At 39.5% G+C, this 60540-nt stretch overlaps 1 long non-coding RNA gene and 1 pseudogene across 1 annotated transcript; both read right to left on the reverse strand.

Moving 5' to 3' along the window:
• Window positions 1-891: 891 nt before the first annotated feature.
• LOC123582827 lies at window positions 892-56150 on the reverse strand. Its single transcript, XR_006704593.1, has 5 exons — window positions 56100-56150; window positions 52416-52458; window positions 47297-47391; window positions 44963-45013; window positions 892-1209 (listed from the first exon to the last, which is right to left on the reverse strand). It is a non-coding gene; the product is annotated as an uncharacterized LOC123582827 (long non-coding RNA).
• LOC123582822 lies at window positions 8726-10246 on the reverse strand (annotated as a pseudogene).
• Window positions 56151-60540: the final 4390 nt, after the last annotated feature.

The following is a 60540-nucleotide window of genomic DNA, read 5'->3' on the forward strand; positions in this document are numbered from 1 at the left end:
ATACACATCAACACAATTTATCATTGGTGATGTTGACCTTGATCATTTGGTTAAGGTCATGCCCACGAGGATTCTCCACTGTAAAGTTACTGACTTTTCCCTTTCTACACTCAATTTTTTGGAAGTGAATCACCAAGTCTAGCTCACATTCAAGAGTAGGGGAATTAAGATCCACCTCCTGGAAGGAGGAGAATCCACATATATAATTTGGTATTCTCTTTAAGGAAGATTTGTCCCTTCTCCTCCATTTATTTCTTTAGTCATTTATATCAGTATAGATTAATGGATAGTTACTTTATTCTTTGTGTTATAATCCATTACTATCATTTTTTGTTATTGTTCAAAATTTTCTAACTTTGGCCATTGGGAGTGCTTTCAGTTGGCTCCTGTGTCCCTTTGACACTCCCCCATCCTTCATCCCTTCTTTCTTTCTTTTTCTGCCTTTCTTTCTCTTTCTTTCTTTCTTTCTTTCTTTCTTTCTTTCTTTCTTTCTTTCCTTTTTTCCCTCTGTTTTTCCCCACCACTCTTCCCCCAACCTCCAATTTCTATTTCTCTCTCTCCATCTCTCTTCCTTCCTTACTATTTCCTTACTTTCTTATTTCTTTAGTGAGAACTTCCTTACTTCCCTGCTTTCAAGATGCTCTAAGCTCATTTTGTATTTCTCTGCCCAGTTCTATCAAGGGTAATTTTGATATTAAGATTTTAAATACACAGAGAACAGGATACAAAGCAGCCATAGTTCACAATATTGATACTGTTGAAGTAATTAGTATGGAATCCACATAATGTGTTTTGGGGGGGAAAAGGTGACATTCTATCTGCCTTTGTTGGGAAAGTATCAGATAACTCTATGCAAGATGAATTCACATATGAAGAAAGAAGTGACATTGATTCAGTTCCAGAATTAAGCTGACTTCTGGAATTCTTCCTTCTTTTTAATTCATTCATCTCATCCTGACACTCATTTTCATATTCACACAATTTTTCCAGGACAAACATCCAACTAGAAGAAATATTTTATAAAGATCATCTTAAGAGGCGTTGTCTAGGTAATTTCCAGAAAGGAAATGGGTATGATGCATGTGCCATCTGCCTGGATGAATGTGGAGATGGGACCAGCTCAGCAAACTTCTCAGTTTCCATATTTATCACTGCAAACGTGTAGTTGTAGACTCTTGGGTAAACACATCCAAAAACAAGTTGTCTCATCTGTAAACAAACAAACAAACAAACAAAAGGGTGCCTTCTCAGAAAAATTGACTGTAACACAGAGGGGTCATGAACCCTCCAAGCACACCCCATAGACCTTTAGCCTGGGTCAGAATCTAACTGTTGTGGGCTGAACTGTATCTTCCCAAAATTCATATGTTGAAGTTCTAATCCTATTACCTCTGAATGTGGGGGTGCCTGGGTGGCTCAGTTGGTTAAGCATCCGACTTCGGCTCAGGTCATGATCTCGTGGTCGGTGAGTTCGAGCCCTGCGTCTGACTTTGTGCTGACAGCTCAGAGCCTGGAGCCTGTTTCAGATTCTGTGTCTCCCTCTTTCTCTCTCCTCCCCCATTCATGCTCTGTCTCTTCTCAAAAAAATAAATAAACGTTAAAAAAAAAAAGATTTATATTACCTCTGAATGTGACTACATTTGGAGATGGAATCTTTAAAGGTGTAATTAAGGTGAAAGAGGTCATCCGAGTGGGCCTTACTCCAATGACTGGTGCCTTTATAAGAGATTAGGGGGCGCCTGTGTCTAACTCTTGGTTTCAACTCAGGTCATAATCTCACAGTTCATGAGGCCCAACTCAGGTCATAATCTCACAGTTCATGATTTGAGCCCATATTGGGCTCCTTGCTGTCAACACAGAGTCTACTTTGGATTCTCTCTCTCCCTCCCTCTCTCCCTGCCCCTCCCCTGCTCACTCTCTCTCTCTCTCAAAATAAATAAACTTTAAAAACTAGATAGATTAGATAGATGATAGATAGATAGATAGATAGATAGATAGATAGATAGATAGATAAAGGACACAGACACACACAGAGGGAAGACCAACTAAAGACATACAAAGAAGACAGCCATCACCAAGCCAAGGAGAGAGGCCCGCCTGCCCACACCTTGATTTTGGACTTTCAGCCTCCAGAACTCTGAGACAATAAATTTCTGTTGTTGAAGCCACCTAGTCTCTGGTACTATAAAAGGGCAGCCTAAGCAAACTAATACACTAGTCATTTGGGGCTAATCCTGCTCTTAACAGAATATGAGAGCATACTCAGTCTGCGAGGAAGATGACGTGGAAAATTCCAACAGTATTGAAAAAAACACAAAAGTAATAAATTCAATGTCATGGTCCAGCCACATCCCAGTGGGGGAGCAAGATGACAGTGTAGGAAACACTAACCTTCAGAGGCTGATCAACTTATCTCCCTTTAAAATGTTATTTAGAAATATCATTTGATTTTTTCCCCCTTCAAGTGTTTCTATAAAATAATTTGCATTAGCATTCCATAGTTTAATTAGATTATTGAAAGAGGAGTTTTGATTAGGTGTTTAACAGTAGGAATATCCTTCATTTCAATATTAAGTATCTTTTTCAAATAGTCTTTATTTTTTAGAGCAGTTTTAGGTTCACAGGAAAACTGAGTAAAAACGGCAGAGCAATCCCACACATGCAAAGCCTCCCCTATTATGGGGAGTGGTACACCAACAGAATGGTACATTTGTTACAATTGATGAACCTCCATTGGCACACATAAGCCACACTGATCACCCAAAATACACAGTTTACATTAGGGTGCACTCTTGGTGTTGTACATTTTATGAGTTTGGACCATCATATATACTGACATATATCCATCATTACAGTATTTATTGCCCTGAAAATCCTCTGTTTTATCTATTCATCCCTCCCTCTTGCTAATCCCTGGCAATCACTGATCTTTTTACCTGTTTCCATAGCTTTGCCTTTCCAGAATACCATATAGTTGGAATCACATAGAGTATGTAGACTTTTCAGATTGGCTTATTTCAGTAATATACATTTAAGTTTCCTCCATATCTATTATGGCTTAATAGCTCATTTCTTTTTAGCACTAAATAATATTCCATTGTCTAGATGTACCACAGGTTATTATCTATTCCCCTACCAAAAGACATCTTGGTTGCTTTCAAGTTTTGGCAGTTGTGAATAAAGCACTTTTACATATCTGTGTGCAGATACCTGTGTAGACATGAGTTTTCAACTCCTTTGACTAAATACCATGGAGTGATTGTTGCATATCATATGGTGAGAGTATGTTTAGTTTTGTAAGAAATTTCCAAACTGTACTAAGTATAATTTAAACTAAGTATAAGTAAACAGTCAAATATAGCCAAAAAGTGTTTGCAAATGCTTAGTAGGGCTTGTATATAAGACCTAGATCAGATATACAGAGACTTTTTTGCATATGGGTCCATCTGCTTAGCCTAAGCCAATGTCCACCACAATAAAAAAGAAAATCACCTGGATTCATTGAGTTGGAAACAATTTGTTCCAGGATTTCCTGAAATTGCCATCATTCAGGAAAGAAAGCAAACTAATTTAGTCTTTTTCTTCAATGGAACACTACAAAGAAAAAGAAATATGCTCAACAGGTGTCTTTCTCTTTTCTGTTCCCAAAGCAAGAACAGCCTGTGGTTGGGGCAGATCTGGAAATAGTAATTTAAAGAAGGTTTTAAGTACTATTTATTGTGTTATGCATGAGTTTGATTCAGCAGGTAAGCGAACACACTCTGGCCTTTATCTCCTAAACTTCAGTACCCTTAAGCATTCTATGGGTGTCATCAAAGTACAAGATGGACACTACTGGGAAATTCAGAACTTCAGCAACTGATCTGTTGTACCTCCAGCTAAAGCATATTGAACCATCAGCTTACCTGTGTACAGGCAAATTACACATCTTGAGTATCAGATTTGAAAGTGAGTACTTATGTTTAACAGAACTTGTGATGTATCTAAACAATATATTTTCAAAAACTAAATTGTTGTGTGCAATTGTAATGGTGCAAGGTACATATGTGTGTTTAATCAAAACGCCAAGAATTTTTAATATGGCTGTTTGAGGCCACATACAATAAATGCATGTTTTTCACTATAAGTGGAACTTTAGATTTTAAAAGTTTTTTAATGTTGATTTATTATTTTGAGGAGGGGGGAGAGGCACAGGGAGAGGCAGAGAGAGAATCCCAAGCAGGCTCTGTGCTGACAGCACAGAGCCCCAGGCGGAGCTCAATCCCATGAACCATGAGATCATGACCTGAGCCGAAATCACAAGTCGGATGCTCAACCATTGACCCACCCAGGTGCCCCTAGAATTTTAAATTTTTAATAAAATGTCAGATTCATTCTATATCCTCTAAGTTCTTACTCTATGATAGCGATATAGGAGTGAGATAGGAGGCTTCTGCCTCCATTTTAGCTGAATGTTGAATTTTTTCCCTGAGCTATTTGGAGATCAACCAAAATGAATCTTCAGTGCACCTCAGTGAAGTCCACTTAAAGCACTCATTCTCCTACAGCGTTAGTTTAAAGAAGCTGGGCTTTCATTTCAATGTCAGTTCAATGCCACAGAATAGGTTATAAACAGCCAGAGATGCTGTAAGGGGTCAAATGCTCAGGGTTCTAGCCTCTGCTTTCCCTGTGATGCCCACAGAGAACAGGGTTTATGGGAGCCCCACTAGGAGCCAGGCCAGTTTTCTCTCTCTCCCCTGCATCAGTGAGGCACGTAGGAAAGTGCCTGCAATTCCACAGAGACTGACACTGGGCTATAAAGATCAAGACACACAAACAAAAACTAAACTCTCTATATATTAAAGCAAGCAGAAATGGATCTTAGTAAGAGGAGAGAGCTTCAGGGGGCACTATGGACTCTCCTTAGGTACATTTGAAGTTCCTGAAATTGGGCAATTTTGTTCCTCACGTGTGTGGTTGGACAATTTCCCCCACAAAACAAAACCAAGAATAAATAGGGTTTAGAAACCAACAGAATCTTCTGCATCTCTTCCTCAGGAAAGATGTCATTAAGGAATATTTGTTTTTGTTTGTTATTGTCCTGCTATTATTTTCACCTGTGAGCCTTTGCTTTGCAGGCCAGGAAATCCCAGGCTGATGGGATTTCCACTCGCCCCAATGGAAAAGGAGTGATGGAGAAACTGGAGAGAACATTGAGGTTTACAAAACCCCAGTTAAATTCTTCACACACTGAGAGTTATGCAGACCTCTGTTCCTTCCGAAACAACAAAAAAACTGGACAAAATACATGAAAAATGATTTTCAAGAGAGTGGACATCAGGTAGGGAAGGAGTGCTCTCCGAGATAGGAAATAGACAGGTAAGCCCTACAATTGCCCCCAGATAAGGCCTTGGGACAGTTTCCAAGTCATGGTGAAGGGTGGGGGATCAGATAAAACCTAGTAGACCTCCTAAATTGGAAAGACAGATCAGAGAATCTAGAGAGGCCAAGGAGGCTAGAGTTTGTAGGACACAGAGCTGTACAGGAAGAGAACTCTGGAGCTCTGCACAGGGTCTCCCACAAGTATTCAGCAAAGCATTGATAGTGCACACAAGTGAGGAAACTACTCAGGCCACCTGACAGGATTAGAGGGAACAGTGCCCAGTGATTACACTCTGCTGGGAATAGGGCCTGGTATTAATGGCAAATTGGATACCAAAGCTGGACAGTAATAATTTCAGATGATGGGGTGCCCCCAAAGCAGTACCCACTTTTAATCAAAACCCTTATATGGGGCTGTGCCCCCAAAGAAAGAATACATGGCTTGGGAACCAAGGAGTGACATCACTTACCACCGCATTCAGTAAGCCACATAGGGAATTTGTGCTTCCTGTCCTCACAACTCTGGGCTCTTCAACTCCTGGTTCCCAAAGGAAGAACACCTCTTCCAGGAGACATAGCAAAAAATCCCTTCAAGTTTAAGCTGTGACTGCCACCTGTGTATCTCAGCAACTTGAGCCAAAAGACCACCAGGGAAGAAGGGGAGACACCAGTCTGGCAGGGCTATTATGTTTTTAGGTACAATTGACACATAACATTATATTCATTTCAGGTGTACAACATAATGATTCTATAACTGTATTCACTGCAAAATAATCACCACAATAAGTCTAGTTACATCCATTGTTAGACAAAGTCACAAAATTTTTTCGTGACTAGAACATTTAAGATTTACTCTCCTGGCAATTTCAAATATGCAATACAATATTATTGACTACAATCACCATACTGAGCATTACATCCCATGACTTATTTATTCTATAAATGGAAGTTTGTATCTCTTGACTGTCTTCACCCATTTCACATACTCCCTAACCCTCAGGGTCCCCTCTGCCAACCACCATTCTGTTCTCAGTATTTATGAGTTTTGATTTCTCATTTGTTTTTTTAGACCACATATAAGCAAAGTCATATGGCATTTTTCTTTCTCTGTTTGACTTACTTCACTTAGCATAATACCTTCTAGGTTCACCCATGTTGTTTCAAATGGCAAGATGTAACTTTTTATGGCTAAGTAGTATTCCATCATATGGAATCTTCTTTATCCACTCATTCGTTAGTGAACAATTAGGTTGTTTCCATATCTTGGCTACTGTAAATAATGTTGGCTGCAAAGGTCAGAAGGGTGCATATATCTTTTTGAATTACTGTTTTAATTTTCTTTGGATAAATACCTAGAAGTGGAATTGTTGGATCATATGCTAGTTGTATTTGCAACTTTTTTATTTTCTATAGTGGCTGCATCAATTTATATTTCCACCGACAATGTACAAGAGGTCCCTTTCCCCATATCCTCACCAATACTTGTTATGTCTTATTTTCTTGATATTAGCCATTCTAATAAGTATGAAGTAATATCTCATTGTGGTTTTGATTTGCATTTCTCTGATGATTAGTGATGTTGAGCATCTTTTTATGTGCATGTTTGTAATATGTGTGTCTTCTTCAGAAAAATGACTATTCAGATCCTCTGCCCAATTTTTAATTGTTTGGGATTGTTTGTTGGTTTTTTTTTTTTGTGATTGAATTGTATGAGTTCTTTATACATTTTGGATATTAACCTTTATCAGATATGTTATTTGCAAATATCTTCTGCCATTTAGTAGGTTGCCTCCTCATTTTATGGATGGTTTCTTTTGCTGTTCAGAAGATTTTGGTTTGATATAGCTACACTTGTTCACAGCTGAGTTTGAACAATGTGGAGGTTAGGGCGCTGACACCCTACACAGTAGAAAATCCATCCATGTGTGGATTTTTTTGGTCCCCAAAAATGTAACTACTAACAGCCTACTGTTGAGTGGAAGCCTTAATGATAACATAAATAGCTGATTAATACTTACTTTGTATGTTTGTATACATGTATACTATATTTTTATAATAAAGCTAGAGAAAAGAAAATCATAAGAAAGAGGGCACCTGGGTGGCTCAGTAGGTTAAGCAACCAACTCTTGATTTTGGCTCAGGTCATGATTTCATGGATCGTGAGATCGAGCCCCATGTCAGGCTCTCTGCTGACAGTGTGGAGGCTGCTTAGGATTCTCTCTCTCTCCCTCTCTCTCTGTCCCTCTCCAATGTGGGCTTGCTCTCTCTCTCTGTCTCTGAAAATAAACATTTTAATAAAAGAAAATCATAAGAAAGAGAAAATACATTTATAGTACTGTACTGTGTTTATTGAAAAAAATCCATGTGTAAGTGGACCCATGCAGTTCAGAGTTAACTGTACTTTTGCTTTTGTTGCCTTTTGCTTTTAAAGTCAGATTCAAAAAATCATCTCTAAGACCAATGTCAAGGAGTCTACTGCCTTTGTTTTCTTCTAAAAATTTTATGGTGTTTGGTCTTACATTCAAGTCTTTAGTCCATTTTGAGTTAATTTTTGTACATGATGTAAGATAGTCTAGTCTTCTACTTTTGCATGTGGATGTTCAGTTTTCCCAACATCATTTTTTGAAGAAACTGTCCTTCCATATTGTATATTCTTGGCCCCTTTATTGTAAATTAATTGACCATATCTATGTGGGTTATTTCGAGGTTTTTCTATTCTGTTCAATTGATCTATGTGTCTGTTTTTCTGCCAATATCATACAGTTTTCATTACTATAGTTGTGTCATTTAGTTCAAAAACAGGTGTCATGATGCCTCCCGCTTTGTTAGCCAAGATTTCATTATCTATTTGGGGTCTTTTCTCGTTTCATATAAATTATAAGATTGTTCCAGTTCTTTGTAAAATGCTTTTGGAATTTTGATAGAGATTCCACTGAATCTGTAGATTGCTTTGAGTAACATAGATATATTAACAATATTAATTTTTCTGATCCATAAGCATGGAATATCTTTCCATTTATGTGTGTCTTCTTCAATTTCTTTCATCAATGTCTTATAATTTTCAGTGTATAGGTCTTTCATCTCCTTGGTTAAATTTATTCTTAGGTTTTATTTATTTATTTATTTATTTATTTATTTATTTATTTTAGGAGGAGCTCGCTTTATCGGGGGGAGGGCACTGCATGTGGCCAACAGATGAAGGCAGCCTGGTGGGCATTCTACACATAACCCTTAGAAATGTACACAGGAGGTTTTGCTAAGAAAGATCAACTGGAACATGGGTTCCTCTGGACAACTTCCCCAACCTCATCCCTCTAAAGAATCGGGACACTCCCGACCACTTCCTTGAAGGCAAATGTGGTTGCTACAGGTAGAGCCCCTCAGGGGTACCTTCTTGTTTTTTATGAAGAACAGTTTCTTTAGATTTTTTGAAGTCTTCATTTGCTACTTTTATTCTATGTTCTCTCAAGGCCATCAGACCAGCTTCTGTACAGATTGCCTTGATGCCGGCCCCAGAGAGGTCATCTTTAGCCATGATAAAGTCATCCAGGGTTACATCATCAGCCAGCGTCATCCTGCTTATGTGGATCTGAAAGATGTGCTTCATAATCTTTTCATCTGGCGGGGAACTCATTTTTCCTGTCAATGTGGCCTGGTCTGATAAGTGCTGGATCCAAAGTTTCTATTCAGTTTGTGGCTATGATAACTTTCACATCACTCCTTGAATCAAATCCATCCAACTGGTTCCACAGTTCCAACATTGTTCATTAAATTTCTCTCTCACCACCAGAATTTGAGTACTATCTTTTTGTTCCAATAGCATCAATTTCATCAATAAACACAATGGATGGCACGTGTTCTTCTGCAACTTGAAACAATTCCCAAATGAGTTTGGGCCCATCACCTAGGTACTTCTGAATAAGTTCAGAGCCAACCACTCTTAGGGCAGTGACTAAGGTTTGGTTTGCTACTGCTTTGGCTAATAAGGTTTTACTTGTGCCAGGTGGACCTTAGAGAATGGCCCCCTTTGGGGGCTTTATACCCATCTCTTCATAATATTCAGGATGAGTGAGAGGAAGCTCCATAGAGCCTTAATTTCTTGGATTTGGTTGTCCAACCCACAATATCAGCATAGATTTCCTGGGGGACCTTTTCTAACTTCATTACTGTGACCAAGGGATCCGTGTCATCCATGAGCACCCCTATGATGGCATGCACCTTGTGGTTGAAAAGGACCGGCAGCCTGGTTCCAGCAGATCCTTGTCTACAAAGTAAAGAATGCTGACATAGTGTTCTGAGCCCACAGATGTGTACACGATGATCCACATGGTTGTCATCAATGATCCCTTCCAACGTTCCTACCGACTTTGGGGTCCCCCTCAGATCACCCACTTTTGATCTTTCTTCCTCTTGCTTTTCTTCTAAAGGTTTCATTTGTTCCTGAATTCTAATGAATTCTTCCTCCATGAGAACACAGTCTTTAATTCTAACTTCAGTAATTTTAACCAGCAGAGTGTGAGGTGTCACCAGTGGCAGCTTGCTGGCAGCATCTGGTCCCTTTGTTTTCTTCTTCTTTTTCCCCGCTCTAGTTGGTACAGAATGTTCCTATTTCTTTTTTATGTTTATTTATTTTTGAGAGAGAGAGAGAGCATGAGTCAGGAGGGAGACACAGAATCCGAAGCAGGCTCCAGGCTCTGAGCTGTCAGCACAGAGCCCGATGTGGGACTTGAACTCATGAACTGCGAGATCATGACCTGAGCTAAAGTCAGACACTTAACCCACTGAGCCACCCAGGCGCCCCAGGAAGTTCATATTTCTTTTTCTTGTCCTTGTCATCCTTCTTGCCACCTCCAGGGCCATGACCACCACTCTGACTCTGACGCATCTTGCTTCAGCCATTCAAACGGGTATTTTATTCTTTTTGATGCAATTAAGATTGTTTTCTTAATTTCTCTTTCTGATAGATGGCTCAGTGTTAGTGTATAGAAACAGTAGATTTTATATATTGATTTTGTATCCTGTGACTATACTATGAATTTGTTGAATAGTTCTGACAGTTTTTTCATGGAGTTTTTATGAATTTCTATATATAAAACCATGTCATCTGTAAATCATGCCATCCTTTCTGATTTGGATGCCTTTTATTTCTTTTTCTTGCTTAATTTCTCTGATGAGATTTTCCAATACTGTGTTAAATAAAAGTAGTGAGAGTGGGCATCCTTGTCTTGTTCCTAACTAGAGGAAAAGCTTTCAGCTTTTCACCATTTTGCATGTTAGCTGTGGGCTTATCATATATGGTCTTTATTATCTTGAGGTACATTCTTATATATCCATTTTGTTGAGTTTTTATCATAAATGAATGTTGAATTTTGTCAAATTCTTTTCTTCATATATTGAGATGATCATGTGATTTTTATCCTTCATTTTGTTGTTAATGTAATACATCATGTTGATTGATTTGTTGAACCATCTTTGCATCCCTGGAATAAATTTCACTTGATCATGGTGTATGAGCTATTTAATGTATTGTTGAATTCAGTTTGCTAATATTTTGTTAGGATTTTGCATCTATATTCATCAGAGACATTAATTAGCCTGTAATTTTCTTTTTTGTGGTGTTCTTATCTGGTTTTGGTCTGGCAGGCTAATTGACACTGATCATTAGTAGGATATGTCTGCTGTGATAAAATGGAGGGAGAAAGGATCCATTTGGGTGCATTTCCTTTGTTCAGTTTGGATAGAAAATGGACAAGTGTGGGGGGGAGCTAAGGTGACGGAGTAGTAGAAGGACCTTGGGTTTGCTTGTCCTTTGAACACAGCCAGATAAATAACAAATCATTCTAAATACCCAAGAAATGAAACTGAGGACTGACAGAACAAACTGCACACCTAGAGGGAGAAAAGAGGCCACATCATGGAAGGTAGGAGGTGTGGAGACATGTTTTGGGGGAGAAATGGATTGTGGGTGCTGCAAAGGGGAGAGAGCCCTGGTCATGGAGAGAGAAAAGAGAGAAAGAAGAGGGGAGTGCACAAAAGATCACACAAGGAAAACACTTCCACAAAGTCATTGACTGGGAAAATAAGAGGGGCTGATTTTTATGAGTTTTTGCAACCAGTGGGGCTTAAAAGCTGTAGTTTTAGAAGTCCTGGTGTAGAGCCCTGAAGGTGCTGCAGTGCTCCTGTAGAGAAGGCAGGCAAGTAACCTGGGGGCAGAGGGCATAATCGTCTGAGGATCGTCTGAGATGCACTTGGAGAGAAGATTCCTCCTTCTTGGAGCACATCTGAGAGAGGTGGCATTGCCTCTCCAGGGACAAAGTAGCTGGCTAGCACCATTTCTCTCCCCTGCCCCTCAGCATAAATTAACTTCAGTAAACAGGACAGTGCCAACGCTGGCTGCTTAATCTGCTTACACTAAACCCCCCTGTACTATCCTGGCAATGCTTTTCTTGGGCAAGTGTGCCTAAGAACCAGTGCAGTGGGTCCCTTCCCCCAGAAGACCAGCACAAACTCCCACATGCAACATGTCTACTGACCATAGAATTCTCCAAAGTTTCAACTCTAGTGAAAATAGTATCATATCTCTTTTAACAATTATACCAGAGCACACCTAGTTAAAACACACCATACTCTGGCCATGATCCAAACATTCCCCACCATCAGCAAGGATAAACTCTGCAGAGGACTGACCCGAGGAATAGAGCAGCAATAACACAATAGCAGAATGCACACAACATACACCAGAGACAGTTCCTGAAGTGCTAGGCATTATATAACCTATAAGTGTGGATATTATATAACTTCTTCTTCATAAAGCCATTACTCTCAGGATCAGGAAACATAACAGGCTTTCCTAACACAGAGAAGAATACAGAGACCTAGATAAGATGCAAAGACAGAGAAATTCATCCCAAAAGAGAACAAGAAAAGGTCATGGCCAGGGATCTAATCAAAACAGATATAAGTAATATGCCTAATCCAACATACCTAGATTGATTTAAAGCAACAATCTTAATACTAGCTAGACTTGAGAAAAGCATAGGAGGCATCAGAGATACCCTTACCACAAAGATAAAAGAGCTTAAAACCAATCAGGCCAAAATGAAAAATGCAATAACCGTGATACAAAACTGACCACAATGAGGAATGAATAAGTAATATAGAAGATAGAATTATAGAAAATAATGAAGTTGATCAAAAGAGGGAAAGAAAATCTTGGATCATGAAAGTAGACTCAGGGAACTCAATGACTCCATGAAATGTAATAACATTTGTGTTATAGGGGTCTCAGAAGAAGAAAAGAGAGAAAAGGGGGCAGAAGATTTATTTGAGGAAATTATAGCTGAAAACTTCCCCAATCTGGGGAAGAAAACAGACTTCCAAATCCAGGAGGCACAGAGAATTCCTATCAAAATCAATAAAAGCAGGCCAATGCCGAGACATATTGCAATTAAATTTGCAAAATATAGAGATTAAAAAAAAATCCTAAAATCAGCAAGACAAAAGAAGTCCCTAACTTGTAGGGGAAGACCAGTAAGGCTAGAAACAGATCTGTCCACAGAAATTTGACATGCCAGAAGGGAGTGGCATGCTATATCATGTGTGCTGAATGGGAAAAATCTGCAGCCAAGAATACTCTATCCAACAAAGCTATCATTCAGAATAGAAGAAGAGATAAAGAGTTCCCAGACAAAGAAAAACTAAAGTAGTTTATGACCACTAAACCAGCCCTACACAAAATATTAAAGGGGACTCTTTGAGTGGAAAAGAAAGACCAAAAGCAACAAATACTAGAAGGAACAGAGAAAATATCCAGAGACAATGACAAAACAAGTAATTAAATGGCACTAAATTCATATCATTACTCTGAATTTAAACGGACTAAACGCTTCAATCAAAAGACATAAGCCGTCAAAATGGATTTAAAAAAAAACAAGGCCCAACTATTTGCTGCCTACAAGAGATTCATTTAAAAAAAATTTTTTTAATGTTTATTTATTTTTGAGAAAGAGAGACAGAGAGTGAGTGGGGGAGGAGCAGAGAGAGAGAGGGAGACACAGAATTGGAAGCAGGCTCCAGGCTCTGAACTGTCAGCACAGAGCCTGATGCGGGGCTCGATCTAATGAACCATGAAATCATGACCTGAGCCAAAGTAGGACGCTTAACTGACTGAGCCACCCAGGCACTCCAAGAGATTCATTTTAGACCTAAAGACATCTGCAGATTGAAAGTCAGACGATGGAGAAATATTTATCATGCAAATGAATGTCAAAAGAAAACCAGAGTAGCCATATTTATATCAGACAAATCAGGTTTTAAACCAAAGATTGTAACAAGAGATGAAGAAGGGCACTACATCTTAATAAAGGGGTTTATCCAACAAGAAGATCTAACAATTATAAATATTTATGTCCCCAACTTAAAACACCCAAATATATCAATCAATTAAGCACATACATAAAGAAACTCATTGATAATAATACAATAACAGTGGGGAACTTTAATACCCCATTTACATCAGGGAACAGAGATTCTAAGCAGAAAATCAACAAGGAAACAAGGGCTTTGAATGACACTCTGGATGAGATGCACTTAACAGATATATTCAGAACATTTCTTCCTAAAGCAGCAGAAAACACATTCTTTTTGAGTGCACAGGGAACGTTCTCAGAATAGATCACATACTAAGTCACAAATAAGGCCCCAACAAGTACAAAAGGATTGAGATCATACCATGCATATTTTCTGACCACAATGCTATGAAACTAGAAAAAAATTGGAAAGGCCACAAATACATGGAGGTTAAAGAACATCCTACTAAAGAATGAATGGGGGTGGGGTGCCTGGGTGGCTCAGTCAGTTGAGCATCCAATTTCGGCTCAGGTTCTGATTTTGCAGTTTGTGAGTTCAAGCCATACATCAGGCTCTGTGCTGACAGCTCAGAGCCTGGAGCCTGCTTCAGATTCTGTGTCTCCCTCTCTCTCTCTGCCCCTCCCCCATTTGTGTTCTATCTCTCTCACTCTCAAAAATAAATAAACATTAAAAAAAAATTTTTTAATAAAAAAAAAGAATGAATGGGTCAACCAAGAAATTAAACCAGAAATTTTTTAAATACACGGAAATAAATGAAAATTAAAATATGAGTCAAAAACCTTTGGGATGCAGCAAAACAGTCATAAGAGGGACATATATAGCAATACAGGCCTACCTCAAGAAGCAAGAAAAATCTCAAATATATAACCTAACCTTACACCTAAAGAGCTAGAGAAAGAGCAACAACTGAAGCCTAAAGCCAGCAGAAGAAAGGAAATAATAAAGATTAGAGTAGAAATAAATGATACAGAAACTAAAAAAACAGTATAACAGATCGATGAAACCAGGAGCTGGTTCTTTGAAAAAATTAATAAAATTAAAAAACTCCTAACCAGACTCATCAAAAATAAAAGAGAAAGAACCCAAATAAATAAAATCACTAATAACAGAGGAGAAATAACAAACACCACCACAGAAATACAAACAAATTATAAGAGAATATTATGAAAAATTATATGCCAACAAATTGGGTAATCTAGAACAAATGGATAGATTCCCAGAAACATATAAACTACCAAAGCTGAAATAGGAAGAAACAGAAAACTTGAACAGACCAGCAAATTCAATAACCAGCAAAGAAATTGAATCAGTAATCAAAAACCTCCCAACAAACAAAAGTCCAGGGCCAGATGGCTTCACAGGGGTATTCTACCAAACATTTAAAGAGGTGTTAATACCTATTTTTCTCAAACTATTCCAAAAAATAGAAATGAAAGAAAACTTCCAAACTCATTCTATGAGGCCAGTATTTACCCTGATCCCAAAACCAGACAAAGACTCCACTAAAAAAGAAAACTAAAGGCCAATATCCCCAATGAACATGAATGCAAAATTTCTCAACAAAATACTAACAAATTGAATCCAACATACATTAAAAGAACCACTTACCACGATCAAGGGGAATTTATTCTTGCATTGCAAAGGTGGTTCAATATTCACAAATCAATCAGTGTAATATACCACATTAATAAAAGAAAGAATAAGAACCATATGAACTTCTCAATAGATGCAGAAAAAAAGCATCTGACAAAGTACATTATCCATTCTTGATTAAAACCCTCAACAAAGTAGGGGTACAGAGAACATACCTCAACATCATAAAGGCCATACAAAAGACCCACAGCTAATATGATCCTCAATGGGGAAAAACTATGAGCTTTTCCTCTACAGTCAGGAATATAACAGGGATGTCCACTCTCACCACTATTATTTATCAGAGCACTGGAAGTCCTAGCCTCAGCAATTAGACAACAACAAGAAATAAAAGAAGCAGGAAAAGACCTCTCTGACCTCAGCTGTAGCAATTTCTTACTTGACACATCCCCAAAGGCAAGGGAATTAAAAGCAAAAATGAACTACTGGACCTTATGAAGATAAAAAGCTTCTGCACAGCAAAGGAAACAACCAACAAAACTAAAAGGCAACCAACGGAATGGGGAAAGATATTTGCAAATGACATATCGGACAAAGGGCTAGGATCCAAAATCTATAAAGAGCTCTCCACACCCAAAAAACAAATAACCCAGTGAAGAAATGGGCAGAAGACATGAATAGACACTTCTCTAAAGAAAACATCCGGATGGCCAACAGGCACATGAAAGGATGCTCAACGTCGCTCCTCATCAGGGAAATACAAATCAAAACCACACTCAGATATCACCTCACACCAGTCAGAATGGCCAAAATGAAAAAATCAGGAGGCTATAGATGCTGGCGAGGATGTGGAGAAACGGGAACCCTCTTGCACTGTTGGTGGGAATGCAAATTGGTGCAGCCACTCTGGAAAACAGTGTGGAGGTTCCTCAAAAAATTAAAAATAAACCTACCCTATGAACCAGCAATAGCACTGCTAGGAATTTACCCAAGGGATACAGGAGTACTGATGCATAGGGGCACTTGTACCCCAATGTTTATAGCAGTACTCTCAACAATAGCCAAATTGTGGAAAAAGCCTAAATGTCCATCAACTGATGAATGGATAAAGAAATTGTGGTTTATATACACAATGGAGTACTACGTGGCAATGAGAAAGAATGAAATATGGCCCTTTGTAGCAACGTGGATGGAACTGGAGAGTGTGATGCTAAGTGAAATAAGCCATACAGAGAAAGACAGATACCATATGGTTTCACTCTTATGTGGATCCTGAGAAACTTAACAGAAACCCATGGGGGAGGGGAAGGAAAAAAAAAAAAAAAGAGGTTAGAGTGGGAGAGAGTCAAAGCATAAGAGACTGTTAAAAACTGAGAACAAACTGAGGGTTGATGGGGGGTGGGAGGGAGGGGAAGGTGGGTGATGGGCATTGAGGAGGGCACCTTTTGGGATGAGCACTGGGTGTTGTATGGAAACCGATTTGACAATAAATTTCATATATTGAAAAAAAAAAAAGAAATAAAAGATATCCAAATCAGCAAGGAAGAAATCAAACTGTCACTATTTATAGATGACATGATATTCTATGTAGAAAACACAAAAGACTCCACCAAAAAATTGCTAGAACTGATACACAAATTCAGTAAAGTCACAGGATACAAAATCAATGTACAGAAATCTGTTGCATTTCTATACACCAAAAATGAAGCAGCAGAAAGAGAAATAAAGGAATTAATCCCATTTACAGTTGTACCAAAAACCTTAAGTTACCTAGAAATAAACTTAGCCAAAGTGATCAAAGATCTGTACTCTGAAAAATATAAAACACTGATAAAAAACAAGTCAAGATGACACAAAGAAATGGAAAGACATTCCATGCTCATGGATTGAAAACATTTTAGCCATTCCGACAGATGTGAGATTGGAAGAACAAACATGTTTAAATGTCTATCCTACCCACAGCAATCTACACATTTAATGCAATCCCTATCAAAATACCACCAGCATTTTTCACAGAGCTAGAACAAACAATCCTAAAATTTGTGTGGAAGTACGAAAGACCCCGAACACAGGAAACACAGGAAACAACACACAGGAAACAAGCACAGATGTTGGCAAGGATGTGGAGAAAGGGGAACCCTCTTACACTGTTGGTGGGAATGCAAACTGGTGCAGCCACTCTGGAAAACAGTATGGATATTCCTCAAAAAGTTAAAAATTAAACCCTACAATCCAGCAATTGTACTACTAGGTATTTACTCAAAGGATACAAAAATACTAAAAATACTGATTCAAAGGGATACATGCACTCTGATGTTTATAGCAGCCTTATTAACAACACCCAAACTATGGAAAGAGCCCAAATGTCCTTCAACTGATGAATGGATATAGAAGATGTGGTGTGTGTGTGTGTGTGTGTGTGTGTGTGTGTGTGTACACACAACGGAATATTAGCCATCAAAAAGAATGAAACCTTGCCATTTGCAATGCCATGGATGGAGCTAGAGTATTATGCTAAGTGAAATAAGTCAGTCAGAGAAAGACAAATAGCATATGATTTCACTCATATGTGGAATTTAGAAAATAAAACAAATGAATATAGGGGGAAAAGGAAAAAAAGAGAGGCAAACCAGACTCTTAGTTACAGAGAAAAAACTGAGGGTTACTGGGGAGGGGGGTGGGCTAGATGGGTGATAGGCATTAAGAAGGGCACTTGTGATGAGCACTGGGTATTGTATGTGAGTGATGAATCACTAAATTCTACACCTGAAACTATATTACACTGTATATTAACTAACTGGAATTTAAATAAAAACTTGAAAAAATGAAAGAAAAAAAGAAAGAAAGAAAGAAAGAAAGAAAGAAAGAAAGAAAGAAAGAAAGAAAGAAAATGGACAAGTGCAGGAATCCCAGCCTGAGTGGGATTTGGTGACAAGGGCTCAGACCCCCTTAGAGGTGAGAGTCTGTGTTATGCCACCAGGGTAGCCACTGGGACCAGCAAAGGTGCTAGCTGAGTTTGAGGGTAATCTAGAACGGAGAGCAGAAGAGGGAGATGATGAGTGTCAGCATGGCCCGGAGGCCAGTTCAGAAGTAGTGTTGTAGTTCCTCCCAGAAACATTCCCCTTATAAATTTCCCCCAGGAGGAGAAGTACACTGGCATCCCATGCATAGATGGGAAAGTGTTTCCAAGCAGCGCAATGGGCTGTAGTGGACACTGTAAATCATCACCCAGATCTGCAGCTACTGGGTGGCTATTGGCAGTTAGCTTTCAACTGTCAACCCCTTAAGGGACTCTGCCTCAACTGCAGAGAGCTGCTTTGCCAGAGATCACATCTCTTCCCAGGGCAGCTTACATCCAATGATGTATAAAGATCTGGCTATCTGGGCTCAACTTGGGGCATCTCTGAAGGCTTTCCTAGCTCCAGAGCTCTCTGTGGGGTTGACCAAAGCCGTCACTGAGCCTGCATCTCAGTTGGACATCTTCCTGTGTCCACTCCTGATCCCTACACCACCCTTCAACAGTATTGACCCTAAAGGCACTCCTTAGCAAACATCTCTCACATTTCATAGTCTGCTCCCTGGGAACCCAATCTGCAGCACCCAGATTGCACAGCTACTAAGTAAGGATGCTGGTTTTCCGTGCAGGTAGTATGGATTTGAAAGCTTACAAAACAATTACACTCTTTGGCATGCCTAAGCTGAGAATTTAGAATCAATCCTGCAGAGAAGAAAGCAGAGTGGGAGAAATCCTTAACTAACTTTAAGTCTTAAAGGACTGAGAAATCACTGAAGAGGTTGAGTTTTTCAAAGTGGCTTGATTGAATTTCAGTCAGGTAAATGAAGCTTGAGAGAGAAATTAAAGGGAAACAATGAAGGGTTTCCTTTTTGCATACTCTGAGTCCTAGAAATCACACATATTACAAAATATTTATAATCAGTGAGATTTCACTGTCAGAATTGGAGAAATCATCAGAATTATAGTGCTTATATTAATTACATAACTGTGTACTTTCCCAGGAACTGTCTAGTATGTCAGTCTAGAAAGATCTTGCTGCAACCCAAACATCAAAGCATGGAGCTAATGAGAAAATATCTACAAGTTATTCAATTCAAAGTCATTCTTAGTCCTCTGTGGTGGGGTAAAACAGTGACCCTTCAAAAGATATCTATATCAAATCTGGAACCTGTGAATATGACCTTATTTGGAACAAAGGGTTTTGCAGATATAATTAAGGATCTTGAAATGAGGGTTATTCGGGTGAGCCCTAAATCCAGCCACAGGTGTTTCTGCAAGAAAAACGCAGAGGGAGATTTCAGACAGACAGAAGGGAGGGGCGCCTGGGTGGCTCAGTCAGTTAAGCGTCCGACTTTGGCTCAGGTCATGATCTCACCACTTGTGAGTTCGAGCCCTGCATTATTAGACTCTGTGTTGACAGCTCGGAGCCTGGAGCCTGCTTTGAGTTCTGTGTCTCCCTCTCTCTTTGCCCTTCCTCCATTCTCTCTGTCTCTCTCTCTCAAATAAATAAACATTTAAAAAAGATGGACAAAAGGGAAGACACAGACACACAGTGGAGAGGATGATGTGAAGATGAAAGCAGAGACTGGGGTGAGGCAACCCCAGGCCCAAGAATGCAGGAAGTGTCAAGAAATGGACTCTGCTAGGGCCCCTACAGGATCACAACCCTAATAGATTTCAAACTTCCAACCTCCAGAATTGTAAGAGAATAAAGTTCTGTTATTTTAGATTACCAAGTTTGTAATAGTTTGATACAGTAGCCATAGGGTACCAACATACCCTCTCACCTTCTGCACCAGAATACATCCTTGCCTGGGAAATATATAGTTTTACGTTCCTCAACTGGCCAAAGAAACAGTTGGAATTACAGGACTTCCCCCAGGTGTAAGTGCTATGGGTACAATTGTTGTGTGAAAAATGTGCACAGCTGAAGACACAACAGTATTGATCTGCCTGTGGATATGAATTGCAGCTCCTTTCCTGAGACAGAGGGTGAGGATAGGTAGATTTTTATATCTTGAGTCTATTTCCGTCAGGCCTATGCTCAAGGTCAAACCATTTAAAAACCCATAGACAGTCAGTCTTCGATCCAAAGAATTGATCTTACTAGCATCCTGATAATAAAATAAAAAGTAAATCATGTATTATTGCAACAAATTAATGCAACCAATTAATGCCACTCTGGGAATAATAAAATAAAAAGTAAATCATTTATTATTGCAACCAATTAATGCAACTAATTAATGCCACTCTGGGAATCAGACCTTCACTTTGATCCCATTTTCCACTGTAGAAAAAGTATTGATACAATCGTAAGGATATCTGAATGAGGAAGAGGACACTTGGAAAGAAACCCAAAGAGATATATTGTTCTTTCACTTACAGTTACAAGGAGATTCATTTTACAATGCACCATTTTAACAGTAACATTGTATATAGAGCTATTGTTATCTCTCCCTCTGGGAGCATACAGAAAGATTTGGCCTTATCTGTGAGGTTCAGGAACCTCTCAGGTGCTGCTGAGGAGTCCCAAAGCTCGGCATCTTTTACTCCAAGGAGTATGGGGGCAGGTGGAGGTGGGAGCAAATAATGAGTAAAAAGTGTTTTTTTAAGGCCTTACATAAAACTCCCAAGTGATGGCAAATTATTTAGTGCAGAGACACTGAATAAAAATGAAGTAACAAAGTAAAGTGAACAGACAGAATAAAAGAAATCATATTTAATTTAACCCTGGACAATCCTGAGAGGCAGGTGTTATTGTCCACATTTTACATATGATAAAAAGGAGGTTCTAAGCGGTTGAGGGACTTGAGGTCACAGTAAGAGAAGAGGCCAGGTTACAATGCAAACTTGTCTGACCACAAAGGTCCTTCTCCTTGGATTCTACCACATCTCCTCAAAGTCAAATATACACATATTGGGAGCACATGGAAACCCCCTTGGTAGAGAAGATAGTAAATCGTGTCTACCTCACAGCACATAAGGTAAGGGGTCAGATAAGATTATTGATTCATTCACATAATATAATGAGTTTTGGATGTCTTGGGTGTCTCAGTCATTAAGCATCTGACTTTGGCTCAGGTCATGATCACACAGTTCGTGAGTTCAAGTCCCACAGCAGGTGAACACGAGCCCCACATCCAGTGAGCAAGAGCCCTGGATGAGGCGCACTTGTCTCTCTCTCTCTCTCTCTCTCTCTCTCTCTCTCTCTCTCTCTCTCTTCCTCTCTCTGTCTCTCTCTGTCCCTCGCTCACTTGTGCCCTCTCTCTCTCTCTTAAAACAAAACAAAACTTAACCAGTGAGTACATGCAGCATAGAAAGATGAAAAGGCACAACTGTCTCTACCTTCAAGGAATGTGTAGTCCAGAAAGGTAAATGTGAAATACAGAAACAACAAAGGATGGTGTGGGTGCTAGAACACAAGAACAGATCAAATACAGAAGTTCAGAAGAGAGAGGCTACGTTTAGATAGAGGTAGCATTCTACTAAGTCAGAGGAATTTGGTCATGTGGGGAAAGAAATTTTATGCTAAAGAAAGCAAAGCTAGAAAGGCAAAATGGGTTACAAAAATGCTTTGAAAATGTATAAAATGTATAAGCCATTATTTGGAGAGAAACCCATATGAAAATAAATGTTGAACAAACTCCAGCTTTAGATATATCCAGGGATGGACCTCAAATATAGAAAAATTGGGGTCATGAAGACAATGTTGAAAAATAAACTATTGTGTGATACTCTACTGCAGATTTGCAGTAGAGATTTCCACTTCTGGATAGATGGAAAAGACAGACGTTTCCCTATCCTTCCTGGTAAGTACAACTAAAACTCTGAACATTATATATGGGAAAAAAAATAAGACCCTGAAAGGTGGAGACAATATGGTCAAATATGTAGGGACTTTGGTTACTAAGAAACCTAGTAGTGAATTCCCTGGGTTTTCTTTTTGCTTCACATATCACAGACCTGGAGCTAAGAAGCCACCAACTCAGAAACACAAATGAGTGCAGATGAGAAAGCTAAAAAAAAAAAAAAGGCTTGTTCTCTCTATCCAAAACCAGAAAACAGCAGCCTAGTAAGACAGAAAACATTTAGAATCACTCTTCTCCAGTGAAACACCACTTTAAAAAGTGTGGCCCCACTCCCACCCATGCCAGCAAAGGACAAATGGAGAGCCTAGATTTCTACCTTGTCAGGCTATTGCAAGGCACTCCAACACATACCCTGTTCAACCATGGTGGTGTCAGAAAAGGCTGAGTACTGACCAGGGTGCTCAACCCTGCCAGGGGATAATGGTGTTCACTACCACCACCCCTCCCCACAGTGTCAACGGAGACTATACTGGGAGTCTGGATTTCTATTCCTACCCGGTAGTAAAAAAGCACCCTGCCTCTCCCCTCTGGAATGCTATCAGAGCTTTCCTCATGGAGAATCAGGACTTTCATCGCCATACCTCAGAAACAAAACCAGTTCCCCCATTAAAAGTGTCAGTGGAGACTACATGGGGAGCAGTAACAAGGCACTCTTGCCTCTCATAGCCAAGTTAGTAATAGCAGAAGCCTAGTAGGAAGATACAGCTATTACATGTCTCCAGTAGTAATGAGGAAATCTCCATTGAGGTATCATCAGAAGCTGAGAGGAATGTGGACTTTTACCTCCACTGGAAATAGTGAGGCAACATCTCCCCTCACCTAATGGAGTGGTGTCAGAGGAAGGCAACAAAAACAGAAGGCTTAAAAAGATTCAGTCTCATAACATAATACCCAAATGAATATCTCCATTAAAAATCACTTGTCTTGGGGTGCCTGGGTGGCTCAGTCGGTTAGGCGTCCGACTTCAGCTCAGGTCATGATCTCACAGTCTGTGAGTTCGAGCCCTGCGTCGGGTTCTGTGCTGACAGCTCAGAGCCTGGAGCCTGCTTCACATTCTGTGTCTTCCTCTCTCTCTGCCCCTCCCCTGCTCACGCTCTGTCTCTCTCTGTCTCAAAAATAAATAAAAACATCAAGAAATAAAATAATCACTTGTCTTACCAAGAACCAAGAAGATCTAAAAAAAAAAAAAAAAAAAAAAAAAAAATCATAGATGACCACAGTGAAATGACAGAGATGTTAGAATTATCTGACAAAGATGTTGAAAAAGACAGCATAAAAGTGTTTCAATAAGCAATTTAAAATGCACTTTAAGGAACAAAAATTAGAATGCCTCAGGAAAGAAATAGAAAATATAAAGAAGAATCTAATAAAAAATATAGAACTGAAAAGTAAAATAATCAAATAAAAATTCAGTGGATGGAGCCACTATTATAGAGGGAGCACCTGTGTCCTGGACCCTGGAGACACATTTACTCCACACACACACCCTCACTTTGGACCCTGGTTCTGCATGCATCTAGTCTAAGCATACCACTATAGAAAATCATAAAATCATAAAAGAAGAGAATAAGAGAAGAAGAAAAGAACAAAAGAATTAAAGACATCCAGAAAACAATTAACAAAATAACAATAATTTCATAGCTATCAATAATTACTTATTACTTATTACTGTGTGAACAGACTAAATTCTCCAATCAAAGGCATAAAGTGGCTGAATGTATAACAATCAAGACCCATCTATATGCTGCCTGTAATATAGTCACTTCAGCTTTAAAGACACACACAGACTAAAAATGAAGATATAGGAAAACATATTTCATACAAATTGAAACCAAAAAAAATCTGGAGTAGCTATACTTATATCAGACAAAATAGACTTTAAGACAAAGTCTGTAATAAGAGACAAAGAAGGCCATCATATAATGATAAAGGGGTCAATCCAATAAGAGGATATAGTGTTTGTAAATATTCATGCACCCAACATAGTAGCACTTAAATATATAGAGTAAATATTAACAGACCTAAAGAGAGAAATAAATAGCAATACACAAATAACAGAGGATTATAATACTTGACCTTCATCAATGGATAGATTATCCAGACAGAAGTCAATAAGGAAGTATTAGAAATAAACTATACCTTATCAAATGAACTTAAATATGTTCAGAATAATCCATCAAAGAGCAGAAAAATACACATTTTTCTTAAGCACACATAGAAAAGTCTCCAAGATAGATCACATGTTAGACCGCAAAACAAGTCTTAATAAACTTAAGAAGATTAACATCATATCAAGTGTTTTTTCCAATCACAATGGCATGAAACTAGAAATTGATTACAGAGAAAAAACTGGAAGGTTCACAAATATGTAAAGATTAAACAACATGCTAGTGAAAAACCAATGGTTCAAAGAAAAAATCAACAGAGAAATCAGGGGCACCTGCATGGTTCAGTTGGTTAAACATCCAACTCTTGATTTCAGCTCAGGTCATGATCTTTCAGTTTGTGAGATCAAGCCCCATGTTGGGCTCTGTGCTGACCTCACAGAACCTGCCTGGGATTCTCTCTCTCCCTCTCTCTCTCTCAGCCCCTTTCCTTCTCTCTCTCTCTCTCCTCTCTCTCTCTCTCTCTCTCTCCTCTCCCTCTCTCTCAATATATGAATGAATGAATGAGTGAATGAATGAATGAAACATTTAAAAAATAAAAGAGAAATCAAAATTGGGACAAATCAAAATGGAAATACAATACCAAAACCTATGAGATGCAGCAAAAGCAGTTCTAAGAGGGAAGTTTATAGTAATAAATGCCCTCATTAAGAAACAAGATCTGCATATAACTTAGCACGTCAAGGAACTAGGAAATGAAAAACAAATGAAGCCCAAAGTTAGCAGAAGGAAGGAAATAACAAAAATCAGAATGGAAATAAATGAACAGAGACTAAAAAAGACAGTAGAAAATATCAGTAAAAATAAGAGCTGGCTCTTTGGAAAAATGAACAAAATTGATAAACCTTTAGCTAGACTCACCAAAGAGACATACAGAGAAGAGAAAAGGAACTTGAATACATGAAATTAGAAATGAAAGAGATGCTGTAACTGGAATACACAGAATGCCACAGAAATACAAAGGATCATGAAACTACTATAAACAATTACATACCAACAAATTGGAAATGGACAAACTCCTAGAAACATATGACCTACTAAGATTGACTCATGAAGAAATAGAAAATCTGAACAGACCAACCACTAGTAAGGAGATTGAATCAGTAATTTTTAAAAAAATTTCCCAACAATGAAAATCCCAGAACCAAGTACCTTCATTGGTGGATTTTTACCAAATGTATAAAGAAAAATCCACACCAATCCTTCTCAAGCTCTTCCAAAAAATCAGAGGAGGGAACATTCCAAATTCATTTTATAAGGTCAGACTTACCCTGATACCAAACCTAGATTTAAAAAAAAAAAGAAAAAAAAAACTAGCAGAAAAGAAAACTACAGGCCAATATCCCAGATGAATACAAATGTAAAAATTCTCAATAAAATACTAGCAAACCAAATTCAGCTGCACATCTAAAGGATCATTCCCATGATGAAGTAGAATAATCCCCTGAGATGCAAGGATTGCTCAACATTCAGAAATCAGTCAATATGATACAACACATTAACAAAATGGAAGAAGAAAACCCACATGATCTCTCAATCACACAGAAAAATACATTTGATAAATTTTGCTTCAATCATCACATATAATTTAGAAAATTTAAGGAGAGATGGAAAGTCTCTATTTAAAAATATTTTTCTTTGTTTTTTCTTACATACATACGTACATTACATTACATACATACATACATTACATTACATACATACATTACATTGCATTACATACATACAATGACTTTCATCATTCATGTATGATTAAAACTCTCAGCAAAATAAGTATAGAAGGAACTTGTGTCAACACAATAAAGCCATATGTTAAAAACCCACAGATAACAACAAAATCAATAGGGAAAAACTGAAAGATTTCCCTCTAACATCTGGTAAAAGGCAAAAATGCCGACTCTCAACATTTCTTTCCAATATGGTACTAGAAGTCCTAGCCAGGGCAATTAGACAGAAAAAAAAAAAAAAATTAAAGGCATCCAAACCAGAGGAGGCAAAGTTAAATTATCTTTTTTTGCAGATATGATTATGTACATTGAAAATCCTAAGATTGAACAAAAAATTATTAGAATAAATTCGGTAAAGATGCAGGATACAAATAAATATACAAAAATCAACCACATTTCCATATACACAAACAACAAACTATCAGAAAAAGAAATTAAGAAAACAATACCATTCACAATGGCAAGAGCAACAAGAAATAAACCTAAATAAATTCACCAAAGAGGTGAAAGACTTATACCATAAAAATTAGAAACCATTGATGAAGGAAATTATAGAAGGCATGGATAAATGGAAAGACATCCCATGTTCATGAATTGGAAGAACCAACATTGTTAAAACATCCATACTATCCAAAGTGACCTACAGATTCAATGCAATCCTTATCAAAATCCCAGTGGCATTTTTATAGAAATAGATAAAAATAATACTGAGATTTATATGAAACCACAAAAGACCCTGAATAACCAAAGCAATCTTGAGTAAGAAAAACAAAGCTGGAGATGTTACACTTCCTGATTTAACAATATATTACAAAGCTATAGTAATCAAAACACTATGGGTACTAGTGTTAAAAAAAAAAAAAAGGCATATTGCCTGATGGAACAGAATGGAAAGCCCCAAAATAGATCCATACATCTAGTGTTACCTTATCTTCCACTTAAATGTGGAATCTAAAAAACAAAACAAATGGGGGCACCTGGGTGGCTCAGTCAGTTGAGCGTCCGACTTGGGCTCAGGTCATGATCTCATACTCCATGAGTTCAAGCCCCGCGTAGGGCTCTGTGCTGACAGCTTGGAACCTGGAGCCTGCCTCAGATTCTGTGTCTCCTTCTCTCTGCCCCTTCCTCACTCATGCTCTGTCTCTCTGTCTCTCAAAAAATGAATAAACGTTAAAAAATTTTTTTGAAAAATAAAGAACAAAACAAATGAATAAACACTCAAAAATCAAAGTCAGACTTACAAACACAGAGAACAAACTGATAGTTGCTGGAGGGGAGGGGGTTTGAGAGATGGGCAAAATGGGTGAAGGAAAGGGGGAAATACTATTATAGAATGAATAAATCATGGGTATAAAATTTACAGCACAGGGAATATAGTCAATGGTATTTTAATAGCATTATGTGGTGACAGATGGTAGCTATACTTTTGGTGAGCATACTATAATGTATAGAGTTGTTGAATCACTATGTTGCATATCTGAAACTAATGGTCTCACTTACATGTGGAATCTAAAATAGTCAAGTTCATAGAAACAGAGAATAAAGTGATTATAAAGGCATGAGGGGAAAGGAAAATCGGGAGATGTTAGTCAAGAGGTACAAAGTTTCAGCTTTGCAAGATGAATAAGTTCTGGAGATCTAATGAACAACAATGTGACTATAGTTAATATTGTATTTTATACTTTAAATTTGCTAACAGAGTATGTCTTAAGTGTTCTCATCACCAAAACAAAAGAAAGGAGATGATAACAATATGAGATAAAGGATATGTTAAGTACTCTGCTTATGGTAAATATTTCACTATATATACGTATATCAAATCATTGAGTTGTACATCTTACATATATGTAACTTTAAATTGTCAACTAATACCTCAGTAAGGCTGGGCAAGGATAACTCAATAGATAGATTCAACACAGAATAGAGAAACAGAAAAGAATCAGTGAACTTGAATATAAACAATAGATATTCCCCAGTCTGGGGCACCTGGGTGGCTCAGTAGGTTGAGAATCTGACTCTTGATTTCAGGTCAGATCATGATCTCACAGTTGGTGAAACTGAGTCCCTCATGGGGTTCTGTGCTGGCAGTGTGGAGTCTGCTTGGGATTCTCTCTCTCACTCTATCTTTCTCACTCGCCTCACTCAGGCTCTTTCTCTCTCTCTCAGAATAAATAAATAAACATAAAAAAAGAAATTCCTCAGTCTGAACATCAAAGCAAAAATAGAGTAGACAAAAAATGAACAGAGCCTCAGTAAAGTGTGGAACCAGAACAAGAGATCTAACATTTGTCATTGGAGTCTCAACAGGAGAGATGTAAAAGGGCTGGGCTGAAAAATTACTTGAAGAAATAATGGCTGAAAACTTTCCAAATTTGGCAAAAGACCTAACCCTACAAATTCAAGAAACTTAGCAAATCCCAAAGAAAATAAACTTTAAGAAATCTATACCAAGATGCATCATAGTCAAATTTCTAAAAACTAAAGATGAAGAAAACATCTTGAAAGCAGTGAGGGGAAAAAATGACACCTTGTCTATAAAGGGAAAACATTTCAAATTACAATTGATTTCTCATGGCTAAAGAAGTTTCCTAAACAGAAAGGAAACAATTAAAAAAAAGAACCCTTGGAATACCAGGAAGTAAGAAAAAAACATGATAAAGAAAAATATTAGTAAATAGAGACTTTCCATCTCTCCTTAAATTTTCTAAATTATATTTGATGATTGAAGCAAAAATAATAACATTTGTCTGCTATGATTCTACATGTATGTAAAGGAAGTATTAAAGACAATTCTATTGTAAACAAAAAGGATAAAGCAAAGTTAAAAGAGCTAATGTTTCTACATTTTACTTGAACTGGTAATGTATTGATACCAGAAGACTGTTATAAGTTGTGTATTACATACACACACTAAAAACAATATAAAATAAACATAGAAAATATAGAAAACAACATAAAAATAAAACGTTTAAAAATGTCCAAGTGGTGGGGTGCCTGGGTGGCTCAATCAGTTAAGCATCTGACCTCGGCTCAGGTCATGATCTCACCGTTGGTGGGTTTGAGCCCCACAGGGCTCTGTACTGTCAGCTCAGAGCCTGGAGCCTGCTTTGGATTCTGTATCTCCTTCTCTCTCTGCCCCTCCCCTGTTGGCGCTCTATCTCTGTCTCTCTCAAAAATAAATAAACATTAGAAAAAAAAATTTTTTTAATGTCCAAGTGTTCCACATAAAGGAAGGAAACAGAAAACAGAGGGGGAAAGAAAACAAAAAGAACAAACAAAAATAAAATGAAAAACTTAAGACCTAACATCTGAATAGTTACTTTAAATGTAAATGGTCCAGACAACCAATCAAAAGACAGGGACTGGCAGAGTAAATTAGGAAACATGACCCAACTTTATGATGACTATAGAAAACATTTCAAATATAATGAAGCAAGCAAGTTGAAAATAAAAAGAAGATATATGATTCAAACATTAATAAAAAGAAGCAGGAGTGGCTATATTAATAGCAGATAAAATAAACTTCAAATTAAGAAAATTAGTAGAGACAGAGACTTTTCATAATGATAAAAGGGTCAATCTACCAAGAAGACATACAAAACAAAACAAAATACATAGAGCAAAAACCGGTAAAATTGAAATAAATGAATCCACAATTATAGTTGGAGACTTCAACAATTGATAGAGCAGCTATACAGAAAATCAACAAGGAAATAAAATAACTCAACATACCATCAACCACCAGGATCTAATCAATGGTAGAATACTCCATCAAACAACAGAATACACATTCTTTTCAAGTACTTGTGGAACATATATCAACATAGGTCACCTAGGAACCCAAGAGAGGAATGATATCATTTTTAACAATTGATGCTGGAGCAACTGGACAACCTCAGGTTAAAAAATTAAACTTGAAAACACAGACAAAGCTGGGGTGGGAGGAACTATTAAAACGAATTACACAAACTCTTCACACAAAAACAGGAAATCCAAAAGGCCAATAATAATCATATGAAAAGAGATGCTGAGTTTCATTAACAACCAGAGAAATTTTAATTAAATCGCAGTGGGAACCCACTGCACCCCCAGCAGACAGACAAAAATTAGAATTCAGAAAATAAACATAAAATGTTATAAAAAAAATATGGAGCAGTAGAAAATTAGGTCGCCAGTAGGAATATAAATTGGTGTAATCAATTTAGAAAACAAGTTGCTATTATATAGTATAAGACACACATACTCTATAAATTCCACTCCTGTGTATATATGCCAGAGAAACACATGTACATGTGCAACAAAAAAGTTATATCAAAAGGTTATATACTGCATGAGCCAATTTATGTAACATTCTTGAAATAACAAAATTAGAGAATAGAATCAAAATTATAGAACAGATTAGTGGAGATGCCAGTGGCTATCAAAGAGCAACATGAGGGATCCTTGTGGTTATAAAAATGTTCTGTACCTTGATTATATCATTGCCAATATCCTGGTTGTTATATTGTACTAGATTTTTATAAAATGTGACCATGGGGGGAGACTGAGTAAAGGGAATATGGAATCTCTCTGTATTATTTACAAGTGCATGTGAATTACAATTATCTCAAAATAGAAAGTAAAACCAAAAAAAAATGCAGTGAAAACAGTATATAGATGCTATACACAATAATTGCAACTATGTAAAAATATGTGCAAAGATTAGAAAAAATACACAAAACTGGGAATAGGTGTATTCGGAGTAGAATTATAGAGAATATTTTTCCTAAAATTGTAAAACTGTGATTATCTCCCCCCCCCCATCTTTAATAGTTTATCTAAGATATATAGTACAGCATCCTGGAGAATAGCTCAATATATTTTACTCAATACATTTCATATGCAAACGCCAGGTTTTACTTTTTACTGCAAGAATAGCAAAAACTACACCCAATTTAATCTGTCCATGAATGAGTCATATGAAACCTCTAAGCCTCAGTTTCTTCAGAAGATTAATAACATCTCTCCTATATGCCTCACAGCATTGTTAAATAAGGTTTGAAATGGCAAGGTGTGTCCAATCTGTAATCCACTGTAAATCCAAGGTAGTATGCAATTATAAAGTAGTTCTGTTTCAGATAAATTCAGTACACACAATTTCATTGACTAAAATTGGCTGAAATAAGGAATTAATTAATTCTATCTACTGTTATGGGATGAATTTTGTCCCCTCCAAATTCCTATGTTGAAATCCTAATCCACAGAACCTCAGAATGGGACCGTATTTGGAGATAGTGTCTTCAAAGATTATCTCCTAAAGATTCGGTTAAAAATTAACCTAAATTAAAATGAGGTCATTAGAGTGGGTCCTGTGCCCATATGACTAGTGTCCTTACAAGAAGAAGGCATTAGGACACAGACACACAGAAGAAAGACCATATGAGGACACAGTGAGAAGATGACCATCTACAAGCCAAGGAGAGAGGCCTCAGAAGAAATCAACCCTGCCAACACCTTGATCTCAGACTTCCAGCTTCCAGAACAATGAAAAAATAAATTTCTGTTGTTTAATCCACCCAGGCTATGGTACTTTGTAATGACAGCCCTAGCAAATTAAACATCTACCTTGAACCCCCCTCCAAGGGGGGTCTAAGTCTTCAATTTAGACATCCAGATGGCCAACAGACACATGAAAAGAGGCTCAACGTCACTCATCATCAGAAAAATACAAACCAAAATCACACTGAGATACCACCTCACACCGGTCAGAGTGGCTAAAACTAACGACTCAGGAAACAAGAAATTCTGGTGCAGATGTAGAGAAATGAGAACCCTCTTGTACTGTTGGTGGGAATACAAACTGGTGTAGCCACTCTGGAAAACAGTGTGGAGGTTCCTCAAAAAATTAAAAAGAACTACCCTACAACCCAGCAATAACACTACTAGGAATTTATCCAAAGGATACAGGAGTGCTGATTCATAGGGGCACACGTACCCCAATGTTTATAGTAGCACTTTCAAAAATAGCCAAATTATGGAATGAACCCAAATGTCCATCAACTGATGAATGGATAAAGAAGATGTGGTTTATATATACAATGGAATACTACTCGGCAATGAGAAAGAATGAAATCATGCCATTTGCAGCAACGTGGATGGAAATGGAAGGTATTATGCTGAGTGAAATAAGTCAGTCAGAGAAAGACAGATATCATATGTTTTCACTCGTATGTGGAACTTGAGAAACTTAACAGAAGACCATGGGGGAAGGGAAGGGGAAAAAATAGTTACAAACAGAGAGGGAGGGAGGCAAACCATAAGAGACTCTTAAATACAGAGAACAAACTGGGGGTTCATGGAGGGTGAGGGAGAGAGGAAAATGGATGATGGGCATTGAGGAGAGCACTTGTTAGGATAGGCACTGGATGTTGTATGTGATGAATCATGGGAATCTACCCCTAAAACCAAGAGCACACTGTATACATTGTATGTTAGCCAACTTGAAAATAAATTATATTTTTAAAAAATGAAAAAGAAAAAAGTCAATCAATCGATCAATGAATCAATAAAAAGTCTTCAATTTATTGTCAGCCAGTGAGATATAGCAAACGGTCCCAGAGGACTCTAACCTGGATGTAGCCTGGACTCAGAATCAAACCAACCTGGGTTAGAATTCTGTGTCTGCCATTTCCTAGCTGTGTGACTTGGGAAAATGACCTACTGTCTCTGAATCTTAGTTTCTTCTTGCATTAAAGGTGGGCTCCTACCTCGCAAATAAGAATCCAATGAGGCTGGATTAAATAAGGTGAAGTTTAAGACGTGCCTGACACCTGCAAGGCATATAATCGCTTGCCTTTCCTGATCTTAAACATAACGACCTTCACTTGTAGATTTCTTGGTACTTTTACATACGTTTTCATCTGAGTTTTACTTGATTTTCAGTTAAAATAGAAAAGATAAACATAGGAAAATCTAAAGGATTTGAACAAAATACAGAGCTAACTATATCTCTATCATTGGAGGAAGGGGAAAGGGAGGGTGATGACTGTTTGCAAAATATCCCAAACCATCTAGTAAGTGCTATAAAAGTGTTTGCATTCTTTGACCTAGTAATTCTACTTTGGGGAAGAGCCTCCAGGAAAATCCCCAAGAAAAAAAGATAATTTGTACAAAGAGGTTCACAGTGGTTTCATACAGAAAACTGAAAGTTTGGAAATAACTCAAATACTCACCTCAACATGTACCACCACTCCCCACCCCCAGCCACTACCCCCACCAAAACTAGAGAAATTGTAAAGGATAATAAATCAATAGGCTGGTCTATTCTGAAGCTGCAAATAATGTCAAATAGATAAATGATTTTAACACTGGGAATGTGTTTGAAAAATACCAAGTGATAAAAGCAGGACACATGATTGCACCCACAAAGGTTGTGTCTATGCAAACATTAATCAACCAGCACTGACAGACCCAAGATGAAACTGTAGCAATAGAAAGAAAATGTTTCATTTATGAGGTTCTTTAATTTGTAAACTTGCTTAAATTTTCAAAATTAAAAGCAAAGGAGTCCTCCCAACCCACAGGCCAATAACCACTGTTTTAACTACTTATTTGCCATACCTCTAAGTGTAAAGAGTCTCTCCCCATCTTTTGAGTAGTAGATTTACCAGTCTTTATAAAAGCAGAACACAGGCAACGGTACAAGGGGTGTACTTCCCCAATCCTAAAGCTCTGTGTTTTTCCCTCTTGATGTTTTTGGAATCCTGCTCTCCCTCTGTAGGTCTTCTAGCTAAGAGCTCCAACGGGTACTGTCTCAGGAGCCCTGAGCAAACAAACACAACCCCATTCTCCAAAGCCCCAAATTCTGGACTGAGTCTCTCCCTTACTTCTTTCCACAGAACCTTCTCCTCTCCCAAGGAAAAATGTATATATACTCTTTTTTTCTTTTTCTTTTTTGAAAATAAGGAACATAAATACAATACCTAACTGTAAGAGGAAGAGTTTTCCCAGATATTTTGTTTCCTTGTAAAGGTACGGGAATCTTGAGAATCTGAATTCTGACTCTGAATTTTTACTTGGCTTGACTCATGGCCAAGAATTCCAAGTTGGCTCTGGACCAAGATATGTAAGCCTTCATTTCTTCTTCTGCAAAATGAGGATGCAACCATCAACCTGATGGGGTGATGTGAGTACAAATGTGTAAAAGATTGAGCACCATGAAAAAGAACAATCAGTAAATGCTGCACCCCCACACCCTTTTCCTCTCATGCTCCACATTTCCTAATCCAGTTTTTAGGAGCTCCTCAACTGTGTTGCCTTCCATAGAGATTTTTGATTCACTAAAGGGAAAAGAATCTGGGAATGGGCTGCCTGCCAGAAACATTTCTAATTCTTTAAAAGCCCCATGTGAAGGGAACCATATCCTAAAACAAGGAACAAATAACAAGTTTTTTCCAGAATGAGGAAGGAAATAAATGAGCAGGCTTTCCCTCTCACACATGCCTTGCTTAGAGGAGGTGTCTGTCAGGTACCTGATGACTGCTATCTTTCTACCAACCCTCCCACCCAGGAGAACCCAGACCTAGAGTCCAAGGACATGAGTTCGAGTCCTGATTCTGGTGTGGGTAGAGTCTTTGGGCAGATTGCCAACTAGACTAAGCCTTAATTACCATATTAGCATAACTCAAATATATCTCTGCCCCTCAAATTCATCTAGACTCATTCCTCCAAAACAGGCTCTTCATTTGGTCTCTTCCAAGAACCTTTCCCAACCCCCCCCCCCCTTACACCTGATGTGTAAAGGAAATCATGTCCTTCATTTGGCTCCACGGGCAGCGTCACCACCTTTGTTTAACCTTTTCCGTGAGCCCCCTCCAGGTTGTGGGGCCCGTTTCCCAGCTCTCTCTTTTCAGCCACACTCAACACTTTGCTCTTGCTTTTCTTCCCCTCTCCTCTCACACCAAGCGTACCTATACAAGGCCAGTTTTATTTCTCTCTGAAGTCTTCCTGGACTACTGCTACACCTCTCTTTCCAAGCTCCATATGCCTCAAAACTGCCTGAATCTGCATTTCATTGAACAATTATTCCCTTTGTTCAGGGATCACCCTGCACTGCCTTACCATTCCCATGACTCAGAATATTCACAAACACTGCTTCCATTTGATGGAAAGCTCCTTTCAAAATAAATTAGTAATGAGGACCCACGGCTTTTTCCTAAAAGGTGAATTCAAAGATTTGTTTGAAGACTCTTTTTCATTTTAAAATGTACAGGGATGTTAGCTTGAGGCTTCCTTCTGAAAGCAAGAAAAATATAAATTTCTTCTTAGAAGGCAAACATTCCATTTTTATGGATTAAATCTGATCCTCAGGATAGGTATGTAGTAAAATATATCTGTGCTACTTTCTCTCAAGCTACACCAGAGATAACTAGATGCTGGCCTTCACTGATGCTGGAGGAAAGCTAAGCCTCTGGTAGAATAAGGAAGGGAGGTCCAAGGTCAGAGGTGAAAAGTGCACTAGACACCCACATGATGGCTAAAATGAATTCTGAAAAGTTATTTCATAAAGATCATAAAGCAGATTATATTTTCCATGTGAAAACCATATTATAACTGGAAGTTGATTGAGTACCATTAATATACCATGAAAGCAAAGATGTGTTACCTATAAAATAGTGCTCTAATTATTTACAAGAAAAATGTATGCAAGAATTGGCATAAATATATTATAAATATTCTATACATACTGATTAAAAGAGGGATTCCATAGAACACTCATAAACATACATGAATGTATGATTCTATTTATCATAATTTTTTATCCACAACACATTAACCATAATAACTATAAACACGGAATTAATACTAACTTTCCTTGTCTTTTTTGGTATCTGGACAAACTTTGAGAAGATGGTTTGGACAGTCCAAGTTTCCTAAAGAGTTAATTGGAAAAGTTCGGACAGGTATAGCAAATAGAAGTATTCAAAATGATCTGATTTACCTTAGAGCAAACTCAGAGCTTTGTAGGTGGTAAGCTGAGCAGGTGGGGTGGCAGGAGACATGTAAGAGCCAAAGAGAGTGCCCCCATCATTATTCTGGAAGGAGAAAATAAAGTAAGGAGTCATCCAAACTTTGGCAAAATTATTGGTAGTAGATGGGGGAGAGGAGAACCAACATGGATAGCAGCAACAGACACTGGGGTCAGAGTGTGCCACGTTCCCTTTTTTTTGTTGTTGTTGTTTAACTTTAAGTGTCAATTTGGTAGGTTCTAGTACCCAGTTGTTTGATCAAACACTAGTCTAGATGTTTCTGTGTAGTTATTTCTTAGATATGATTGCATTTAAGTCAGTAGACTTTGCATAAAACAGACTATCCTCCATAATATGGGTGGACCTCATGCATCAAAGGTCTTAAGAGCAAAGACGGGTTTTCCAGAGCAATTCTTCTCAAGATTGCAGCACAGAATTTCTACCTAAGTGTCCAGCCTGCTACCCTGTGGAATTCAGATTCAAGACTGCAACATCAAGTCTTACTGAATCTCCAGCCTGCCAGCCTACCCTACAGGTTTCAGACTTGCCAGCCACCACAATCACATCAGCCAATTCCTTAGAATAAATCTAAATAGGTGGATGGTTGGATGCATAGATAGGTAAATAGATGATAGATGGATATGTTTGATTGATATGATATGATGTTATGATATGATATGATAAATAGATGATAGAGAGAAAGAGACAGAGATGTGTATTCTGTTTCTGTTTCGCTGGAGAACCTTGACTAATACACTCTTCTAGCACCAGGTGGGAACAAGTTGTGCAAAGAGAGGCCTCGACAGCAGAGAAGCTGTAACAAATGAGGAAAACTATGGCCAAGAACTCCACTTCACTACATCCATAGATCACTTTTCCAAAAACAAAGAGTCCTCAGAAGTTATTGGATGGCCCTGGACACCACACTTTTTAAAAGTAGGAGCCATCAATTCAGAATCACAGCCTTAGGAGTCTATCATCAAAATCACGCAGGGCTCAAAAATCCAGATCAAAATTGTGGACATTTATTGTGAATCAATCAGATGAATTTGGAAATGAGGCCAATTCACCTTGATATCCTGTCACTATAAAATCCTCTCAGGGGCGCCTGGGTGGCTCAGTTGGTTAAGCGGCCGACTTCAGCTCAGGTCATGATCTCGCGGTCCGTGAGTTCGAGCCCCACGTCGGGCTCTGTGCTGACAGCTCAGAGCCTGGAGCCTGTTTCAGATTCTGTGTCTCCCTCTCTCTGACCCTCCCCCGTTCATGCTCTGTCTCTCTCTGTCTCAAAAATAAATAAATGTTAAAAAAAAAATTTTTTTTAATAAAATAAAATCCTCTCAGAGCCAAAGCATAAGAGACTCTTAAAAACTGAGAACAAACTGAGGGTTTATGGGGAGTGGGAGGGAGGAGAGAGTGGGTGATGGGTATTGAGGAGGGCACCTTTTGGGATGAGCACTGGGTGTTGTATGGAAACCAATTTGACAATAAATTTCAAAAAAAAAAATAAAATAAAATAATAAAATCCTCTCAGAGATATTTCCATACTCCCCCCTAGGGTCAAGTACCCAGGACCATCAGGTAAGTGCTTTATTATCAGCCCTCTGGTTTAGGGTGAGAGCAAGGGCTCCAGAACCAGAGAACCTGGTGCCACCACTTTCTAGCCTTGAGAAGGGACAACAGAAAAATTTGTGAAATGAAGATAATTATCAGGCTTACAGGGTGACTGCAGTGCTGTATGAATGAAACTGACACCAGCCACTCACCATAATTTAGTGCTGTTTGCAAGACAACTCCTAGGACCCTTCACATGGGGAAAAAATCCCCTTTGGTTGTGACCAGCAGGGTCCAATGCAGGGGTCCCCAGAATGGTGCGAAGGAGCTAATTTTCACATCTCAGAGAGCAGACCCCTTAGGGAAAAAATTGGCCAAGAGACAGCGACTGACAGTAAAGTCTTTGAGGAAAAGGAAATTGGATTCTGGCAGGTGATGCGTCTCAGCAGGGCTAGGGCAGGAGTGTTGCCATAGTACCCTCCCAACTGGGAACCCTACAATCCTTAAAACGGGGAAGTAAGGGGAACTCAGCAGGCTTCAAGAGAACAAGCCACTTTACAATTATTACCTTATTTGATTCTCACAGCGATCCTCTGAAGCATAATTAGTCCATCTTAATTTTTTCTTTTACAGATAAAGAAATTAAGGTTCCAAAAGGTTGAGACTTGGCCAAGTTAAGAGGCGTAAGAGGTTGTAAGAGGTGACCTGGGACTGGCACACAGGCATGAGTGATTCCACCCCCGCCCCCTTTCCACAACACCTGTGTTCTCATTCATAACTTCGGGAAGAGCTTACTCTGTGTCGGGGCCTATTAGGTGCTGCACTACAATGATAAACGAGGTGGACGAGGCCCCAAGACCCACACAGACAACAATAAACAGGGAAACTATTTTTTCAACAAAACGATTCTTTCAGAGAATGGTCAAGAGTGAACAAAACACCCCAGCCTCATGGAACTTTTGCTTAACAAGGAAGACAGATATTAAATAAGTGCAGAAGTGTTGAGTCTTACAAAGGAGAAGGGCAGGATGTTTGGGCACACATAGTAGGCGGGAGTGTTTTGGGGTGAAGCAAAGGCTTCTGGAAAGAAGTGAGGTGAAGCTGAAGCTGACAGATGGATAAGGCTTGTATGGACAAGGTTAGTGTGGGCAAGGGGTGGGGTTTGTGTTCCAGGCTCTTAGAAAAGATACCCAGGATGACCCCGAGATAAGAAGGAGTGTCACTTACATGGAGTCCTAAAGGACTTTGCAGCCCCATACTGGGATTTTTGAGTCTTGCTGGACTAACAAGAAAGAGCACACACAAGTGCCTGAGTATAGAAGAGAAATAAGTCAAAGCGATGTGCTTGTATCAGAAGCAGCAGAAAACATCAGTGATTAAATTTAAGTCAGTTTTAATTCTGGGAATATGCAAGTCAAAGCCCATTTGATGTCCGATTGAGCTAATAGGTTACAAATTCAATCAGAAATTGTAAAGACTTGTCAATGATAGAGGAAGTCCCTTGAAGCCCTTCTGCGACAGCAGCCAAGTGAGCCTGGTAAAAATGCAAATCAGATCCATTCATTCCTCTGTTTGAAACCCTTCTGTGTGCGCTTAAAATCCAAACTTCCCACCATGGCTTCAAGGCCTTATGCCTCTTTTTCCCCAGCTCACTCTCCGCCAGGCACACTCGCTGCTCAGCTCTATGCCACACCAAGCTCCTTTCTGCCTCTGGGCACCCATGGAGGCTGTTCCCTCTGCCTGAGATGTGCATAAAATATTTTTGAAAATTTATCAGAAGGGTACTATTAACAGTAGTTACCTATGAGGCTGGGGATTGAGAAGGGAAGAGACTTTTACTTATTTTGTACATTTCTCTAGTGCTTGAACTCTTCCCAGATGTGTGTGTGTGTGTATGTATGTATACACATACACATGTATACACACACACACACACACACACACACACACATATCTTTTTACTGGTAGCTTCTCCCTAATTCCAGCTCCCCGCCTCCTCACCATAGCCCCCAAGAGGCAGTCGTCATCATGAATGTTGTGTTTATTAGTCTCTGCCTTTTTTTTAATGTTTATTCTTAAGAGAGAGAGAGAGAGAGAGAGCACAAGTGGGGTGGGTGGCAGAGAGAGATGGAGACACAGAATCCAAAGCAGTCACCAGCCTCTGAGCTGTTAGCACAGAGCCCCGATGTGGAGCTTAAACCCACAAACCATGAGATCATCACCTGAGCTGAAGTCAGATGCTTAACTGACTGAGCCACCTGGGCACCCCAGTCCCTGGCTTTTTAAAAAAGGAGTTTACTACATATATATGTAACCCAAACACAATTTGGGATGTCCTAATTCTCCAGGAAACTGAATTCTTTCCTGGAAGGGGAGAGGAGACCCGTGAAGATGCGACATACGGAGTCTCTACTCTGGGCCCCATCCCATCCGCAGAGGGTTTGGGGTGGCCGTCGAGCAAGTGTGGGACCCCAGGTTGAGGCTGCCTGCTTGAGAACCTGGAGACTTTCACTGGGAGGGCAGGGCCAGGGCTGGTAAAAAGAAGCCCCTGGGAATGCTGTTGGGAAATTTGGGGGATTGGAAATCATGACCATAGCATGTTTCAGCATCTCCCACCAAGACACAGGGTCTATTCCCCCACCCTTTGAATCTGGACTGGTCTTGACACTTACTTTGGTCAACTGAATGTGGTAGAAGGGACATTGTGAGGTTCTAGATCTTAAGAGCCCTGCAGCTTCCACTTGCTCTTTGTTTTGATACAACCACCATGTAAAGAGGTCCAGGATCTCCTTCCAGAGAAAAAGGCCACATAGAGGGAGAGATCCTCAAGGATGAGAAATTACAGGGAGAGGAAAGAAAGCCAAGATCCCTGGGCTGACAACCACACTGGGACTCCATGCATGTGAGGGAGGTATATTGGATCTCAAATGACACCACATGAAACAGATGAGCCGTCCTCACAGAGCTCTGCCCAAATTCCTGACCCACAGATTCACAAGCAACAAAACAGTTGTTTTTACCCACAGAGATCTGGGGTGCTCTGCTACAGCAATAGATAACTGACCCAGTGTGAGAGAACAAGAAAATGAAAATACATCTCAATCAATGGAAAGTTTTCAGGGCCCAATCTTAGAAAACATACAGGAAGTCAGACTATAGTGGGCCATCTGACTCTGCGTGTCAACTCATCCCAAAACAGCAATTATCTGACACCACATTCTTCAAGGATACTCTTAAAAGGTGAGAAAAAGTGGCTTATGGAGTTTATAAGGTATGTCATATAGAAAGCTTTCTAGGAGTGCCTGGGTGGCTCAATCGGTTAAGCGTCTGACTTTGGCTCAGGTCATGATCTCACTGTTTGTGAGTTCAAGCCCCACATCCGGCTCTGTGCTGACAGCCTGGAGCCTGCTTCAGATTCGAGTCACCTTCTCTCTCTGCCCCTCCCCCACTTGTGCTCTGTCTCTCTCTATCAAAAATAAATAAATGTAAAAACAAATTTTTTTAAAGGGAAAGATTTCTAGAATCCTCTTTACAGTCTCTCTTTATCAAATGTTTTTCACAACAGCAAACTGCTAAAAATCAATCTCTCACCCTCCCTTTTTCTGCTTACACACATACACACGTGCACACACATGAGCTCATGCACATACACACACACTGCACACACGTGTACACATGAGCACACACATACATTCCCTACCTCCCTGCCACATCACTCTCCCTGCACATCCTCTCCCTGCCCTGGCCATCATCTCTGTGCCCAGAGACCCTCACTGCTTTCCAACACCCCATGGGAAATATAATCTCTTCTCCTTCACTGACTCTTCTTTTTTTGCAGGGAGAGCCACTCAGAATTCAGATGGACCCATTCTCTACTTCATGACTTACTCAAGCATGATGACCACACTTGCCAAGACCAGTACCATGTGGTCTCACATATTTGCTCTCCTTTCTTCAGATTATACTTGAATGCCAAAGGACCCTTTCAGTTCCAGCTCAATGGAACTTCTCAAAAACCTCTGTTTGTGTACTTCATTTCCACCCTACACATAAACATTTCAACTGGAATTAGCTTGTTTCTTTGTTGACCGCCATATTATCCTTCTATCGTGTTCTACACAGGTCTGGCTGTCTCACTAGCTAATAACCTACTTAAGTCAAGTGCTATGTCTTGTTAATCTTTGTAACCACCACAGGATCTAACTCAAAACGATGTACATGGCAGGCATTCAGTAGATATTGTCAAATTGAATATAATTTAAACTAGGTCATCAATTCAGGTCCAATTTTTTAAAAAGTCACATTCGTTGAGATAAGCTGGGGACATTTGCAAACAGGCAGTCCAAATAGGAAACAACATCAAATAAGAAATTATTTAAAATATAAACTTTTTTAAATTTTAAAAATCAAAAAAAGTAATGTATTTTGTTTGGGAAGTAATAATGAGTGACTTTTTTCTTCTACTTTTTAGTGTTTTCCTAATTTACTTAAAGAGGGGTGTGCTTATTAACTTTTAAATGAATAAATCAGAAAACAGATATTATATTATCATTATGTTTAATCCACTAGATGCTCTTTTTCAAAATAGTATTAAGACAAATACATTGTTTCTTCAGCCTGAAAAAATCATTCACCGGTTTTCTGGCTCAACTGGCTGAAAATTCTACCAGAATGAAACATATGTTCAGTCAAGCTCTGACAGACAGAAGCCAAGCATCTAAAAGTCAGTCGGAGTGCCTGGGTGGCTCAGTCGGTTAAGCATCCAACTTCAGCTCAGGTCATGATTTCACGGTTTGTGAATTCAAGAACCATGTCAAGCTCTGTGCTGACAGCTCAGAGCCTGAGCCTGCTTTGGATTCTGTGTCTCCCTTTCTCTCTGCCCCTCCCCCACTAATGCTCTGTCTGTTTCTCTCTCTCTCAAAAATAAATAAACATTAAAAAAATTTTTTTTAATAAATAAAAGTCAGTCAACCCACAGCACATCTGGCCAGCATCCCTATCTCCAGCTGATCCTTGGGATTAACCCTAGTCCCAGATGCCATTGAGATGAATTATCAATGTGGCTCTAGTTTTATTATTTGGAATCTTTTCAAAGTGAAACTTCAAGAAACACCTCTATTCTTATTTGAGGAGCCTTCATCTTGATCTCTGTCCTTAGGAATGTCTAAAGTTGTCATTCAAATAAGATCTTAACTTCTCAATCTAGCATAAAAACTCTTCACCACCTGGTGCAATCTGCCCATTCAGCTTCATCTCTGGGGGCTTTCTGGAAACAAGTTTCTCAGTGTGACTGGTAGACCATCTGTAACAGAATCACCTGGTTTCTGGTCATGTTGCAGACTGCTAAGCCCATGTACTGATGCAGAATTGAAAACAAATTTCCCAGGTGATGCTCTGGTCCACAAAAGCTAGACAAAAGCTTGAAAGTCAATGCTCCAAAGCCAGAACTGCTCACTGTTCCTCTAACATAGCACATAGTTTTGTGCTCTCCACCTAGAACATCTTTATTCCTCCTTTGTTGATGCCTGCTGATTTTTCTAAACCTAGCTTAAATGTCACCGCCCCATGAAGTCTTCACTGTCCCTCTGATATGGACTGAATGTTTATGTCCCCCCAAAATTTGTATGTTAAAGTCATAATCCCCAGTGTGGCTGTATTTAGAGAGGGGGGCTCTAAGGAAGTTGTTAAGGTCAAATAAGGTCATAAGGATGAGGCCCTAATCTGATAGGATTCATGTTCTTGTGGGAAAAGACACCAGAGCTCTCGCTCAATATATATATATCTGTCTCTCTCTCTCTCTCCCCCCATAGCATGTATACAAAGAATTGGTTATATGAGCACATAGTGAGATGGTGGTCACCTGCAAGCCAAGAAAAGAGACCTCAGAATGAAATTTACCTTGCCAACATGTCGATCTTGAATTTCCCAACTTCCAGAACTGAGAGAAAACAAATTCCCTTTGTTTAAACCACCCAATCAATGGTATTTTACTACAGATTAAATTATTTCCTCAACTGGTCCCCCTCACCTAACACTTTGTACTATAATAAGCTGGATTCTTATCTGGATTCTGGCCTCTAATGGATGGGAGCTTCTTGAGGACAGGGATGCCCTGGCAGCCAGCAGAGTTCTGTTGGAGCTGAGCACAGGAGAGGTGATGTAAGACTGGAGGGAAGTTAGGGCCAGGTCCGCAGGGTATCAAGGAGCACTCTAAAGGATAAAAACACAATGTGCTGGCAAGGTCATGAACTTAAAAATCCAAAAGACTGTGTCTAAATCCTGTACTCATCCTTACTGGCTATATGACCCAAGGAGGCCACTTAAGCGTCCCTGAATCTCCCATTTCTACATGTGAAAAATGAGGATGGTACCACTTACTTTTCAGGTGTGGTTGCCAGATACAATGCAGGAATGCCTGGTTAAAATTAAATTTCAAATAAATAACATTTTTTAAAAAGTTATTGTTTTTTAAGTTTATTTATTTTTGAGAGAGAGAGAGAGAGAGTAGGGGAGGGGCAGAGAGAGAGTGAGAGAATCCCAAGCAGGCTCCACACTGTTAGCACAGAGCCCAATGTGGGGCTTGAACTCATGAACCATGAGATCATGACCTGAGCCAAAATCAAGAGTTGAACACTCAACTGAGCCACCCAGTTTTTTATTATAAGTATGTTCTATGCAATATTGGGGACATACTTTTACTATGAAAAATTATTTATTATTTATATAAAATTCAAGTTTCACCTGGCATCCTGTATTTTATTTGCTAAATCCAGAACTTACCCAGGGATATTGTGAGTTTAAATAAAATGATTACAAGGGCCTGTCATCCTCATACCTGCAGAAGGAACTCGGTGATAGCATGTAATAAACAACAGAAACCATTAACATTACTTGAGTGAGAGCATGTCAGAACCATCTGTCTTAGGGGTTCAAAATTTAGCTCTGGCCAAAAACAATTATTTGAGATTTCTTAACATGCCTAGAAGTAGAATGTTGAACTCATTTTGAATATATCACGTAAGTAGCTTTCAATTATAACTTTATCTTTTGCAGGTTCTGCCCCAGCAACTTTGTAATCCAACGGTTTTGAAGTGTCTAAAATCTCCGCATGTAATGAATGGGAATAATCATTCTCTCCCAAAATGCCTTGGCTTTGATGATAGAGTGTGTCAGACATATCTGACTCGAATGACAATTGACTAAATCATTGTTTCTGCTCAATTAACTTAGAGCCCCGGGTAGTGTTCTGAGCTTCTGTCTCCTGACAACACCTCCCCCCACCATCAACAACCTTGAATCTTACCCCAAGGCTTCACTCCAAGAATAGAATACATCTTCCTTTCACAGATGACACCTGGAGCAAACAAAAAAAAAAATTATCAATTAACAGAGAAACCATATAAAACTTAATACAGATATACTTTCCTCTAGCATCACCAAACAAGATGTGACAAATTCCACCAGGCCCGTTGTACTGCCCTTCCTCAGTTTTTTTCTCCTCTCTTTCCAGGATACATGGCTGGACAGCTAGAGAAAGGATCTCCCAGTTTCTCTTACTGCCAGGTGTGCCCATGGGACTTGTTCTAGCCCGTCGGTTGTAGTTGAAAGTGATGTGTGCAACTTCCACGTCACTTGTTGAGAATGGCATCTGCCAGCCTGGGCTCCTAAGAGTCATGGTGCAGAGGCTACCTACCTATCTTGGACCTTAGTATGAAAGAAGAATAAATTTCTGTGTTCTTGAAGCCACTAAATGTTTTTGGGTGGCTTTGTTACATTAGCCTAGCCTTTATTCTAACTATGACAAAGTTCATGTAACTTATTTGCCTCATATTGCTTACTGGAATGAAATCCAAACGCCTTGACCAAGGCCTTTAGGACCTGGCATGATCAGCAGCTCCTCTGTGACTCTGCAAACGTGATCCTGTTTATTCTGCATCTGCCTCCTTGTGACTCCTCCCAGGAAGGTCTCACCTGCTGCTGTAGACTAAATGTGTGTGTCCCCCCAAAACTCACATGTTGAGGCCCAAATCCCCAATGTGGTTGTGTTTAGAGTTGGACCCTTTGGGAGTAATTGGATTTGGATGAAGCCCCCATGATGGGATTAGTGTATTTGTAAGAAAATGAAGAGGCCAAAGGTCTCTCTCCCCCATGTGAGAACACAGCAAGAAGACATCCCTCTGGGGGAGCCTGAGTGGCTCAGTCATTTGAGCATTGACTTCGGCTCAGGTCATGATCTCACGGTTCATGAGTTCTAGCCCTGCGCTGGGCTTGCTGCTGTCAGATTAGAGTCTGCTTTGGATCCTCTGTCCCCCTCTCTCTCTGCCCCTCCCTTGCTCAAGCTCTCTCTCAAAAATAAACAAAACATTAAAAACAAAAGAAGACATTCTTCTGCAGTCCAGGAAGAGGGCCCTCACCAGAACCCAAACACACCGGCACTGATCTCAGACTTCCAGAACTGTGAGAACTGTTTGTTTAAGCCACCTGGTAATGGTTTTTGTTACAGCAGCCCGAGCAAACAAAGACAGTAGGCCACTCTAAGTATCTCACCCCCATACCCTACCCCCTCTATTTATTTCCTCCTTGGCATTGATCATACTCTTTAATTGTCTTATCATGGTACTTGTTCATTGGCTCTGTCACTGCACAGGTTACCTGACAGCAGCAATGTTACTTCTCTTGTCCCCCTTACATCCCCAGCACCTGGAGTAATGCCTGACCCAGAGGGGTGCTCCCTAAACATGTTGGTTGGTCAGAATAAGGAATAAGGAATTGTTGGTTATTTAGATTCAGATATAGACAAAATACGTCTAGAGAACCAGCATGGCTCAGAAGACAGCTTTCAGGGAAGAAGAGATTTCAGGGCCACCCACAGATTTCATCTCTGAAGAGTTTTGTGAGGGTTAATATGAGGCATCACCTTGACTGGGCGACAGGGTGCTCAGATATTTGGTCACACAGCATTTCTCAGGGTATCTGTGAGGGCGTTTCTAGATGAGATTGACATATAAATCAGTAGACTGAGTAAAGCAGATTGCCCTCCTCAGTGTGAGTGGGCCTGTTGGAGCCCTGAATAGCATAAAAAGCAGATGAAGTGAGAATTTACAATCTTTGCCCAACTGCTGAGGGGTACATCAGTCTTCTCCTGCCCTCAGACTAAGACTTACACCATGAGACTTCCTGGCTCTTCATACTCAAACTTTCACTGGTTCTCCCGGGTCTCCAGCTTGCTGACTGCAGATCATGGGGCTTCTGAGTTTTCATAATCACATGATCCATTTTCTTATTATAATAAATCCTCCCCCCTCACATATATATTGTCCTATTGCTTCTGTTTCTCTGAAGAACTCTAACACAAGTTTGGGGGGGGGGTGTTGTTGTTGTTGTTTCTTGAGGGAGGGCACAAGTGAGTGAGGGGCAGAGAGAGAGAGAGAATCCCAGGAGGAGTAGAGAGAGAGGGGGAGAGAGAGAGAAGTGGGGCTCACCCGCAGCAGCGCTCATGTTTTACCCGGGCAGGCTCGAACTCACCCAAAACAGGCCTCTAACTCACGAACTGTGAGATCATGACGTGAGCCGAAGTCAATTGCTTAACTGAGCCACCCAGGTGCCCTAACACAAGTTTTGACAGGATAAGCCACACCTGATACAGGTCCAGACCTGAGGGGTGGGGAGAGGCAGTGGTGGCTTTTCCTCAAATCCATCTGAACCCAGACATCTTGGTGGCAAGTGTATCTCCTGCGAGAAAGAACTCCGATGAGTTAAACAAGTGCTCACATTATCTGTCATCCCTGGGGACCCCAGCAACATTGCTGTGAGACCCATCTGTTAGCCTTACCTCACAGACAAATGCAAGGCACCTGCAAAACTGAGGCCTAAAAGGGGCATGGCCTTGATCTGAGAGTGGTGGAGGGAGCAGACAGCTCAGGCAGGGCTCCGGGCAGGCGGGGAGTGGGGGCCCGGTCCAAAGCAGTGGTGCAGTGAGCCACAATCCAGAAGTGTCTCCGCACATGAGGGCTTCAAGTTGCTCTTTGGGGGTCCCCAGGAAGACGAAGGGAAGGGGACTCCTGGAGGAGCTCTACACAGGCACTGTTTGCAAGGAACAGCTATGAATGCTGATGAGATCCCCTGGAGAGTCAAAGCCTGGTGAGATTCTGTCCATGTGTGTGAGTGGCGTTGGTGATATAAAATTGAACCACCACTTTAATACATACCAGCAAAGGTTATAACATAACCATAAAGGTTAAGAGCTTGAATCTTTTGGAAGAAGGAAGGAAAAAGGAAATTCACTGGGAATCTCCTAATAGAAAAATATGTTTTCCCTTTTTAGGGGGCAATAAACACATATATCACTGCCTGTACCACACCCTTGTTAACATCTTGCTGGCATCAGGCATTTTGAACAGTTGAAATGTTAAGGTAGTCAAAACAAGCATTAGTTAACATCAGCATCCTCTATTGTCAAAATACTTTTTATTGCTATAAAGTTTATGTGCATTTAAAATTAAGTAGAGATTGGGGCACCTGGGTGGCTCAGTCAGTTAAGCACCCAACTTTGGCTCAGGTCATGATATCGTGTTTCGTGGGTTCCAGCCCAGCATTGGGCTCTGTGCTGATGGCTCAAAGCCTGGAGCCTGCGTTAGATTCTCTGTGTGTGTCTCTCTCTGCCCTCCCCCACTCACACTCTGTCTCTGTCCCTCTCTCAAAAATAAATAAACATTAAAAATAATTTTAAAAATTGAGTAGAGATATTGGAGGGACCATCCGTGTAGTCCAAGAAATTTACATTTAATTAATCCTCACACCAAACCTGTTTGGTTTGTTGATCCCAATTTAGAGATGAAAAAACTGAGGCTCAGGAAGATGAATGTGTAGCCCAAACCACATAGCTAGTAAAAGCAGAATAGAGATTAAACCTAGGACTGACAAACTCCAAAGGTCTGTGCCGATTTCCCCCACACACATTTTCCCTCTAGATCAACTAGTCCCACCTTCTCATTCTACAGAAGAAAAGTCTAATACCTCTTAAAATAGATGACTCAGGAAGGTAATACGGCCAATGAGTACCCAAGGTGGTTCAAAAGTGCAGGCGTCTATCCTATTCAGGGCATCAGTGACCTCCAGCCAAGGACAGCAGGAACACACCTATAGAAGGAGTTGGGTTTATTGCACCTGGCAGCAAGTGGAAACACACACCATGGGAGACTGTGGGGCATCCCCATGAGAGGATGTACAGAATCATAGGACTGGGGTTTGTGTTAGGGGATTTAGGGTAGGTATAAGTAAGCAAGGCTTCACCCTGGATTGAATACTGTCAGGAAGCATGGGTAATTCTATGGGTATTTTAATAAACCTTACCTAAGAGAAGGGAAGGTAGACTGAGGCTAAAGCTCTAAGTGGTAAGGATGCAGCAGGCACTTACAGTAGCTGGGAGATGGGGGCATTAGTCTTCTATTGCTTTGTAACAAATGACCATAAACTTAGTGGTGTAGAACAACACATATGTATTATCACAGTTTCTGTAGGTCAGGGTCAGCACACCAAGGTATGGTCTCACCAGGTGAGGGCTGCCATTCTCTTTAAGGTTCAGGATCTTCCTTCCAGCTCACTGGCTGTTAGCAGAATCTATTTCCTTGCAAGAGAGGACTCAGGTCACCATTTCCCTTCCAGCTGTTGGTGGGAATAGCTCTCAGATCTTGAGGCTCCCTGCGGTCTCTGCCAGGTGCAGTTTTCATAAGGCAGTTCCCAACATGGATGTTGGCTTTCTTTCAGGTCGGCCAGAGTGTGTCCCTGACCTTTTCTTCTATAGTCAGACAGAGAAAACTCTCTGCTTTCGAAAGTCTCGTGGAATTACATCAGGACTACAGAAGATCTCCATTTTAAGGTCAACTGATTTGGGACTTCAATCACATCTGTAAAAATCCCTTCACAGCAGTACCTAGGTTAGTGTTTGCTGAATACTGAAGGAAAATGTGTGTGCACCAGGGGCTGGGAATTCTGCCTCTAAGTGAGGGAGCTTGGACTTCTGCCTACCACCAGCAGGGATGGGGTTTGTATTTTATGGCTTGGACAATGTGCTGTGTCAACACGTGAATACAGAATGCCCTTTCTTTTTCTTGGAGGGAAGGTGCTAATCACACCCAAGAGGCAAAATGGACAGAGTATGATGGGCAGTTTCCAGTAGAGAAAACCCAAGTAGCCAACAGACACATGAAAAAATGAATTAACGTCTCTAGCAATGAGGAATATGCAAAGTAAAACAACAGTGAGATGCCCTCAACCATCAGATTGGCAAAACATGTGAAATCTGATGATGAAGAGGCTAGCAAAGATGAAGAAAGCCAGGGAACACCATATACTCACAGAGGAGTATGCATTGTTATGATGTTAGGAAGCTATCTGGCATTATCTAGCCCAGCTGAAAATGTACATACCCTTTGATCTGCAAATTTAAAATCTATAAATGCCATAAAGAACCTCTAACATATGTGCACAAAACACATGTACAAGAATGTTGATTGTATGTGATAGAATCAAAACAAGTCCAAAAAAAAAAATAGAAATAACCTAATGCCCACCCACAGGAGAATGAATGGGTCAATTACGTTATATTCAAACATTGCAACACCATCTGGCATTTAAAAATGAAAGCACCAGAGCTACATCTATCAACTCTGAATAAATCCCAGAAACAACTTCAGCAAAAGAGCCAAGATACAGTGTGACATTTCCAACAAGACATCATTTATATCAACTTTTACAATGGGCATAACAATGTTTTATAATTTTTATGGGTACATAGCATATGTGGCAAAAATATAAAAAACATAGATGGAAATGATAAAGGCTGAATTCATGAGTATGATCCCCTCTGGGGAGCGAGGGAGGGAGAGGAAATATATCTGAGAAGAGTACACGGGAGGCCTCCATTATATCTATAACGTGTAATTTCTTTTAAAGAATTCTCCTGCAAATATGGCTTAATATAAAGATTTGATGAAGCTGGATAATGGGTATGTGGGTTTTCATTATACTATTTTGTATCCATCTCTCCCAAGTTTGAAACAATAAAGTTGCTCTTTGATTTGAGTGGGAAGAGGCAAGATCATTTTTTTGAAGCATATGAGAGCAGCAGAAAGAGCAATGCAGCAACCAGGAGAACGGGTCAAAACCAGGGCCGCAGGGAAGAGGAGTAGTAAAAGGGTGTGGAGGTAAGATCAAGACACTTGGCCTCTTTAGGTGCATTGGCAAGAAGCAGCAAGCATCAAATCAGAGCCCATAGGACATGGTATGAGGGCAAGGTCACTTCCAAAGAGAGGGGAAACCTGTCTACACTTTGCACAGGGTTTGTGTGTAAGGGTGCATCTATGCTCATGGCTGCATGATGCATACTGTGTGTACGTGGTGGGAGGGACTGTGTGTGAACTCATCAGAATAAAGTTTACGGCTGCCTTAGACACAACCCTAACGTTAAAACCTAGAGAAACATCTACGTGTGAATTGGCAGCTGAAGCTTCTGTGCCTTGAGCCAACAGCCTTTGTCAACATTGACAAAAAGAATTGGAGACCTTGGGGAGAGGCAGGAGCTCTGTTTTGCTACCTTGAATTCCACACTCTGCTCATTGAAAGCTGCCTTAAGATACCTCTATATCACAATGGAGAATTACTCGGCAATCAAAAAGAATGAAATCTTGCCATTTGCAATTACATGGATGGAACTGGAGGGCATTATGCTAAGTGAAATTAGTCAGAGAAAGACAAATATATGACTTCACTCATATGAGGACTTTAAGACACAGAACAGATGAACACAAGGAAAGGGAAGCAAAAATAATACAAAAACAGGGAGGGGGACAAAACATAAGAGACTCTTAAATATGGAGAACAAACAGAGGGTTACTGGAGGGGTTGTGGGAGGGGGGATGGGCTAAATGGGTAAGGGGCATTAAGGAATCTACTCCTGAAATCATTGTTGTACTATATGCTAACTTGGATATAAATTTTTAAAAACTTAAAAAATGTAGAAGTTAAAAAATTAAAGAATAAATAAAATTAGGGATGCCTGAGTGGCTTGGTCGGTTAAGATTCTAACTCTTGGTTTCAGCTCAGGTTATGATTTCATGGTTCCTGGGTTTGAGCCTCGCATCAGGCTCCATGCTGACAGTGTGGGGCATGCTTGGTGTTCTTTCTCCCTCTCTCTCTGCCCCTCACCTGCTTGTGCTCCCTTTCTCTCTCTCTCAAAATAAATGAATAAACTTAAAAAAAAAAAAAGATACCTCTACATCATTCTTCAATGCCTCAGTTCATGTTTTTGTCAGTTTGGGGAGCTAATTAGTTCCACAAACCCAAGAAAATTCCATCTTCATTTCACAGTCCCAGTGTAGTAAGTATGGGCTGGACAAGTGACCACACAGGATCTCGGAGAAATTAAGCCATTTTTTTTTCTGCTGTTTCTTTTTCTTTCTGATACCATCTGCAGGGACATGCTACCATGAAAATTATGACTCCCTGAAATGAGGATTCTTCTGTCTACTGAACTGCTCTCTGAATTCCCAACATATAATCATATCTGAACAGCAAGGTCATATTGCTCACCCAGTAACTCCTTCTTGGAGTCTGCTTCCCTGAAAAGTAACTCCCTCAGCCATGACTCAGCATAATCTCAAGGGAAAAGGTACTCAGTACAACAATAGCCTTCTCTCACCCTTGGTGTCTTGTAAAAGAACCATGGCACACACAGAAGAAAAAGAACGGTGACTCACATTTGCTTTCTCCTGGCACACTCTACTCAGACAAAATGTGTTCCTGCAGAACAAGAGGGAAAAAGTATTAACTGGTTTAAGTATGAGTAACCATTTTAACAGAGAAAGATTTCCAACCCTTCCAATCTAAAGAGTAGTCTGGGGTCCCCAAACAATAGGCATCAGATAACATGCAGAAAAACGCAAAATGAGGAGACAAAAGGGAGAAAGAGCCACAACACACACACACACACACACACACACACACACACACACACACCAAAAAGAAAGAGAAAAGAGAGACTACATCCAAGAAAGCAAGGTATAGTATGCACAGCAGTAGCAAAAAGCTTGGAGGAGAAATGAGGGGGGAGAAATGAATGACAGGTAAGACTTGGGAGGAAATAAAAAGAACAGTAAGGGTCAGCCAGACACAGCCAATAGAGACAGACATGTGGAGACAAATGCAAAAACACAAAAACCAATAGGCAAAACGACTACTGGCAGAGGTTCTCTGTCTTAGCCCAAAATCATTAGTCAAAACCCTTGGTGACGAGTGTGTCATTGAAGTGACCGTCTTTTAAGGAAAGACTGCAGGTGAAAGTCTCTAAGGTATAATTGCATCCACCCTGGGTCTCCAGTAAGCTACTCCCCATGGGAAAGTCTGGATAGAGAGCCCTTGGCCTCATGCATCCAAATGAATCTTGCACAAGTATTCACACCCTTAAGGAAGAGCAGGTAATTAGCTATAGGTAACATCAGACCATTGCAGTTCAGGGTAATGTCAGATGTTCTTTCCCACCCACACTCTGCCCTTTGTATCAGTAAGCACACACCCTCAGAAGGTTCCAATGAGCACCATCAGAGATAGCGATGTGACAACCCTAAAGGTGGCATGTGGGTGGGAATGTGGAACATAACACAGAGTTTTAGGGATATTTTTCTTCAGTGATTAGCAGGTTTTTGGAAACACTCTGTTTTCTGTCTAAGCTCTATATTGCTGATAAATACAGAGGTTGCCTGCTATAGTCTGGTTGCTGATCTCAATCTTTTCCTGGCTTAACCATAATATACTCTAAAGCTATAATTGGTTGCTAAAAAAAAAAAAAAAAACCCTCATTTGGAGAACACTCAACAGTCTTCATAATGTATTCATACACATTGATTAAGGAATGTTCACAGAAACACTTTAAAGAAGGTATGGCTAAATCTGATTTTCCTCATCTTACAAAAAGAAGCCCAGAAGAAATTCATTGAAGAAACTCATCTGAGGTTTCACAACCTAGCATAGCAGAGATAAGACTTGGATTTATGTCCCTCCTCCCCAACCAGTTCCATCCACTTTTCTCTGTCACCTTGGCTGTATCCATGGGGTGGCAGAGCTTCAATTCTCACACATTTTCCTTCCATTTGCTTCAAATCTTTGCTATTTTTAATTAAATCATGATAATATTTGAGTCCCTACCTGGATCTCATCATCCTTCCTCCCTTCCAGAAATAACCACTCTCTTGAACTCAGAATTTGTCATTTCTGTCATTTTGATAGTTTTCTTACTTGAGTATCTACACATAAATATCAAAGAGCATTGTTTTGCAGATTTGGAAGTCTTTTATATTATTCTGCAACTTGTTTTTTCCTTTCTAGAACGGTCTTGAGCTTTGTCCATGTATTAACTCTAATTAATTCATTTAAACTATTTAGTATTCCATGGCCTCACCTCTTTTCAACAGCTAAAGACTTGCTGAAAGTCCAGTGTCTGCCTTCTTTCCATCCTCCTTCTCAGGACTGAGTGTCAGATTTTGGAGCCAGATGGGTTCAGTGATCACTCCTGTGCTTCCGGTGGGCCAATCCCTTACTACGTTACAGCTTTCACTAATTTCCATCCGGTTTCTCGAGTGATTACATTAATGGGACTGTTGATATAGTAATTTCACTGCTATCTTCATAATTAGTTCTCAGTGGAAATTGTTATTGTCTTGATCCTTCTCAGTAGGAAGAAGCCAAGATGAAACTCTGGGAATAGAGCTTTTTGAAACTACATGAAGCAGGAAATTTGAGATGGGACCTTTGACTAATTCCTACTCAAGAAGACCACAAGACAGGTAAATAAAAGTAAAGTGAAAGTTGTGGTTTGAGCATATTGATGAGGCATGTATAGAGATGTCTTCTTCTAAAAATATTCTTATAAAACACTTAGACATCATTATCTGATTGCTCATATTTTTGGGAAAACCCTAAGAATTATATGGCATAACAATGGAATAAAATGGTGTATGTTGAACTCCTAAGCTGGATGGTCATGAGAGCTGCTCATTGTCTGTTTACCTCTACTGCAGCACTTACTATTATACGATAGCAATTCAAAACTCATCTCTCCTATAACAACCGTATATTCCATGATGGTGAAATTCATGTAATTCATCCCAAGAGCCTGGCACATACCAGATGTTCCATTTATCAAATGAACTATTCAGTAAATGAAGAAAAAGTAGCACAAGGGACGCCTGGGTGGCTCAGTCGGTTGATCATTCCACTTCAGCTCAGGTCATGATCTCGGGGTTCAGGAGTTTGAGCCCCGCATCCGGCTCTGTGCTGACAGCTCAGACCCTGGAGCCTGCCTCAGATTCTGTGTCCCCCTCTCTCAGGCCCACCCCTGCTTTTGCTCTGTCTCTCTCTGTCTTTCAAAAATAAATAAACATTAAAAAAATTAAAAAAAAAAAAGAAAAAGTAGCACGAGTGAAGTCCTTTACTATGTAAAAATCTCCCCAAAGCTGTCATGTAAAAAGGAACTACAGTAAGCTACCTAAATTGTTACAGAAATCAGCTCAAATATGGCAGGAAGGGGTAGAAGCACATCTACAGATGTGATGAAGCAAAGTTCATTCTTTCTGCAAACACCAGACAAGTGTTTTCTAAGCCCAGTGCAGGACCTTAGGAGGAACAGAAAGGGCCTAAACATAAGGTAATGAAGGAAATCTTTACTGAACATCTATGCTGTAATCTTATTTATACTGGATATAATATTTACCAAACAGAAAAGCAAGTGCAATCTCCATTTTACTCGCAAGGATACCAAATCACAGAGAGCCTGCCTTATACAACCACTATTACTTAGCTAATCAGTAGTAGACCCATGATTCAAGCTCAGTTCCATCTGACCTGAATGCCAATGCTTTCCATAGCAAACATGGTGTCTCTCCAAGGTAAGAAATGATCCTTGACTTTGAGAAGATTATGGTCTAATAGAGGAGATCATTTTGGTTTGATACAAAAATATGTATTATGATGACTAAATAGAAAAGAAACACAGACAGAGAGATTGAGATTTCAATACTCCTTATAACCAGGTGAAGTTTAGCCTATTAATTTTCTCCTACTATTTTTTTTCTACATTCTAGAAAAACACCATTTAAATGTTTTCATTTCTTCTATTTTCCTCTACCTGGGATGCTTTTTTTTTACTAACTCTACCTGACCACATGTTTTGAAGGCTTTTCATGGATATTTTCACTTTTGGATCACCCAGAATCAGAACCTCCGTCCAACATTGAAGTTGGGGAATTACCAACTTCACAAATTTTAGTGAGAAGCAGAGCCCACCTCCCACTATAGAGGCTGAAAGTGCCAATTGGTTACCTTTCTAGTCTCCCCTGCAACTAGGTCATGGCCATACAGCCCAAGTTCTGACAATCAGATATACTCACTCTAGACTTTGAAACGGTGGCAAGTGAGGTAGACTCAAAAACCACAGACGATTCTGTCTGGAATTTAAACAAGATTGAAGTTCTAGAGTTCTAGAATGGTGCAGTGCTAGTGGTGGCTGCCTGTGTTTGGAGCCAGTGGTTCTGGTGCTGCACAGGGGGCCCTGTGCTTAGCAGACCACCAAAGGTGCCCTCCCCAGTCTGCTCTGTATTGCAATGTACTGGGGTCTTATTCCTTGATCGTGGCCTGGTGGCCTCTGAGCCCATGTCTCTATCCCTCTAGCACTTCAATGGACTAGCCAATATATTTCTCTTTTTCTTTAATGTTTTTATTTATTTTTGAGAGAGAGCATAAGGGGGGAAGGGCAGGGGGGAGGGGACAGAGGATCCAAAGTGGGCTCTGTGCTGACAGCAGACAGCCCAGTGCAGAGCTCAAACTCACAAATGATGAGATCATGACCTGAGCCAAAGTCTGATGTTTAACTGACTGAGCCACCTAGATGCCTCGCCAATATATTTCTTATAAAATTTTGATTTAGAGAGCAAAATGTAAGGCATAAAAGGTATATAGATAATAAACTATAAAAGTAAAACATTGACAAATCAGTTAAATCCCACTTGCCTTTCCCCAGTGAGGCAACCACACTGCTTTCAGTTGGTATTTGCATTCTCTTATGTGTTTGCATTCACATATGTACATAACCCTAAGCACTAGATAGTAATAATCTTATATAGTCTTTAATTTTATATAAATGGTGTCTTACTGCACCTGGCTTTTTTCACTCAATTTTATGACCATGGAATTCTACCAGGATGATATATATGTGGCTATTAGTTCATTCATTTTTTATTTCTGTGACTCTATAGAATTCCATTGAATGAATATACCACAATTTATATATTCCCCTAAAGGCAGACATTTAAGTTATTCAAATGTTATACTAATATAAATAGTACTGCTATAGACCCTCTTGTACATGTCTCCTGGTATGCGTGTGCAGGGGTTCCCAGAGGCTTTATTTTTAGGAGTAAAATTGCTGCGTCATACCGTATGAGCATTTCCAGGTCTACTAGATATTGTCATATATCTAGTCCTCTAAAGTGGTTGCATCTTATATCATTTTAACAAGTCTATTCTGTTGCTGACACCAGCTAAAGTCAATTTATAACTAAGAATGTAGAATGATGGTAAGAAACAATTATCCAAGGGTCTCCCACATTTTTGCATATCAGAGCAGAGATTCTGACTCTATACCAGACTATCTGTTCAAGGATGTTTGTATAGTGAACAGCCTTGGAAAACATAGGATCTTCCTCAGGAGCAGAGGGCAGGGCAGATTTGTTACAGTCTGGTATAACGAAGACAATGTCTCCTTCTAGGACAAAAATTAGGCAGGCTTACATCCATTATAAAAGATTCAGTTTACTTAAAGTTGGCATTCCTTTCTTGAAGCACACCCCACTGTGTGTGTGTAGATATCACCTGGACCTCTTTACATTACCCTATGAGAATTGAGGCTCAGCAAACTAGTGTAAATTGTTGATATTCTGGATATTGCTATTGCAGTGAGTAGTAGTCCTTTGTCTCTAACCCAAGAGTTTCATGTCTTCCGCCAGCATCCATGAAATTTCGGCAACCTAATTTATTAGCTTGCAATTAGACAAAATCTCATATCTTTCACAGTTCTTGACAACAAACACAAGAAGTATGGTGGACCTGGGAGGTTGGTTATCTGAAATGGTCAGAGCTTAAGAGAAAAAAAAAAAAAAAAAAAAGAAAAAGAAAAAAAAATCCCACTAGTTTAACAAATGGGACTTTGGCAGTTTCATGTGTATCCATTAGGAATGTTTTCAGCTGGAAGTCATAAAATATTTATGTCAACAGTAGCTTAAACAATAAAGATTTCAATTCTAATCTATAAAAAGAACTCTAGAAATAAGAATTACAGGGCTGGTGTAGAAGTCCAATGAGACCAAAGACCCAGGCTTCTTTATTATGTTCTGCCCCAGAGGCCAAAGGAAATTGGGATAAATGTTTATCAAGGATCTAACAACATCTGCCACAGTCTACCCATGAGACAAGCCAACACCCTAATATCTGATCCAGTTACCAGTTCCAAGTCCAAGATCTTAGACCCAAATGTGCCTTCTCAAGTTCTAATGACCTGTAATCTAAAAAAAAAATAAAAAAATTATTTAATTCACCTAGTTGAATTTACCCAATATACAGTGATAAGAAAGGAATAAGATAGGTGAATAACATTTTCCTGAAAAGAGAACGGAGTTTTCCTTTGTTCACTGGTCCATCACACGTGCCATATTCCACTGAAGATGAGTAGAGTAGACATTCATTGGCAGAAGAATGAGTTCCTTAATCAGCTAACACAGAAATTCCTGGTTCTGCTCTTGGAATGGTCCCCTTTGTCCATTGGCCTCTGTGACCCCTTGTCCTGGCCTCTGAGAGAAACTGCCATGCCCATTGTCCTCTGCAGCCCCTCTGAGGTGGACATGGAGGAAGATGGCCTTCTGGGAGCTGCATGGCTTTACAGCCTTTTAAAATTGATACATGTGGTTTTTATTATTATGAGCAAGACTACTATATACATTGTTATACAAGTCAAAATGGTTATCAGAAACCATTTTTCACCCAGCAGGTTAGAAGAGATCAAAAACTTTGATAACACACTGTGTTGGCAAGGCTGTGCAAGCAGGCACTCTCATATATATGCTGATGGGAGCATAAACTCGAACTACTTCCCTGGAGGGCAATTTGACTAAATATATTATTCATGTATACATATGAGTAATTTTGAGATATATATAGATATCTAAATGCATTTGGCTATATACATATACATTACTCATGCAATATCTTTTGACTAATTCCACTTCTAGGAATTTATCATACAAATGTATTCATATACACAAAATGACATTTGTACAAGATTATTCATTGCAGCTGTGTTTCTGAAGCACAAGATTGGAAACCACCTAAGTGACAATCAATAAAGATCAGTTAAATAAAGTATGATATACCCATACAATGATATCCTATGCAGCTATTTAAAAAAGGGATGAAAATGCTCTTAATTTAGGACTCCAAGAAATGCAAAATTTCAAAACCAGGTGCAGAACAGTGCATATAGGATAGGAAGTGTCATTTGTGTCAGAAAGGAAGTCATCTATCTCTGGAAGGACACTCAAGAAACTGGTAACAAAGATTGCAGTGAGGAAGGGAATTGGGTGGCTGCAACCATGGGAGCAAAACTTTTCACTGTGTACCCATTCTTTTGTATTGGAGCCATACGAATACATTAGCTATTTAAAATTTTAAATTAAGCACTTGATAAGCCAATGTTTACAGCAGCATTGTTCAAATTGCCAAAAAATGGAAATTACCCAAATGTCCCAATGAATGAATAAACAAAATGTGATATATACATACAGTGGGATGTTATTCAGCCTTGAAAAGGAAGGAAATTCTGACACAGGCCACAACATGGGTGGATCTTGGGGCTGAGATGCTAAGTGAAATAAGCCAATCACAAAAGGATAAATATGTATGACTCCATTTACACAAGGTACTTAGGGTAGTTAAATTCATAAAGACAGAAGGTAGCATGGGTTACCAGATACCGGGAGGAGGGTTACCGGGATGTTGCTTTTCACTGGGGACTGAGTTTCAGTTTGGGAAAGTGAAAAATTTCTGGAGATGGATGGTGGTGATGGTTGCACAACAATGTGAAGGTACTTAACGTCACTGAACTGCACACTAAAACAGTTAAAACTTCCAGTTTTATGTTATGTATATTCTATCACAATGAAAAGATTTTAACTTGGTAGGCCATACTAAAAGCCGTTGAGATATACACTTTAAATGGGTAAATTGGGGCACCTGGGTGGCTCAGTTGGTTAAGCTTCGGACTTTGGCTTAGGTCATGAATTCATGGTTCGTGGGTTTGAGCCCCGTGTCAGGCTTAGTGCTGACAGCTCAGAGCGTGGAGCCTGCTTCCAATTCTGTGTCTCCCTCTCTCTTTCGCCCTCCCCTGCTAGTGCTCTCTCTCTCTCTCTCTCTCTCTCTCTCTCTCTCAAGAAATAAACATTAAATGGGTAAATTTTATGGTTTATGAATTATATCTCAATAAAATCAGCTTTAAAAAACTTAGAGGCTTCCAATTTATTCGTTTCTGATCAACTTCACATGTAACTAACCACAAAGATGTTGTTTAAACAGAACCTGGAAGATTGAAAATTCATGCCTTTTATATAACACTTTGTATGTTCTACCCATCCCCTTAGTCCTTTATTCCAAAAAGCAACGTGCTTTGCAACATAATAGTAAAGACAAGGGGCAAAATGGATTTGGGAATAAATAAATTTATTTAAGTTTATTTACTTATTTATTTTGAGAGACAGAGAGAGAGAGACAGAGAGAGAGAGAAAA

This window comes from Leopardus geoffroyi, chromosome B1, assembly GCF_018350155.1.
Source record: "Leopardus geoffroyi isolate Oge1 chromosome B1, O.geoffroyi_Oge1_pat1.0, whole genome shotgun sequence".
Classification (NCBI taxonomy): Eukaryota; Metazoa; Chordata; class Mammalia; order Carnivora; family Felidae; genus Leopardus; species Leopardus geoffroyi.